Source organism: Cucumis melo, chromosome 8 (genome assembly GCF_025177605.1).
Source record: "Cucumis melo cultivar AY chromosome 8, USDA_Cmelo_AY_1.0, whole genome shotgun sequence".
In the NCBI taxonomy this organism is placed as follows: domain Eukaryota; kingdom Viridiplantae; phylum Streptophyta; class Magnoliopsida; order Cucurbitales; family Cucurbitaceae; genus Cucumis; species Cucumis melo.
Window position 1 is genome coordinate 23,024,158 of NC_066864.1, and position 72,089 is coordinate 23,096,246.

The following is a 72,089-nucleotide window of genomic DNA, read 5'->3' on the forward strand; positions in this document are numbered from 1 at the left end:
CGATGGTCAACTACGATTTCGAGTACATTTAATTGCTCATTTTCAACATTGTCCACTTCGAGCACGCCCCAAAACTTTCTAATGACTGCTATTTTTTAGGTCGTCTAGGTAAAATACTTGATGTGCCTTCATCGCAAGAATTATCGGTTCCTCGACAAACAAAAAATGGGACGTGTGGATAGCTTTGTACCCTAACTGCACATGTGTCCTTTGACTTTTGTTGACGTTGATGCCATATCATCGACACTTAAATAGCCAAACATTTCTTTTCATCGGATATTAAACATGAAACACTTCGTCTAGAACACTGTAAAAATTGTTGTCGCCACTTCCACTTGCATTACTTTCATCAATTACCATCACTTCGCTGTTTTGTGTAATGCACTGGGAATCACGTTCTAACGTGTGAAATCTCATCCCACCCATAATGCATCCATTATAATACCGTACGTCAAGTGATGGTCTCATCGCAAGTGAGAAGAAATTGTGAGATAGATTTTCATTCTCATGTAATTCTATAACCTGAAATCCATGTGACAATGATTATATACATTTACATTCAAATACGTTAGTGCATACATGTCAACTATCAAGTGTATGCACGCTATGTACTTGATTTCTAAGCCATTCAAGAAATCCCCGTTGATGTCTTTTGTACATATCAGTAGCATTTTGAGCTGTCGATGTATTAACCTCAAATGTTTCCTGACGGAGATCATAATGAGTTTAATTTGTATAACAACAATGTATAACAAATACTAAACAACTATACCTAGGAAATACGAAGATAAGAAATGCTTACTTGCGATACTATAATATTTCGTCTACATTGTCGGGGATGTACCAACGGAAGAGACATTTCTCTTCCTGTGATAGAGTTTAAAGACTTAAGGCACCTAATGGGTGTACTTTCTGCTTGAAATTTCAAACTCATCAATCACCTCCTCATATGGAATTGTATCATCATTACACTCATCTCTAGTGAATCGAATCTCAATACCAATTAGGTAATGCGAACAATAGTTGCTCGATTCATTCATCATATATGCTTCTATAATAGAGCCCTCGGGACGTGCTTTGTTTCGAACATACTATTTCAAAGTGCGTAGATTTCTTTCAATGTGATACATCCAACCGTAAGAAACCAGACCAGTTACCTTATTTCATATGCTAAGTGAATGGCAACGTGTACCATAACGCTGAAGAAAGCAAGTGAAAATATTCTTTCCAACTTACAAAGTAAAAATATGATATCTGCTTGCAATCTGTCCAAATCACTTACTCTTATCATTCTAGTGCACAAGTCACTGAAAAAACTACATAATTTGATAATATCAGTGTACATGTTTTTTGATAAGAATGCTCGAATACCAATAGGCAGCAGTCGATGTCATAAAACATGGCAATCGTGCATTTTGAGGCCTGATACTTTTTCCTCCCTTTCATTCCACATCGTGAAATATTATAAACAAATCCATTGGAAAACTTAACTAATTTCAGGTACTTGCAAAACTCAACTCGCTTGCTGCTAGTCAACTTGTAGCTCGTGTGTGGCTTGACCAATTAGTTACCAACTTCTATAAGGTGTAGATCCTTTCTTGTCTTTAGATATTGTAGGTCCAACCAAGCATTCGTGGTATCCTTAGTTTTTTCTTTGATATTCAACAACGTATCAACCAAATTGTCGCAAACTTCTTTAAGTCGGATTTGTTGGATGACCGAGGGGAAGGATGAAAAGAGGCTTTTACACCTCTAAATACTCCGTCTCAAGAAGTAGCATTAGGCGATGGACGACAAAAGGTGGATCAGAAGCCAACTTTAGTTTTATGTTCTGCAAGAAAATGAATGTAATTTGTAACACATGGACCTTGTAAAGGTGTTACGTTAATAAAGAGAAGAATTTAAATTAATTTGCTGCTTTGTTTTATTTCCGCTGCAAAAGTTGTAAAGGTCTCTAAGGCTCAATTTAAGAGTTTTGCGAAGAGGCAAGGAGAAGAGTTGTTCCGCTCACTAGGCGTTCGACATGTCATCTCGCATGAGGTATGTGCAGAATGTCTAGGCAACACGCCCTCCATTTGGTCGCGTGGTGGGACAAGTGGTATCAAAGCATAAGTTAGTAAGAGATTAAGTTAAGGCCAAGTAGTATGATGCCAAGTAATATCAAGGCACTAAGTTCCTAAGAGACGATGACAAGAGTTAAGGCTTGATTTAGATAGCCTAAGATCAGATTGTGTCAGGGAATGAGTTCCACCAGGACATATCCAAAAGGATTGTCAAAAGAAGGCCAAGGTTGATGAAGAGCCCACGGTTGTTCATCAAGCTTCGTGAGGAGCTCTTACATTCAACAAAGGAAAGAAAGTAATAGAGTAGAATTTCGGGGACGAAATTCCAAAAAGACGGGAGTAGTTGTGAGATCCTGATTTAAAAAAAAATCTTGTTGAATAAAAGCTCCGTCAAGAAAGGAAATTTTGACTCAGTGTAAAAGGAAGGTGTTCCACAAGAAGGAATGCAAATGGAGAAAGGACGATGTGAGAAGAAGTGTGTAAGCCTAAGTTTGAAAGATTGAAAAATGCTCTTAAACTTTTAAAGAGAGAGTTCAGAAAAACCCTTACAGTTAGTTTTAGATGAAAACCATGAAAATTTCTTTCAAAAATACCTCTGAAATATTGAAAAGTTTCATAAATATCCATGAATTAAAAAATAAATAAAAACACTCTCATTGATCAAAATTTTACACTAATTTTCTCACCATCCAAAACAAAACACAAACATTGTAAGTTATTAAAATTGCACGCATTAGTATCATGTATTGCCTCTAGTAAGAGAAAAAATAATGGAAACACCTAGTGAATTTAGGACTTAAATGTTTTAACAAAGTTGTATGTTAACAGTTTAGCGTGTTTTAAATAGCCAAATACTATTTTAGGGGTTTTTTCAAAAATATAACAAACCACCAAAATATTTACATTGTATAGAACAATTTTGAAAACGAAAAAAACCCACACACCTATAATAATGAAAAATACCAAAAATGTCTCAGTCAACATGCGATTAATTGACCATACGCGTGCATGTAATTCTTCCTCTAAATGATCATGATATGCAATCTTGTAGGAAATGATACATAATCGTGTAGGTAGTATCAACACAATCATGTAGTTCTTTTCAATTATGGAAAAAATATTTTAAATCTAAACGGTCGTGTTGACTATGGTAAACAATTGTTTAGATCATATCCACACGATCGTGTAGTTCTTTTTAACCAATGGAAAAATGGCTTCAAATTTAAACGATCGTGTTGACCACGCTAAATGATCGTTTTGACTATAATAAACGATTGTTTACATCATTTCCACACAATTGTGTAGTTCTTTTTAAACGATGGAAAAAAGCTTTAAATCTAAACGATCGTGTTGACTATGCTAAAGAATCATGTTGACTATGGTAAGCAATCGTTTAGATCACATCCACATGATTGTGCAGTTTTTTTAAATGATGGGAAAGACGCTTCAAATCTAAATGATCGTGTTGACTAGGTAAACGATCATTGTTTAGATCATATCAAAGTGATATTTAAACCATCTTGATATTCTGAAAGAAGAGCTAGAAGAAAGAAAGAGAAGATGAAGAGAGAAAGAAAAAGAATATGAATAAAAATAAAAGAAAGAAAAACTAGAAAAGGACCCACTAGAAGAAATCTAGCCAAAACCGACATTAAAGACCTTTAATGTCAGTTGGCAATCAACATCTTTGCTAATGCTATTAAAGGTCTTTAATGTCAGTTGAACTTTAATATCGGTTGAAAAACGACATTAAAAGGCCTCTTTAATGTCAGTTTTCAACCGACATCTTTGATAGTGTTATTGAAGCCCATTAATTTCGGTTGGCTTTGATGGTTTAAAATCGACATTAAAGAGGCCAACAATGTCGGTTTATAACCGACATTATAGATCCCCAATAATGTCAGTTTAAAACCGACATTAAAGCCTAGATTTTGGGTCCATTTTTACAAATTTATTTTTATTTAATTGTTACTTTATTGTCCATTTTTTATAGACCAACATTGGATTTGTGTAGATAAATATTTTTTTTTCTCATGCCAACAAATTAATGAAATTAATATTATTTTAGAAACTATAATATTTGCCTTTACATTTATATACACAAAATGAAATCTTAATATTGTGTTTATATATACATTCTACAACAGTACGTGAAAAAAGATCCTAATACAATACTTAAATAATTAAAAATCCTAAATGTCTTCTCAGTCTTCAACCTTCAACAATCGTCTGATCATCTACACAATCACTTAGCTTTCAACCCAATATGATTTCAATCATTCTACAAACAATATTCAAATAAACCATTTAATCTTTAGAATTCTAACAAGGCAGCTTTGAAAAAAAAAGTGGCATCTCAGCAACTTCGTCAATGCACTAAATATTTCAATGATTAGAGCTAACCTTCCCTAGATTATAAATCTTACACATTTGATGCTGTAAATACCTCTATGACGTTATACAACTTCCTTCCTACATGAAAATACACAGGCATAAAGTAGAGATTAATGATAGTATTTGTAAAATTTATGCAAATTCATGTGTTTGAAGTATCACCCCCAAACTTGGGGAGATTTATGCCCCAACCTCCTTTGCCTCCTTCTTGACCGGCTACCGACTAAATCCAGTTACCTGAACAGAAACTGAAATTTCAAATAAGATAATGTGAGAAGTAATGGGAGAACTTGGTAAAGTACGTATTAAGTCAGTAAGATGATGTGAGAAGCATCCAAAGCTTCTTGATCAACCCTTTTAGTTATGGACCCAGAACCAGCAGTGTCCATATCTCTATCCTCATTGGTGTCAACAGTTCTGTTAGAATTTTCAGTTCCATTATCCCCTAGAGCTACACTAGGTAATCCAGCAGAAGCGACAATATTCCTTTCATTTATATTCTGTTTATCATCAATTTCATTCAAATCAATGCTCAAACCCAAGTTATTTGTAGAAGGATTACTAAAACTATATGGATTAATAGGTAAAGGACTTGATAAGCATGGACTCTTCCTAGTTTCTTCTCTTAATTTTTTGAATTGATCAAAACAATTTGAATGCCTATGGCTTGTGTCACAGATATAAGGTTCGCAACCCTTGTGGTGAGAGCTGCAAAGTAGAAGAACAACATTATGTGGATGATCCATGCAGATAGGGCAGGAGACTTCATCCAATTCTTTATGCAAAACATGGATATCTGAATCATTATGAATTCTTCATTTTACACCAGCCATCTTGAACACTAGGTAAGTCACTAAGCATATTTAATAGATCAGAATGCATCTATACGACAACAATAGCACAATGCTCATAGTAGTATCAAAAACAACATAGAAACTGGTAGAAACGTTGTTTCTTTCATAGGTTTCAAAGGAAAACAAGAGGATTACAAGAAAACTAAGAAAAGCATCTAATTCTAAAAACAAAACAACAGATACAGCAAATACCAACAATAAATAAATCATAAGTACGTATGAAAAAATGCTCTATATTTAAGTAACATTTAGTATCAAAACAAATGGGGACAAAAAAACCAAATGCAGGAGTGGATAACAGGCAATATTGCGCAGTTCAAAATTCAATGTTTTCATTTCATGTTATCGAGGAACACAATGCTAACATTAAATTGACCATCCCATATTACAAAAATGCTATCCACAATTAGAGAGGATCTAACATAAATGAATGATAAACTACAGCTAATGAAGATGGGTAGTCTTACATGCACAATATACAATTTACATATAGACATGCATATTACCCAGAAAGCAATTGCATTATTACTCACCAAGAGAAGCAGCTCTTATATATTTCCTACAGGAGGCTTCTCAATCTCCATTTGTGCTACCAATTCAAATCTACAGAATGCTTACTCTGGCTTTATTAAAGCAAAATCACAGGTCTACAAATTCAAAGCAAAGAACTGTAACTGTAGTAGGAATTGGTGGAATACACCCTTGACTAAAACTATTAGCAACTTCTCCAAGACGCCAAGGTCTCTACAAGTCCTTGACCTGCATTTAGGCCGCGTAAAAGAAATTTGATGGTTATAAATACGAGATCTTAATTTCGAAAGAAAAAAAAATTAAAGAAACAATAATAAATAATTTCAACAACCATTGTGTCATTTCCATTACAAGGAAGAAGGAAGCCCATTTAAAAAGATAATATCAAGGGCCAAATTTGAAAATTCAAATCAAAGAAACAAATACATTTCACACAAATCTTAGACATAATCATTTCAAATACCAACCCCAACCAACGAACTGCACAGTAACAACTCGAAAGTCAGCAACAATGGAGGAAGAAAACGTGCAAAACAAAAAATATAACTTCCCTCCCATAAAGTTTAAGGCCATATGCAAACCGATAAAATCTCTTACAAAGAAAAAAAACTAAAAATTCTTATCTTATCAACAGCATAAGGCTACAAGTTTTAAATAAAATTTGTCCAAAGTTCTCTTATATTACCAACAAGTCTGCAGCTAGGGGTATGTGATAGCAAAAACAATTTAAAGTCAGGGATACGTGTTGGAAACGTAATAGACCTTTACAATACAAATCAAGAAACAAGAGAAGAAGATTGTTCTCTTATTCACACAATTGAGAAGAAAGAACTTGAATAATATTTCTTAAACTTGAATTTCTTACTTTCTTTCTTATTTTACAAATGAGAAACCTTACACATATTTATACTAGTAGAAAAGTATATCAAAAGTCATTAACAATAAATATCAATACATGTGACTATTCATATATCAATGTATTTAGTGATTAACTATTCCATGTATCTCACCTATTCATGCATATTTAATAATGCAAATTCATATATTAAGTTTAGATTAATTTAACTTCAACATCCTCCCTTAATCTAAACTTGAGCAACTCCAAGTTTTCCTCTGAATTTAACAAATAAGTCAAACTTGAGCGCCTTTGTAAAAATATCAGCCACTTGATCTTGAGTCTTGCAATATTTTACTATCACTTCTCCATCTTTAACCAAGTCTCTGATAAAATGATATTTGATTCTAATATGCTTGCTTCTTCCATGGAAAATTGGATTCTTTGATAATGCTATGGCAGATCCATTATCACAAAATAAAACAGTTTCACATTTTTTAGTACACTTCAATTCTTTTAACATCCACCAAAGCCATAAAGCTTGACATCCAGCTGCAGCTAACGAGATATATTCTGCTTCGGTTGTAGAAAGGGCAACAACAGATTGTTTCTTTGAAGTCCATGAAAAAACACCTGAACCCATACTAAAAACATAACCAGATGTACTTTTATGATCATCCACATTACCACCCCAGTCACTATCACAAAAACCAAACAACACTGATTCTGAAACTTTCTTGTAATAAATTCCAAAATTAATGGTGCCAAGAATATAACGAAGAACTCTTTTTCCTGCTTCCCAATGACTTCTTTTCGGGTTTGTCATAAATCTGCTTAACATACTTACAGCAAATAAAATATCAGGTCTTGTTGCTGTCAAATACATTAAGCTTCCAACTAAGCTTCGATATAAACTTGGATCGACTGCTTCTCCAATATCATCCTTGCACAATTTCAAATTTGCATCCATGGGAGTGTTGCAAGGTGAAGCATTTTCCATCCGAAATTTTTTTAGTAGATCATGAGCATACTTTTGCTGTGAAATGACAATTTCTCCTTCATTTTGATTAACTTCAATTCCGAGAAAGTAATGGATGAGACCCATATCACTCATCTCGAATTCTTTTTTCATGGAATTCTTAAAATCATCGCACAAAAATTTATCATTTCCAGTAAAAAGTAAATCATCAACGTAAAGAGAAACGATGAGAAATTTGCCATACTTGTCTTCTTTGACATAGAGTGCATGCTCATATGGACACCTTCGAAATCCTGTCTTTAGAAAAAAGCTGTCGATACGACTGTACCAAGCTCGCAGAGCTTGCTTCAATCCATACAAAGCTTTTTTCAACTTGTACACTTTTTCTTCTTCTCCTCTTTGCACATAGCCCAAAGGTTGTGCAACAAATATCTCTTCCTTCAAGTGTCCATTCAAAAAAGCGGATTTTACATCCATTTGATAAACTTTCCATCCATTTTGAGCAGCTAATGACAAAATCAATCGAATGGTCTCAATTCTTGTCACAGGGGCAAATATTTCTTCATAATCCACACCATATTCCTGCTTGTAGCCTTTTACAACAAGTCTTGCCTTGTATTTTTCAACATTACCATCTGACTTCAACTTTGTTCTGTACACCCATTTTACTCCAAGAGCTTGTTTGTTTGTCGGAAGCTCCATCAACTCCCATGTTTCATTTCTTCTTATCGCATCAATCTCTTGATCCATTGCAATCTTCCATTTCTCATCTTGGATGGCTTCATCAAAAGTTACAGGATCAACACCAGAAAATAATGCAAAATTAGCAAAATGATCATCATTAATCCTGTTAGTGGTATTATAAATTTCTTGAATACTCCTCATTCTCCTTTGTGAGATTTCATCATTACTTGTGGAAGATGACTCCACCGCTTGAATTTCTGCTTGCTCTAATTCTTGAGCAACTTCATTTTCATCTATATTAACATGAAATGGACTTCTAGCTTCATCAACGTCGTCATTCCAGTTCCATGATTCATCTTCACTGAAAATCACATCTCTGCTGATAATAATTTTTCTTGACACAGGATTATACAATCGATAAGCTTTAGAATTTTCACTATAACCTACCATAATGCATTTTTCAGATTTATCATCAAGCTTGCCTCTTAGCTGATTTGGAATATGAGAATAAGCTATACTCCCAAACACTCTCAAATGACTAACAGATGGTTTCTCACCACACCATGCTTCATAAGGAGTCATACCTGGAACACTCTTTGTTGGAGCTCGATTTAGAATGTAAACAGTACATGCAACAGCATCTCCCCAAAATTCGTTTGGCAGATTTTTTGCTTTTAGCATACTTCTCGCCATTTCCATGATTGTTCTATTTTTTCTCTCTGCAACTCCATTTTGCTGTGGAGTCATTCGAGCTGTCATTTGATGATGAATTCCTTGCTCCTTGAAAAAATTACCAAAAGCTATATATTCTCCACCACGGTCAGATCTCAAAGTTTTTATCTTGTAACCACTTTGATTTTCAGTAAAAGCTTTGAAGGATTTAAAACATACAAGTGCTTCACTCTTTTCTTTCAAAAAATAAATCCACAACTTTCTACTGAAATCATCGATGAAGGTTATGAAATATCGATTACCTCCATTTGTTGTTGTTCGCATAGGACCACACAAATCTGTATGAATCAACTCGAGAGGTTTAGAGGCTCTCCAAGCTTTCCCAGTTGGAAATGAATCTCGATGATGTTTTCCAAGAATACACACTTCACAAATATTTGTCTCATGGTTGATATTTTGTATACCTCTCACCATATGATTTTTGCACAAATAAGATAGTGATTTGAAGTTTAAGTGACCATATCTAAAATGCCAAAGCCAGGATGGATCCTTCAATATGCTGCTGAAGCAAGATATTTGACCATATGTAAAGTTAAGAGGAAACATCTTATTAGCAGTCATTTTTACCTTGGCAATAAGAACACCGGCCTGATCTTTGATTGCACATATGTCACCTTCAAATGAAACTTTTAAACCTCGTTGAAGCAGTTGGCCAATACTCAAAAGATTATGCTTTAGACCTGGAACATAGAACACATTTGTAACTCGTTTTGTCCCTTTCTTTGTCTTCACAAGAATATCACCTTGGCCTTTGACTTGTAGTCTGGTATTATCACCAGTCTTCACTTCACTTTGGAAAGATTCATCCAAAGTAACAAATATACTTCTATTTCCTGTCATGTGGTTACTACAACCACTATCAAGATACCATGTAGGCTCTACAACATTGTCTTGAACACTACATGCAAGGAATAGAATGCCTTCATCAATTTTCTTTTGTTCTTTATGCATATTCATGGTGGTATTTCCAACTCCATTTTTTAGTGCCCAACAATCTGCTTGAAAATGACCATACTTTCCGCAATTAAAGCATTGAATTTGAGAGAAATTACCACGACCACCTCCTTGGTTTCTGCCAAAGCCTCTTCCTCTTCCGCTTCCTCTTCCTCGAGATAAAGAAGAGCTTTCTTGTGAATTTTAAGAATTTGCACCGCTTCTATTATCATAGTTTCTTCCACCTCCTCGTCTTCCATGACCACCACGTCTTCCATGTGAACCGCCTCTAAATGAAGTTTGCATTTGAAAACCTTCCTCGGGGTTAACATCAAATTGTTTTAATCTTAGCTCATGGGATTGAAGAGAACCCATCAAGCTATTTATAGACAACGTAGATAAGTCTTTCGATTCTTCAATTGCAACGACGATATGCTCAAATTTTCTTGGCATACTTCTAAGAATCTTTTCAACAACTCTTTGATCGCCTACTTCTTCACCATTTGATCTTAAACTATTGACAATTACAAGAATACGATTGAAAAATTCTTCAATAGTTTCAGTTTCTTTCATTTTAATGCAATCAAATTCGGATCTGAGAGCTTGTAACCTTATCATCTTTACCTTATCTTCTCCTTGATAGGTAGATCTTAGAATATCCCAAGCCGCCTTTGCAGAAGTAGCTGTTGAAATTCTCTCGAAAATAAATTCATCAACAGCTTGATAAATGAAGAATAAAGCCTTTTTGTCTTTCTTACGATTTTCTCTTAACTCAACAAGTTGTTGATTTGTGAGCTCACTCTGATTCTCAACTTCAGTGTATCCTCTTTCAACTATATCCCACAATTCTTGAGAGCCATGTAACACTTTCATTTGAATACTCCATTGATTAAAATTCTTTCCGCTAAACCTTGGAAGTTGGGGTTGCAACATGTTACCATTTGAAGCCATATCTAACTTGAGCTCTGATACCACTTGTTGGAAACGTAATAGACCCTTACAATACAAATCAAGAAACAAGAGAAGAAGATTGTTCTCTTATTCACACAATTGAGAAGAAAGAACTTGAATAATATTTCTTAAACTTGAATTTCTTACTTTCTTTCTTATTTTACAAATGAGAAACCTTACACATATTTATACTAGTAGAAAAGTATATTAAAAGTCATTAACAATAAATATCAATACATGTGACTATTCATATATCAATGTATTTAGTGATTAACTATTCCATGTATCTCACATATTCATGCATATTTAATAATGCAAATTCATATATTAAGTTTAGATTAATTTAACTTCAACAATACGCTTCAAGCATGAAGTGTTTAAGTCAAGGATACACACCAAACGTAGAGTATTTACATTGTCAATAGATATTCATAGTAAATAAGTCAAGAAAAACTCATAAAAAGTAAAACTAACTCAAAGGTGAAAACTTAAAAAGATTCAGTGAAGACCTCTTCAAATAACATACAATTACTTAACTCCCTATTGATATGTTAGGTCTTCCATTAGTGCATGAAAAAGCAAGAACTCGGACATATAAACAACAAAACAAAGCCATGTATCCAAGAAATCTCCCAACACTGCACAAGTGAAGAACTAAGAGACCAACCTTGTAAACAAGTATATGGAAGAAATTTAGGTATCTGGAAAGTACACAAGTGCATGAGCAATATTTATGTTTATATTTATATTATAGATATTTTATTGTTTATTTAATATTTATAGATAATGTTTGGAATGTTGAACTTTTATAAATATTTGAAACTTTGAATTTACGGATGTTTGAATTTTTGGATGTGAGTATTTATTGACGTCATACAACAATTTTAAACCATAGAAACATTAAGAATGAAAAAAATAATACAACCCGACAACCCAACCCATATTTTAAGGGTTGGGTTGGGTTAAGAATATAATTCGGATTATTCGGGTTGTCAATCCAGCCAACCTGAAAATATAGGTTGGGTTGGAAATGTCCCTCAACCCAACCCGTTTACCCCTGACAAGAAGAAAGGCAAAATAGGAGCTTTACTTTTGATAAATGACAAATTTATTTTTAAATTGACAAAATAGCAAAACAGAGAAATTTAAAGAAAAATGTGGGGGAACAATGCCTTAATTAAATGCCCCTACATAAGTGACAAATGTGATTTCTAAATGCAGTTGTTTACTAATTCCCAAATACTCTACAATTAAATATTACTTTGCACCCACAATAGAATATTCTACTTTGCCCCTAAAATAGAAAAAAAAAACTCATCAAATCATATTTAAAGCTCTGCAAGTGATCACATCTGATTCAATTTGTTTAGGTCACCGTTTCATATTGTCCATTATTTCGAATTTGAAAACAAAGGGTCTTCCCTTATTTTACATTTGAAAACCCCAACATCTTCTTCTTCACGTTTGGCATCTCCCTTTCACATCTCCTTCCAAAAATACACATCTCCTTCCAAAAATACGCATCTCTTTTGTCCCCAAATCTCTGTTTGCTTCAAATCTTCACTTCTCTGTTCACTTCCCTCTGTTCAAATCATCAGTGAGTGTTCATTTCACTTCTCCTTCTTATTCAATGAGTGTTCGCTTCGTCCATTCAAAACAAAGGGTTTTGCTTCATCCATTCGAACAGAATCTGCTTCTTCACTTCAATCTTCAGCGTTCGCTTCTGCATTTCAAATTTATTTCGAATCTTCAAATAGATTTCAAGATTTATTTCGAATCTTCAGCATTCACTTCTTCTTCACTTCTCCATTCGCTTTTTTCTCTGTTCACTTTTTTTCTCTATTCGCTTTTTTTCTCTATTCACTTTTTTCTCCATTTCTTCTATTTGTCAAAGTTTTTTTAAATCTTGACTTTAATTTCGTCCATTTGTCCGTTCTATGCATTATAGTTCAATTTTTCAAAGTCTCTTCAAATCTTTAAATTTTTAAAGTCTGTTTGTCACACCTTTCCTTCGTCTGCTTCAGAAATCATCAAGTTTTTCAATTCGTTCGCATACCTTCATCTGCTACAAAATCTTCATTGAGTTTTTCAAATTCTTTTATTTTCTTCTTCGGATTTGTTCTTTGCATTATGGTTTCTTCTATTGTTGTGATGTTTGGTGTTCTTGTAGTTTGAAAATAAACATTACAAGAAATCGGGTTTTTTCTGACGCATCAAACGACGTCAACATAAAAAACGTCGGAAATTAGGGGCTATCCCAACGCACAAATTAAGACGTCGGGAAATATGGGTTTTCTCGACGCCATGCATAGTGCGTCGGGCAAGGCGTCAGGATTACCTCTTATTCTCGACGTGTTAATTGCGCGTTAGAAAATGAACGTCAGGAAATATGGGTTTTCCCGACGCACTATGCATGGCATCAGGAAAGGCATCGGGAATTAGGGGTATTCTCGACGTTCATTAAACGCGTCGGGAAAAGTAGTGTTTTCCTAACGCCGTTTTAGAGATTTTCCGATGTTTTCAAGTGGCGTCGGAAAATCTCCTATATAAACAGAACCGAAACAAAGAAGAAAGAAAAAGTTAGGGAGTTGCCGCCATTCGCCTGTCCTCGCCGCTGCTGCCCTTCCTCGTTGTCGTTCGTCGCCATCTGCCACCGTCTACCACCATATAGGCAAGTTTAAAATATTTTGCTTTAGGTTTAGGATTTAGTTTAGGGTTTTTTTAAAAAAACTTGTTTTAAAATTTTGTTTTGGATTAGATTTTTGAATTGAAATGTTGTTAGTGTGTAATATTGTTAGTGTAATTGAAATTTGAAGAGGGATGGGGGGTTATTGTTGAATTCAAATTTTAATGAAGGAGGGAGGGTTAAGGTTGCTTTGAAATTTGAATGGTGGGGGATGGGGGAGGGGAGGTTAAGTTCAAATTTTAATAAAGGGGGGTTTATGGTATCCTATTTGTGTTGAATAACTTGGTTGTTGATTTCACTTGGCTATCCTGCAGTGACGGTAGCTTTTTTTGTGCTGAATATGTTTCTATTTGGGATAGTTATCCTGCAGTTATGGTAGCCTTGTTTGTTTTGAATTTGTTTCATGTTTGGATGACTTATAAGTAGTGTTGTTGGAAGGGGTGGGTAGGATGCGAAGATTTTTAAAGTATTTTGTTGTTAATAATTAGGTTGTGTTAGCAATCTTGCAGTTATGGTAGCCTCTGTAGTTTGAAGGGTGGGTAGGATGCGAAGATTTTTGAAGTATTTTGAAGTTAGTTTTAGTGAAAATTTAGGGGAGTAAGTTATGGATGTGAGAGAGAGAGATATGTATCTCTTACTAATCAAATCTATGTTTTAGAGACTTAAATGATGGACAAGGGTTGGATGAAACTTAGAAATAAGTTCTCCCTTGAGTATAGACAGGGAGTTACCCAATTTTTAGAATTTGCCAAGCTTCATGTTGATGCCTACAGGCGATTAAGGTGTCCATGTAAGAGATGTTTGAATTTAAGTTGGAAGCAGTTCCACGACATGCAAGAGGTGTCCATGCGTATGGACGAATGCAAGCAGTTCCACGACATCTTGTTCGTCGTCCACATAAAAAAGGAGATTGAATTACAATCTAAACTTAATGAAGCTTTGGAACGGATTGAAGTGCAAGATAGAAATCACGCAGTGTTAACTTCACAAGTGGAACGAATGCAAAAGTTGATAGAAGACTTGACTCGGGCACAGCAAGGACCACCCCATGATCCCTAGCTTTGCGGTACGTATATATGTCTTCATTATTCTTAAGTTTTTGCAATGATAGTATACAATGAACATATAGATATATGTACTAAACTTACTTACTTTTGTATCATTGTAGGACCCAAGGTATAGAATGGCACATACGACCCTCGTTAGGAGATGTACGACTTTGTTTGTAGTTTTTTGTATTATGAGAACTACATATTTTGTATTATGAACGCTATAAATTATGTTTTTTAAACTTATTAATTATCTTTTTTTTTAATTTGCGTTTTTATTTCTTAATTTAATAATTTATATTGAATTGTTTTAATTTAATCCAAAACGTCGAAAAAATATTTGAGCAATCTAAATGTCATTATTTTACAAAATTATTTAAGGGGAAAAAATAAAAAATTACATATTTAAAAATATATATATAAAAAAAGGAATTCCCAACGCAACAAAACGTCAGAAATAGGATGCAAAAATTGTCGAAAGAAATCATTCCCGAATTACCGATGCTGGTGGTTTCGTCGCCAAAACGGCGTCGGAAGAAGTATTCCCAACGCCGTCAATGGCGCGTTGGGAGAAGTATTCCCAACACCATCGACGACGTCAGGAAACATGACGTCGGGAAAGGCATTACCGACGCCGTGTTGGTCACGTGTCGGGAATGCCTCTCCCGACTCACTTTTCCCGACGTGTGGCCTGACGCCGTGAAAAACGTCGACATATCCTTTTCCGATGATTTTTTCACTTTTCCAACGTTTTTGTGCGTCGGGAGTACCACGTCTCTTGTAGTGAAAGTACTATTTTTTTAATTTAAATGTTATATTTTTAGATACAGTTAAACTTATATTTTATATTTTATTTGTTTATTTAATTATCTTTTTAGATTATATAAACAATATAAGAACTGATGTGCTCTTTATTTTAGGAAGAATAAGCGGGATTTGTTGTGTACTTATAAATGTATATTGTTTTTATAAATTGTAGAAAATATAAAGATAAAAAAGGAGAAGGGAAAGGTCAGAACGAGAATAAGTGACCAGTTAAGAGCCGCAGGGATCATTGGTTCGAAAAATGATTTCCAATGGGGATTCAAACTTTGTCGAGTTCTTTCGATGAGGTACTAATGTATGTTTTTAAGAATTACATAGAAGTTGTAGATGTTTATAACTTGTTCTATGCCTAGCAGAGATCAGAAGATACAATGGTGCAGGGGTTGGGAAGTAAGCTAGATAGTCCAATAACTTCGAAAAAGAGAAGAAGATGTCGATGTACAAAAGAAGCAAAGGATAAAAAGCTTGGTAAGCTACAAATTTATTTTCTAATGAGTTGTGGTTTGTGTAGGTTAAAAAGTAGCTTATTGATGTTGTGGTTTGTGTAGGTTTCAAAAAGTTGTGTTTACAGAAGGAAACTTGAAGAAAAGAAACAAAAAGAGGTTGAAGAAAAGGTATGTGTTTTACCTTTTGTTGTACTTTAATTATGTATTATATAATTTGATTATAACTTTGACAAACAGGAAAATACTGAAAGTGAAAGCAAAGAAGAGGAATAAGGAGAAGAAGATGAACAAAGAGAAGAAGATAAACAAGTAGAAGAAGATAATGATGAAGAAGGGGAGGGAGAGACAGCGGTAGATGAAGATACGAGTTCATGGACGAATGAACAAGATGAAAGACCAACGGATAATAAAAAGAGAAAGAAGACTACGGAAAAGGGAAAGAAGGTAAGTGTATAGTTAATTTGATAAAGTGTTGATTATTTTCTGTATTTCGCTATAAATTTTCTTTTTATAACATAGGTGAAGGCTATTATAAAGGAACAAAAGGCAAGAGAAGATCGAAGAAGGAAGGGAAAAGCACCGATGAAACAGGAAAAATCTAAGGTATGTGTTGTGTGGTACTGCTATTTATGTGAAGTATGATAATTATATAGTATTTGTGACTTTTGTTGTATGTGATTCATTCATTACACTGTATTTGTGTATTATGAATGTTTTTGTATTCGTTGAATTACACTGTATTTGTGTATAGTGAATGTTTCTGTATTCATTCAATTACACTGTATTTATGTATTGTGTAGCTCACGTTTTGAATGTAACTGATGTTCTGAATGTTTTGAATTTAGGGTATGGTATTGTGAATGTAACTCATGTTTTGAATTACACTGTATGTTTTTAATTCTCATGTATATGATACATTTAATTACAGTGTATTTGTGTATTGATTAGGGAGTTCTATGCAGTTTATATGTTGAGTGTATTTCATGTTCTGAATTACATTGTATATTTTGACTTTTGTTGAATATAATGCATTCAATTCTACGGAGTGACTGAGATTCATTTATGGTAATTACAGTGTATTTATGCATATATCTTTAGTGTTATTCAATTGAGCCTGATAGATATATGTCTTAGTGTATTTGTGATTGACTAATAGTTTTTTTCACATCAATATTAGGACTCGATCTACTTAATGTGCTCTGAAATTAGAAACGAGCCTTTAAAGATCAATCTACACACAAAGAGCACGATAATAGATAAAATCAAAGAAAATATTGGAGATATGTTGATTAATAGATTTAAGGAGGGGATATTTAGGCACTTTCTAAACTTCTCCATAACAAACCAGTCCTCCCAATTGTTATTGTGCCTTATTCAGAGAATGTGCAAGCCCAAATCGACTAGCTAGCTTCATTTTCTAATAGGAGGGAGAGTTCTAAAGTTTGGGTTGAAAGAATTTGCCCTTATATCCGGCTTAAACTACCATAAGATTCCTCATATTAACCAAGAGGATATAAATGGGGGTGGACGGCTAAAAGGAGTTTATTTTAAAAACCTAAAAACTGTGACGAGGCAGTACTTGAACGTTATATTCAACATAAGCATTGTTAGCACCAACGAAGACAAGATAAAAATGGCCAAATTGTACTTCCTTGAGATTTTTTTGATCCCTAGGAAAGAAAGTTTAAATATAGAGTGGAATCACATTTTTATGGTAAACGATGATAACTCTTTAACGGGTATCCATAGGATAGAGTTGCTTTTGAACTTCTAGTAGAGTTCATGATTAGGGTTGTTTGTAGCAAGGGGCAAACGGAGATTTCGATGGGAGGCTTTATTTTCTCCATTCTTGCTTGGGCTTACGAGGTAATCCTAAGAATGAGTACCTCGCCTAACTACTTTGCAATGAGAATTTCAAATGAAGTCCCTAGGATTATTAATTGGGCAACCGACACACAACCCAAATGGAAGGATCTAAAACAGAAGGTCTTTGATTCCCCCAACAATATTTAAATCTGCTTATTTGTAAGAGTTTTAGTACGTATAACAGTTTTAATATTTATAAAGTATTTTGTTTCTTTTTTAAACAGCTTGAAGTGTCTCTCATGCTAGCCATACCAAATAAAGTGTGCAGACCATACTTTACACCATTCCTCGAGGCGAAAAAAAATATACTCAAAGAAGCAGAAGATGAGCTTCGAAAAAGCCAACATTCTGACCACGTTGCTCATGTTTCAATAAAGGCATGCCCTCTACAAGTCAGATTGATGGCCTAACAAGAATCGTAGAAAAGATTGAAAAGACCCAAGAGAGGATGGAGAAGAGTATGAAGGGTATTCTTGATTTTCTTAAATCTATAGAACTGAAAATGAATACTCGGTTTGAAGAACTAGGACAGAAGATGAATGGAATAATAGAAGTAATAAGGAGCCAGCAACCTAGTTCTTCGGGAGGCACCAATGAATATATGGTAAACATGTTATGTAAATTTCAATATTATGTGTGCATGTAACATAATCTTAAAAAAATACACTGTATTTGTATGCAAGGAGCAAGAGCGTTTGAATAGCACCTTGACAAGGTAGAAAAGGACCAAGAAGAAGATGATGTTGAAGATCTGAACTTGGATTCAAGCAATCCAAATGTGCTTAGTAAAAAGGATGATGATGAAGACAAAGACAGAAAGAGGAGCATGGCTGGAAGTTGAACCCAAACTTCTAGAGGACAAGTTGGTGGACAATCTAGAATGACAAAATCAAGAACACCACCAACAGCCAAAAGATAAGATAGAGATTGCTCACTGTATAAGGTAAAGAAAAAAAAACTAAATATAGTACAACTTGTTGAAACTGTTTATAAAACATCTTATAAACTAACATATGTACATAATTGTAATAGGGCACAGAGGAAACCGAGGAGAAAATAAATAGGCTCATACAGGCACGGAGGAAACCGTATAAGTGTTATATACGACAAAATCAAGAAAAAAGAAGATAGAAGGAAAATGGTATAGTGTTGGATGTGTGTATGTTTCTTATATTAAATGACTATTAGTTTTAGAACATCTCTATCTCAATTACATGGTATCTCTACCTCTAACTGTGTGGAGTAGGCTGATCATATTAGAAAGTGTGTGACAATCGATGATGTGTATATTTCTTTGTTATTTACAATTTGGCACTGTTTGTCATCATTAGTGATTTGAAACTTTAAAGGACTGGGTATTTAAATTCTATGCTCTTTATTTAATCTGACGTTTGATGAGTATAATACTGAATGAATGGCATATGCTTGTTGTAATGGATGATTATTAGTTTCAAGAAGTTGGACCACAATTACAGGGTATTTGAAACTCTGACTGCGTGAGATGTGTTGTGATTCATTTATCATTATTAATTTGATTAATGTAATACTGAATGAATGGCACATGTCGTGTATTTTTTTTTTCTTTACCAATTGGATCTGTTTGTTATCTTGCGTGATTTGTATCTTCAGAGAATTGTATATTTGAATTCTAGAGACTTTATTTGATCCGAACTTTGATGAGTGCAGTAATAAATGATTGGCATGTTTTTGTTATAATAGATGACTATTAGTTTTATGAAGTGTTGATCACAATTACAGGATATTTGAAAGTTTGCTTGTTAGATTTGTGGTTTGACTACCTATTCCTTATAAGGATGTGAATAGTTGTATATGAATGACAAATTTTCTTATAATACTATTAACTAATAACTGAGAAATACTAAAGTATGCACAAGGTCAATGTTCATTGAATTCAACCCCAAGAATGTTGAAGAATGTGCAACCAGCATTTGGCAGAATTAAAGATAGACCACAAATGGCCAATGTAATAACATACTTAATATGAATGCGGGTCCACGATTTAAAAAATGGTACAGTTAAACTCTTGTTTGCCAACAAATATAGATCAAAGGAAAGATGCCAAGTAAAGACACGCTTTCAATTGTCGATGAAAATAATCTAGCAACGAGAGTTATTCTAAAACATGTAAGCATATCCCATACTTCATATGTAAGTTATAACTTGTTATCCTATTAATGAACTTCTTTATTTTTTTCGGTTGAACACAACAAAAGAAAAATTGGTAAAGATGGCAGAAGACAGAGAACAACGAATGAAGAGATCAAATAATAAACCGTATAGAGAGGTTAAGCCAGTGTTAATAGGAATATGGATAGATGCTATAAGAGGAAAAGTAGGTACATCAAACAAAGAGAAAGAGAATTCATCTCCAAAAAGGTCATCATTTGATTTGCATCTAAGTCAATCTTGATAGTTTCATTTTAAACTTTTTTGTTAGGGGTCTATGATTTACGGGCATATTTATTGGTTTATTGGTTTAATTGCATTAAATATATAATTTTTTTGTTCAACTGAAATCTATTGTTTTTACATATATGAACTTTATCAATCTATTTGTGAAGTGATTCGTAAATCCATGTAGTGTTGAAAATTAAATAAATTAAAATACACTGTATTTGGATAATGATGTTTATAATGTAGTCAATATAATAATACAACTTATATGTACAACTTGTAGTTGCTATAATCAACATCATATAACTTGTCCATTCAAAATAACCAATATACTGTATTTACAAAAAAAAATACTCCGAGAGCCAAATACGATTAGAAACTATACATAATGTATCTTGATCGTATGTGGTAATATATGTCATGACTTTCATATTAGGACGACCTCAATGTATCTAGTTTGAAAATAACTATATTTAAATTTAAAGCGAATCACTACAATATAGTGTATTTGCAAAGTCAACATACCAAAGTCGCTGTAAAATATAAGAAATATTTTGTATTTCAATGAACAAAAGATCAATCTTATTTGAACCAATCATTCAACCCCATTGATAATAGATAAAACTATGAATATAAACAATTTGAAAAGATATAAAGTACTTAAAACTTAAAATTATTATATATGAAAATTACTAAAATAATAACTTAACGTTGAATGGGTTCTTTACAAGACCCACAATTGTGACCTCTTTGACCACACCTACTGTAACGAATTGTCACTTTTTTTCTCTAAAATGAAGTAAACCTCTTTTTTCGATCTTCCAGTTGGACGTATAACCTGCAGTGCATGTAACGACCCAACTCTTTATACTAAGTTGATGTTATTACTAAAAAAAATAATAACAAGAGACACTTTCTTAAAAAGAGAAAGACTAAATTTTCATTAAAAACAGAATACCGAAACACTCATACATAGACACGGAAGCAAAACTGATTCTCCATATGGCATGTCACGAATCTTACTCTATCGCTCGCCAGCTTTCCTCTACCTTTATCTTTGCCTACAATGTTAAACATAGAAAGATGAGTATTAACATATACTCAGTAAGGGACCTACTACTAATCCCTCTAGGTGTTTGTTAACTTCCCATTAGAGTTTCGTAAGGAAGTATCCTCTAAACTGACGCGTTCCCGAACACACGCAATCTAGTGATCCCGTAGGAAGACATCTAGTCTTCGGTGAACCCAAAGGAACACCTAAGACAAAAACTGGTCTTCGGTGAACTCGAAAGAACACCTAGGACAAACTAGTCTTCAGTGAACCTGAAGGAACACTTAGGACAATCGGGCTGTTAGTGGCCCCGTCGGGCCACATAGTCATAAAAAGGTGGTGATCCCGAGAGACATCTATATGGGTACGACTCTAAAAGACAAAGTTAACAGAACGCCCATCCATAGCATGTAACATATCATAACATTGTAAACATGACATGAATATTAATCTTAACGTCCTTAATCATGTGATTAATATATCATGCAACATCATCAATGTAAATCAGTTATCATCATCAACATACTACCATTCATAAACATAATATCAATCATCATCATCAATCATCAACATCAACAATGCATCTTAGCTACATCAATGCATAATGGAAAATTACATGCAAGCTCTTAACTTCAATTCGAAGGTCTAGTAGGAGAATCTCTTACCTAGAAATTTTAGCCAAACAAAGTACTCCCTAGCTAACAGTAAAAATTCTTCAATTAATTTGATCCTAATCATAAAAGAAAATTTCGGTATCTTAATTAATGAAATTAGCAATTGGTTATCGTCCAAAAATTCTCCCAAATTAATTAACTTTAAGAAAAATGTGGTTGAACCCAATTCAACCTTGATTGAGAAAAATCTAATATTAAATCTTTAAAAAAATTAACCAATTGAACCTCTAAAGAAATTAATCCAAAATTAAATTAACAAATTATTAATTTAATTACCTTAGCTTACCAAGGTTACACTCAAATGGATGTTGAAAAATTCTCTTATCCTTGATGGAAAAATTCATCACGTGAAATCTTCAAGCTTTGCCAAATAGACTAATCATAACTAAAACTGGTGAGGCGGCGACAGAAGAGAGTTATCTTAGTGAAGAAGATAAAGTGCATTGTTCTTTTTCCTTTTCTTTTCAACTTAAGAATTTCAATGCTATTTATAGACCCAAATAATAACAATAATATTTATTATTATTATTTTCTTTTCTTTTTAAGATATATATATATATATATATATATATATATATATAATACCAAAATATACATATATCTTTATTCCCATTATCTTTTTTAAATAAATTTCTTAAATGCACAAAATCATTGGCATTTATACTCAATTAAATCCAATTCCACCAAAATCAACTCTTCCCTCCAAGATCTCAAATTAACTTAAATCCTTAATTCTTTTTAATCAATCAATTTTTTTCCAATAAATCACTCATCAAATTCTAACATAAATTATCTTAACCCAACCATTAAATTTAGGCTCTCATTCTTAATACAACACCCAAATAAATTAACATAATTAATAAAAAATCTTTAAAGATTTGGGATGTTAAATTCTATTTCTCAATAATTATATTTCAATATATAATTATCAATTTTCTTTTTAAATAAATTTAATTCCTTCTCTTTCCTTATTTACCCAATCATATCAACTTCTTTCCATAATCAATTTTATATTTCTCCAAAATAATTAATTATCTTCCACAATAATTAATTATTATTTATTTTTCTCCAAAATAATTAATTATCTTCCACAATAATTAATTATAATTTCTTTCTGCAAAATAATTAATTATCTTCTACAATAATTAATTATTATTTATCTTTGGGGTCTTTTCAAAAATATAAAAAAGCGGTAAAATATTTACACTCTATAGAACAATTTCAAAAACGAAAAAAGCCTAGAGGCCCACCATGTAAAATACCAAAATGCCCCGTCAACTGCGCCGTCAATAACGCATGCGTAATATATTTGCGATCGTTTAGATTTAGTTATTGTCTGATATGCGATCGTTTACATATGACTACAATTTATACGCGATCGTTTAGATATGGTTCAATATATACGTGATCGTTTAGATATGGCTACAACGCGATCGTTTAGATATGACTATAATTTATACGCGATCGTTTAGATATGACTATAATTTATACGCGATCGTTTAGATATGACTATAATTTATAGTCGATCGTTTAAATATGGCTACAATTTATCTTTTCAATTCCATCGTTTAATTTTGTTACACAATCGATTAGATTTAGGGACCCAAAATCTAAATGATTTTTTTTTAAAATTTGGTACACGATTTTTTTAATTCTTTTAGTACACAATCGTTTAGATTTCTTTACACGATTATTTAAATTTATTTACACGGTCGTTTACTTTTTTACACGATCGTTTACATTTGGCTACTCCAATCCAAATGATTTCTTTTCAAGATTTTTTATGTACGATCTTTTATTTTTTTTACACCGTTTACTTTTTTAAACGATCGTTTACATTTGGTTACTTCAATCTAAATGATTTTTTTTCAAGATTATTTATACACAATTTTTTTTACACGATTGTTTACATTTGGCTACTTCAATCTAAATGATTTTTTTTTCAAGATTCTTTATACACAATATTTGCTATTTTGTTGAACACAGTCTTAGATTTGGTTACCCAAATGTAAACAGGTAAAAAAAAGACGATGAAAATAAATCGCAGCGAAAAAAGAAGAGGAAAAGTAGAAAGACGATGGAAAGAAATCATAGAAAAGAAAAAGAGAAAAGAAGAAAGACTGAAATTGCAGGGGAAGACGGGGAAGACGGGGAAGACAAAATAACATGAGGAAGACTAATTACGAGGAAGAAAAGAAAGATGGAAGGGCAAACCTAGAATATTTAAAAAATGGGCTTTGTTACACGGGCAGTAAATAGTGTACAGTTTTGTTATATTTATGTAAGTTTCCCTTTATCTTTCTCCAAAATAATTAATTATCTTCCACAATAATTAATTATTATTTATCTTTCTTCAAAATAATTAATTATCTTCTTCAACAATTAATTATTATTTATCTTTCTCCAAAATAATTATCCTTTTACAAAAAATATACCAAAATATAATTATTTTCCTTTTTCTCGCTTAATAAATATATTTTCTTCAAAATACAATTATCTTTTCTTTAAATAGTTATATTTCAACAAATATAATTATATTTTTCTTTCACATTTATATATATTTCCATATATATATACAATTATCAAATCTCCAACAAACTTTCCACTTTACAATTTAATTAAATAACATCCATAATTATTTAATTTAATACAACTTCAACAACCCTAAAAATCCACAACTTTACGTAATCCATTTAATCAAAATCTTAATAAACAGCACATGCCAAAACCTCTGATTAATTAAATATTCATCTAACAAATATTTAATTAATTTTAATCCTAAAAAAATCAAATAATTCTCCTTAAATAAATTCAAAATAATGTCCAATAAATTAAATCTAATTAAACAAAACTAAGATAATTAACTCCAAAATTATCTTAATTTTGCGGTGTTACAATCTTCTCTCATTTAAAAAACTTTCATCCTCGAAAGTTCTAATCTTTGAACAACTTGGGATATTGGACTCTCATGTCATAATTAATAACAGTTTCTACGAAACTCCATAGTCTTTAATTAAATACACACCCATATATATATATATATATATATTTAATTAATCCAACACAAAATATCAAATACATTTCTTAACTTCGAATTTTAATTAATATAACACCAAATAAATTTCATAACTTCCAATTCCACTATATGTAATACCCATAATAAATTCCTTAAATATTTGGGGTGTTATAATGGAAGTATTCCATCATTGCCACCTTAGTGCGTATTCCTAATTTGGTCTACGCTACCAATAGGATGTGTTTCATTCTTGTACAGTTTTATCGAATTTAAGAAATAGTAGAACTTATTAGTGTACAAATGGAGATTAAGATTCCTTGTAGACAACGCAATACATGCATGTGGACAAGGGATCAGATCAAGGTTCCATTGACGACATGAACATGTGCAGTCTAAAATGTTGACAACAAATTGTTCCTTATGATGGTGGACTTCAAATTCATGTTGGTCTACAAGATATATCTGTCAAATCATTACAAAAAATGTCATGTACAAATAAGTGAATACATACTTATTGCATTTATTATTCAAATATCAAACAACTTACATCCATTGAGTGGCATTCCTTAAAGATTCTCGAATCATATATTCTACATATATTGAAAGTTCCGTGGGTTGGAAACTTCATTTGGTACGACGTTCGTAGAACCATTTTTGAACTAAACTATGAATTGATTTTAGAAGTCCAATTACATGCAATTTTCGCTGTTCTTTCAAAGTAGAATTCATACTTTCAGAGACATTGGTTGTAATAATGTGGTATCTTTTTCTCCTAAAAATGCCCTAACCCATTTGTGTCTTCCAACAACCTCCAACTCATGCCTAATTGATGGAGATAGTTGATCAAGTTGTCTCATGTAGTACTCAAATTCCAATGGGGTATAAACTTTAGCACATTTATGGAATGAGTCCTTCGTGGGAAATGGTTCTTTTTCAAGTTCTTGAACAAATGAAATGCACATAATCCATGTTCAGCTATTTCGTAAACTGCATCAAACCCATTTTCTATACTTTTGTGAGCATCAAACATAATTACCATTACATTATGTTCCTAAAAACAGCTTTAAGATTCCGAAAAAACCATGCCCAGGACAAATCATTCTCTGAATAAACAACAACAAAGGCTAGTGGCACAATTTGAGAATTGCCATCAGTAGTACAAGCAGAAATGAGCATACCAAGGTATTTGTTCTTCATGACTGCACCATTAATTGAAATAACTGGTATGCAATAATTCCATGCATCAATTGAAGCAACTAGTGCCATGAAATAGAATTTAAACCGACCTTCATCATCTGCTTCTTCAGCCATATACGTTCCTAAAAATAGTGAAATAAAATAAATGAGAATTACAATGTATTTTCAAATTGATCATTTATTATTGTTTAAAATACAGTGTACTTGTAGTTTTTTATACCTGTGTTTTTTGGGATCAATGCATCCGAAAATGCAGATAGCTTGGCATACGAGTCCTCTAGAATATCTCTAATGGAATTCAAATCAATTTCACGTACTTCCAAGCCTTGTCATAGCTTACGTTCACTTCGTGGTGAATCTTCATATAATTGATAACGTTCGAAGGACAACATGGAGCCTTATCATTCATTTTAAAGAATGACTTTGTACACTCAGAAACAATCCAAGATGTTGCTTGCTTGTAATCATTCTTCATGATGTCAACAACACACTAATGGGTATCATTGAATTTATGAACTATCCAAATATCACTTTTTTCTAATGCCAATGCACGTAGATACCAAGGACAAGACGAATCTTTATACCGAATAACGAACGATGTATGATTGGACCTAACAGTAACTAGTTCAAAGCTATTATTCACAGAAAACATATAAATAGCTTTATTCAAAACTGATTTATTCCTAAACATTGATCCAACTCTAATAGGTATACCAGTACGAGCCGATTCAAATGCATCAAGGTCAATAATCTCTGTTTCATTATGTGAGTCTTGAGCTCTAGGTAATTCGCTACTCAAATACGAGGTATTTCCATCATCACCAGTAGATACAGAGTCAACAACAACAACTAAATCATTGTCGAGGAATTTCGACATGGCTAACATAAACCAAAGACACATCCTAATTGTCAACAATCTGAATGAGGTTCGAATTGTTGCAACCATTCCAGTAAACGGTCAACTGAGAGACAGAAAGTTCTGAAGTTGGAAAAAGTCTACCTTGAATGCAGTTTACAAATTCTTGAAACGACGATGAAACTGGAACGTATACATCAAGAACGCGATAATTGATATATCAAGAAGATTCAATCCATCTACCATCCAACACAGTCTTCACTCGTTGTAAAGGCATTGCAAAAAATTCAAAGGGATGTACTGAGTAGTCCAAAAACTATTACAATCTATGAAGGGAACACTAAGTAGTCCAATATATTATTAAATTGACAAAATTATTCAAAATGTGTGAAAATAATTAATTGAATAGTATTATGCTAAGATATTATTAAATTGGAAAGATTTGATTTTCAGCACAATTGTAGAACAATTCCAGAGTCAATTTGGATCATTCCTACGATTGTATCTTAAATTATTGTTTCATAAATAATACAAAATAATGTTTAAAATTTGAATTAAAACTAACGCTTTAGGATGGGATATATACTAGAAATATATCAAATAATATTATATTTGACATAATCTTAGGGATTCAAACTAAATTAAAATCAACGTGTAATTTTAGAGTGGGATATATATCAATCTTTGGTATAATTTTAGGGATTCAAACAAACAATCTAAAATTTAGGTGTAAAATTTGGATTTAAAAATAATTTAAAAAATCTGAATTTAAACTAACGTAAAAAATTAGAGTAAAATATATATCAAATATTATCTTTGTCATAATTTTAGGGATTCAACTAACAATCTAAAATTAATGTGTAAAATTTGGATTTAAAAATAATGTTAAAAATTTGAATTAAAACTAACAGTTTATGGTGGAAAATAATGTTAAAATATCAAATATGTATTATATATTATTTATGTCTATTTTTTGATAAATAATTTGAAGAATAAAAAGTGTGAAATAGTTGAATTTATCCTTGGAGTTATTTCTGGGATACAAATTAAAATTTAAATTCAAATCAACAATTTTAGGGGATGATATAAAATATAGATTGAAATTGTTATTAAAAATGTGTAATATATATTATTTAATATACTTTTTTTATAAATAATATGAAATATAAAAAATCATTAATTACTTGATTTAAATCCTAATAATTAAGGGATGTTGAAACTAAAGAGATATTTTTAGGGATGTTGATTCAATCTTGTGGAACAATAGAATATTTTTTGATTTAGTAAAGATTTACAAAAGTGAATTTGTTTCCAATTATACTATATCCGTGCTACCCAATATTTTGTTTGAATCTTTTTTTTGTTAACAAATACACCATATACAACACCTGTATTTGTATGTGAGTAGTTACCTTCTTGGAGGGGTAAACTTGGACCAAAAAATCGAAAAAAATAATAATTTTACCATAAATCAAAAGAAACTTTTCTAAATATAACAAACTACTGAAATATTTACGGTTGATATAACAAAACCCATACAATTTTTTAAATACCCTTCCATCATTTTCTGGACGAATTTGGGTAACCAAATCTATTTCTTTTTATTCCTCTTTCTTTTTCTTTCATTGTATCCTCTTTCTTCCTTTGTTTTTTAAACATATGTGTATAAAGAGTATTGAAAAAAATCGTTTATACAAATTTTGAAAAAAAAAAATTAGTTTTAGCCAAATTTAAACTAGCCAAATCTAAATGATAGCCAAATCTAAAATGATCATGTATCCAAATTTAAACGATTGTATGAAATTTTTTTTGTTAGATTTGTAACCCCAAAGCCAAATCTAAACAATCCTATACTAAATTTTGAATTTTTTTAGATTTGGAACCCCAAATCAAATTTAAACGATGGTGTAGTCAAATATCCTATACCAAATTTTGAATTTTTTTAGACCCCAAATCTAAACATCGCCGCCAAATGTACGAATCTAAACGATTGTGTACCAAATTAATTAAATGATCGTGTACCAAATCGCGTTATCTAGAAGTAGTATTTTACATGGTGGACATCTTTTTTTTCTTAAATTTTATATTTTAAAAAAGAGTCATAAATCAAAATAATTTTGAGATTTTTTTATAATTTGTTTCTTGAGTTTTGTGGATATTCAAACGCCCATAAAGTCTTTGAATGCAGTCTTTATTTTTAGCAATTTTGCCTTCTTCTCCAAGTTGACCAAACCACACACAAGCTCTGCCTGCGTGAGAGATAGTAGCTTCCACCAACTTAGTGCTGAGAACGAAAGAGTGAGAAAGAACGAAAGAGTGAAAACTGGATGGGCTTTACACCATCGCCGAGTTCATTTTCGTAATTTCACCGAAATTTGTTAATGCGTACTTAACCCCCCATTCGTACAAAACCACCCGCATTTTGTTTCAGTGTCCGCTCCCCAGCTCCATCTAAAATTTCTGGCAGCAATGGCTTTCACAAATCATCTCCCTTTTCAGTTCTACATTTCCTCAACCAAATCTTTCATCTTTCCCAGCTTTTCCACCACTCTAAAACCACTTCCATCCATTTATTCTGCTTCACCATTCAAACCATCACCCAAATTTTCCAAATCCGACAACCGTACAACAGTTACAATCACAGCCCCATTACAAATATTCAACGCAAGTGAGTTCTCTTTCCTTACCATTTTGTTTTCTCTCCAGTTCTTGCCCTTTGCCCATAATTAGGGCTTCTGAATTCTCATATGTTTGTTTTTAATCTTTAAAATTAAAAACCCTTTGCAATGTATCCCAAGTCACAGTCACACGAATATCATCAAATGATTAGCTAGGGACTATTTTGTGTGTGTGTTCTTGTCTGCTTCTTGGGCTCTTGCAGAGTTCCAAGGATTCTAATACGAATGATATTGGCATTGAATTAGGAATACTCTTTGGGTTTTAAAGGTATGTTAGTAATTAATTTGGGAAGTTGTTATGGTCATTTTCATTTGTTTTAATTAGTGGGTATGTAAGGATGAATATATTCTATGGCTAATTTGGTTTAAGTTGAAGTAATACTACTCGAAATGAGGGAGGCTTCAAGTAGCTCGAGTACTTGGTTTATCTTTGTAGTTCTTGTGTCTTTTACATTTCAATATCATTTTAGTTGTTTGGATTCTATCAGATCCATTGCCAGTTGAGAGCAAAAACTTGCTTCTTAGGTGCACGAGTGAATGATGTAGCTACATCTGAAAAGGAAGAGCAAGCAGAGATGGAAGTTGCAAAGGGATATAGCCTCTCTCAATTTTGTGATAAAATAATTGATATTTTCATGAATGAGAAGCCCAAGACTAAAGAATGGAGGAAATTTTTGGTATTTAGGGAGGAGTGGAAAAAGTATCGTGAGAGCTTCTACAGTCATTGCCAAAGGCGGGCGGATTGGGAGAGTGATCCAATTATGAAAGAGAAGTTAATATCACTTACGAGGAAAGTTAAAAAGGTACGTACTTGTCCACTTCATTTTCCCTCCATTTTTTATAAGTTTCTTGGTATCATTTGTGTTCATGAGTACCATATCTTGTTGCATGGGTTTTTGTTTGCAAGAATTTGATAACAGAATTTAGAGGAGAATTTAGACTTTTAATGTTCACTGCTTTCTATTTGATAATTATTTCCGATGATCAGAGTTTAAACAATTAGAGCTGCGACTTTTGATTTATGTTTCTGCATTTTTGATAACAAGTGATAAATATACAGATTGATGATGAAATGGAAATCCACAGTGAAATTCTCAAGGAGTTACAGGACAGCCCGACTGACATTAATGCAATAGTTGCAAATCGGCGCAAAGAGTTCACAGATGAGTTTTTTAAGTTCCTAACTCTGATATCGGAAACCCATGACAATTTGGAAGATCGTGATGGTAATATATTGAAAAGTTTCATTACTTATCATAGTTTTGACGTTGGATAACCAAGTGTCTGTCTTAGATTAAACCAAGTCTCTTGTAAATTCAGTTTAGATCTAATCTCAGATTTTTTCTGGGGGATAAGATAATGTTTAGTTTATATTTATTGCGTCCTTATATTTAAACCAATTTTACAAGTATTAATCTAATTCTAGCAACCCCATCAAACATTTCACTCCTGAGAACTGAATAATAAATTATCATTCTTCATAATTTTTCTCTAAGTATTGGGATTTTTTTTCCAGTAAAATCTGAATTGTGCATTCACACTGGAACATACTTCATTCTTTTTCTTTCTTATCTTTATGATTTAGGATCTAGTAATGACATTTATAATCTATAGTACTTATTTCAAGAATTGACTAAAACCCAGAGTTGGAATAGCATTTTAACTTGCAGATAGAATTGCTCATCTGAAAGGAAAAAATATCTTATAACTAGATCTATCTTAAACTAATTTTTCTATTTGAGCAGCTGTGGCTCGGCTGGCAGCCAGATGTCTGGCTGCAGTTAGTGCTTACGACCGAACATTAGAAAACGTGGAGACATTGGATTCTGCACAGGCCAAATTTGATAATATACTGAATTCTCCCTCATTGGATGTGGCTTGTGAGAAGATTGCAAGTCTTGCAAAGGCAAAGGAACTTGATTCATCATTGATCCTTTTGATAAACAGTGCTTGGGCTTCTGCAAAAGAATCCACAACCATGAAGAATGAGGTAATGTTTAGAAATTAAATCGGATCTCACTATTTCATCTGGCATGTTTATTTCATTTTAAATTTAATACCTTAAAAATTGCTGTTGTTAACTTTGAAGTTCTTGAAAGTAACTCCCTGCAACAACCCCAGTTTTACCTGGGTTGGAAACTAACTCTTATTTTCAAGTTAGTCATTTTTTTTGAGAACCCGAGCTTTCATGTATGAGAATAAAAAAAAGTACATGAATATTATACAAAATAAAAAAAAAAATGAAAAAAGAAAAACTCAGTTTGAGACTCCAATCCATAAGGATCAAGCCTAATTGTTTCACACATTGTGTTGGACATGCCTTTTAGTAAGCTTATTTTGAAGTGAAACTCTGATTATATCAGCACTGTCGAAAAAATGCTAATCAAATGATTCCTTTTAAAGCATTTACAGAATTTTTCTAACCACTTTTGATGATAGAAAATCCTTAAAACTTAACCAAACACTATCAATTTAAAAAAGAAGAAACATAGAAAATTTCATTTCTAATCCCTTTGGAAGGCATGCCAAACACACACTAATACACAGAAACGAGAACTGTTTAAAACTTCTCGTTGTTATTGATATGTTGGAATTGGATTACAAACTTGATTGAAAGTCTATGAAGTACTGACAATCAATTTATATGAGAAAGACTGCATGAAGATTCTATGGCCTTGGTGAAAAAATCTATTAGGATACCACCTAACTGGAATAAAATTTGAAATGGTATTGAAATATATAAAAAGGAATTTAGACCTCCCATTAGATATGTTTATAGCAGAAGGAAAAATAAAGAAGGCATGGTTAGTTAAGGCATGGTTAGTTAAGACAGTTAAGCCAATTAGCCTGGTTAGTTGAGTCAGTTAGCCACACGTGCAGTAGTTACGTTGGTTAGTTCTAGTATAAATAGCTGGTTGCTAGGTGGGAAGAAATATTCATATTCTGTAAGAAATTAGTGTTGAATCTTAAGAGAAGATCAACAAGTGAGTCTCTTGAATTGATTCCTTATCAATTCAGTTTGTAATATCTTGAGTAAATAAATAAAAGATAGATATCAAGGTAGAGTTCTATCAAATTGGTATCAGAGCAACGATCTTGAAAAAATGGTTCAAACGAGGATAGAGGAAAGATTAGAATTGATCGATCAAGAAATTGCTGGAATGAAGAAAGAAATTGGGAAAATGCCAGCGATTGAATCAAGCCTAAACGATATCGCGAGGAATCTCGAAAAACAGCAGCAAATGTTAACGATGATGATGGAAACAATCGCGAAGGATAGAACTGCAGTAGCTGAACGAACAACGGAATTGGCTGCGCGAGAGTCTGCGATAGCTAAACGAAAAGAACGCAAAGCGACATCGCGTAAAGCCTGCTGAATCGGGCCGAAATATCGGGCAAGACCTAAACGAAAAGAAATCGGAGATTGAAGAAACTCTAAACGATCGGAGCAAATTTAAAAAGGTTGAAATGCCGGTGTTCGCCGGAGATGATCCAGATTCGTGGTTGTTCTGTGTAGAAAGGTATTTCCAAATCCATAAGCTTAATGAATCAGAAAAAATGTTATTTTCGACAATAAGTTTCGATAGACCAGCGTTAAATTGGTACTGATCCCAAGAGGAAAGAGATAAATTCCTCAGCTGGATGAATCTAAAAGAAAGGCCGCTAGTTAGATTCAGATCAAGTAGAGATGGAACAATCTTGGGAAAGTTTTTACAAATTAAACAAGAGAACACAGTGGAGGAATATCGCAACCTTTTCGATAAATTGGTCGCACCACTGTCTGATGTTCAAGAAGAAGTAGTCGAAGACACTTTTATGAATGGACTAAGCCCGTGGATAAGAGCCGAAGTTGCCTTTTGTAGACCGAAAGAATTAGCCGAAATGATGCAAGTTGCACAATTAGTCGAAAACAAAGAGCTGATCAGAAGCGAAGCAAATTTAAATAGTTTGATGAGCGAGAAATATTCTCCACACCCAACTGTCAGTAATAAAGCGACAACAGCTACGGCGGCAGCAGAGAGCAAAGGAAATACTACGTTTCCTATTCAAACCATTACACTTAGAAGCCCGAATACCGATGAAGTTTGCAGAGAAACTAACACCAGAAGGTTATCGGATGCTGAGTTTCAGGATCGGAAGGAGAAGGGGCTTTGCTTCCGATGCAATGAATAATATTATGTTGATCACAAATGTAAGATGAAGGAGTTGCGCGAGTTACAGATGTTTGTGGTAGTGAATGAGAATGAAGAGTACGAAATAATCGAAGAGAAGGAAGGCGAGGAGAAGGAGTTGGCTATGATGGTAGTAAAAGAGAATAACAAGGGGTACGTCGAATTGTCCATCAATTCTGTCATAGGGTTAAACGATCCGGGCACAATGAAAGTCAGAGGGAAACTACACGATGAAGACATAATCATATTGATTGATTGTGGAGCTACTTACAACTTCCTATCGGAAAAATTAGTTGAAAAACTGCAAATACCGACCAAGGAAACAACTCACTATGGGGTTATCCTGGGATCAAGCACATCCATTCAAAGGAAGGGAGTCTGTGAAGGTGTGGAAATTCTGTTAGAAAACTGGAAACTGAAGGAGGAGTTTCTACCTCTTGAGCTAGGAGGAGTTGATGTCGTACTTGGTATGCAGTGGCTACATTCACTTGGCATAACAGTAGTAGATTGGAAGAACTTGATGCTCACTTTCATTTCTGAAGGAAAACAAGTAAGTATCAAAGGAGACCCTAGCTTAACTAAAGCCCGGATTAGTCTGAAAAGTATGATCAAAACGTGGGGAGAACAGGATGAAGGCTATTTAGTTGAATGTAGAGTAATGGAAGTTACAAATGACAAAAAAAAAAAAAAAAAGAGCAGCAGTGCACGGATGCTTTAGTGGTTGAAACAAACCCCGTACATATGATGCTGAAGCAATTCGAAGATATATTTGAATGGCCCGAAAAACTATCTCCAAGGAGAGAAATTGAACTTCACATACACTTAAAAAGATGGTACTGATCCTATTAATGTAAGGCCCTACAGGTATGGATATCATAAAAAAGAAGAGATGGAAAAGCTAGTGAAAGAGATGTTGATTTCTGGGATTATTCGACCAAGTAAAAGTCTTTTCTCAAGCCCTGTTCTTCTGGTTAAGAAGGATGGAAGTTGGCGGTTTTGCGTCGATTACCGAGCGGTCAATAATGTTACTGTACCCGATAAGTTTCCGATACCGGTTGTCGAAGAACTATTCGATGAGCTACATGGGGCTACCTTATTTTCGAAGATCGACTTGAAATCTGGATATCATCAAATAAGAATGGCAAAGGAAGATATTCAAAAAACAGCTTTCAGAACTCACGAGGGTCACTACGAGTTCCTTGTAATGCCTTTTGGGTTAATAAATGCACCAGCCACCTTTCAAGTATTGATGAACACCATTTTCAGACCTTATCTTAGAAAGTTTGTTTTGGTATTCTTCGACGACATTCTGATCTACAGTAGAGATGAAAAAGAACACGTGCAACACGTAGAGAAGGTATTTTCCATCCTAAGAAGTCATACGCTCTATGCTAGTAAAAAGAAGTGCATTTTTGGCTAGCTGAAAATAGAATACTTAGGACATGTGATATCCGGTGAAGGGGTGGAAGTGGATCCGGAAAAGATTAAATCAGTGGCTGATTGGCCAAAGCCTACCACAGTTAAAGAAGTCCGGGGCTTCCTCGGTTTGATTGGTTACTACCGGAGATTCGTTCAGCATTATGGGACGATAGCAGCCCCGTTAACACAATTATTGAAGAAAGGGGAATTTAAGTGGAACGAGGAAGCTGAAGAAGCTTTTGAGAAATTAAAAAAAGCTATGATGGCTTTACCGGTGCTGGTGCTACCAAACTTTAATCTCCCCTTTGAAATTGAAACAGACGCATCCGGGTATGGCATTGGAGCGGTTCTAATTCAGTCTAAGCGACCTATAGCGTTCTACAGCCATACTTTGCAGTACGAGATAGAGTCAAACCGGTCTACGAAAGAGTGTTGATGGCCGTTGTTATAGCCGTGCAGAGATGGCGTCCTTACATGCTAGGAGCTAAATTCACTGTTAAAACAGATCAGAAATCACTCAAGTTTCTCTTAGAACAGAGGGTGGTTCAACCTTAATATCAAAAATGGGTAGCTGAACTTCTTGGTTACTCTTTTGAAGTAATTTACAAACCCGGACTAGAGAACAAAGCTGCTGATGTGTTATCACAGAAAACACTAGACATACACTTGACTGCGCTGTCTGCACCAATGCTGGTTGATCTTAAAACCATCAAAGAAGAAGTAGAAAAAGATGAGAGATTTCAAAAGTTGATTCCTGATTTAAGTAACAGTACTGGACTGCAGAACAATAAGTTTCAGATGAAAAATGGGATGTTGCATTATAAAGATAGACTGGTTCACTCTAGAATGTCGAGACTGATCCCAGCCTTATTAAACACTTTCCACGACTCAGTTGTTGGGGGTCATTTTGGGTTCTTAAGAACGTATAAAAGAATAGCAAGCGAATTGTTCAGGGAGGGTATGAAATCGGATGTGAAGAAACATTGTGAAGAATGTTTAACATGCCAACGTAATAAGGTTTTGGCATTATCACCGGCTGGATTATTGACACCATTGGAAATCCTACAGCAAATCTAGAGCAACATCTCTATGGATTTTGTGGAAGGATTACCAAAAGCGAAGGGGTTTGAAGTGGTGCTGGTTGTGGTTGATCGGTTCGAGCAAATACAGTCACTTCCTTCCTCTCAAACATCTTTACACCGCTAAGGTGGTAGCAGACTTATTCGTAAAAGAGATAGTTCGATTACATGGATTTCCTTCCTCCATTGTTTCGGACAGGGACAAAGTCTTTCTTTATCACTTTTGGAAAGAGTTATTTCGACTGGCCGACACAAAGCTACATAGGAGCACTGCTTATCATCCTCAGTCGGATGGTCAAACGGAGGTGGTAAACAGAGGATTGGGAACTTATCTACGATGTTTTTGCAGTGAGAGACTGAAGGTATGGTTTGAGTGGCTCCCATGGGCTGAGTATTGGTATAATACAACCTTCCAAAGGGCACTTGGGGTCTCCCCTTTTCAAGTAGTCTATGGTCGAAAAACTCCTTCATTGTTATCTTATAGAGATTGTGGAACCACTAATGCAACGGTGGAAGAACAATTACGAGCTAGAGATGTAGCGTTGGCAGCACTGCGTGAGCATCTCCTTATGACCCAACAATAGATGAAACAATATGCGGATCGCAAAAGGAGACATGTGGAGTTCAATGTTGGTGATTTAGTTTTCTTAAAGATCCGTCCTTATCGACAACACACGTTAAGGAGAAAACAAAATGAGAAACTTTCCCCCAAATATTTTGGGTCTTACGAGATTTTGGAAAAAATTGGTGAAGTAGCGTATAAGCTGGATTTACCAGCTAACACAGCTATTCACCTAGTTTTTCATGTTTCTCAGTTAAAGAAACTGTTTGGGGATCCGACTGGAATTCAGCCAACAATACAATGTGTTAATGAGAATTTTGAATGACAATGTGTTAATACAATGTGTCAGCAGAAGCGGTCGAGTACCGGAAGAATCAAGCTGGCAGCTGGGAAGTGTTAATCTGTTGGCAGGACCTTCCTACACATGAGGCTTCATGGGAATATTACGATGAGATACGTCAGCTTTATCCTAGTTTTCACCTTGAGGACAAGGTGAGTTTGGACGGGGGAGTAATGTTAGACCTCCCATTAGATATGTTTATAGCAGAAGGAAAAATAAAGAAGGCATGGTTAGTTAAGACAGTTAAGCCAATTAGCCTGGTTAGTTGAGTCAGTTAGCCACACGTGCAGTAGTTACATTGGTTAGTTCTAGTATAAATAGCTGGTTGCTAGGCGGGAAGAAATATTCATATTCTGTAAGAAATTAGTGTTGAATCATAAGAGAAGATCAACAAGTGAGTCTCTTGAATTGATTCCTTATCAATTCAGTTTGTAATATCTTTAGTAAATAAATAAAAGATAATATCAAGGTAGAGTTCTATCAAGGAACTACTAAAAAACTGTTAGAACTTGGAAGACTTCCATGCAAGAACATTCAAGAACCACAAAAAACAAAAGATAGAAATATATAGACAACATCAATGAAGAAACTGCCAACGAAAATCTCATAAAATTCTTCACACCTTACCCCCAACCCACTCCTATTTATAGCTAAAAGTTAACAAACCTACTAGCCATTTACTCATATGCCCCTTCTAATACTCATACTAATATTCTACTAATAATCCTATAATATTCTCTAACTAGGTCTCTCGCAATAACCCAAGTATAAAGGAACTTGGAACCTTCTCTTGAGTATGCTAACCCAAGCCCTAGATCACTCAACAATTGCCTCCCTACCCACCTATCCCCCTCCCTCTATTTATATCCTAATACATTAACTCCCTAACTAATTACCCTTACGTCCCCCACTAACTCCATACTAATATTTCTAACTAAGACCCTTACAAAATCTTCCATCTGTATTGACTATTGAGTCTGAGCAGTCTAAAAGTACATTCTAAAGCTTTCCAACAGTTTCAGATGCAACTATTATGGCTCATTCTCTGTCTCTGTTTGTGAATGTAGGTGAAAGAAATAATGTATCATTTATACAAGGCCACAAAAAGCAGTCTTAGAAGCATGGCCCCTAAAGAAATAAAGCTGTTAAAGCATTTGCTGAACATTGTAGATCCTGAAGAACGATTTTCAGCTTTAGCAACAGCCTTCTCCCCAGGTGATGGAAGTGAACAGAAAGATCCAAATGCCTTGTACACGTGAGTAAGCTTCATATCATAACTTATTGCACATCTTCATGATAATTACTTATTTCTCCTATAGGTTCAATTAATCATCGGAATTTATTTCAATATCTATCTACTTCTTGGTTTGGTCTTTGAACTTTTAAGTTTAATTCATAACGTTTCCAAAACTTTTAGAAAGTGTGTTTTAATTATTGTCAATTATTTATCAGATGGATAACATGGCCTAAATATGGCAGCCATATAGACTAGTTGAGGTGAGTAATAGATGGGGAATATGTGAGCGCCCTAGTTAGAGATATAATAGGATTATTAGTAGAATATTAGAGTGATTATTAGAAGGGCATATTAGAAATTTGATAGCAAGTTAGTTAGGGCTTTTAGTAACAATTTATATATAGTGAGTGGGTTGAGAGCAAGTTGTGAAGAATATCCAGTGATTCCCTTTGGAGAATTTGGGAGGGTCTAGCCCTCTTGAAAGACAAGTAATTACCTTGTTGAATTTGAGATGATATTATAATACATTTCCATACTTTAGCGTTCTTGAATTTTGTGTGTCATTGAGTGTGTTCTTGTTAGGAGGTAGTTTAACAGAATACTTTGTGCACACACTCATATCAACTCTCAACCCTTATATTAGCTTAATCTGTATGGCTTTACTTAAAAAAGGAAGTAAAAATAATGTAATATTATTCTTCTACATTATTGAATCAAATACAAGGTCTTCTTATATAGAGAAAGACCAACAACAAATAAGGAAAAAATATAGACATAAATAAATAAATAATAGGATAAAAAATAATAAATCGGTAAAATATTTACACCGTATAGAACAATTTTAAACATGGAAAAAGCCCACAAACCCACAATGGGAAATACAAAAAGTGCCCTAGTCAACGCGCGATTAATCGACTACATGTGTGCGTGTAATCATCTTTCTAAATGATCATGATACACGAACGTGTAGATAATGATACATTGTCGTGTATGTAGTATCTACACGATTGTTTAGTTATTTTTAACGATGGAAAAAGTGCTTCAAATCGGAATGTGGGTTTTTTATTACTAAGAGGTAAACCTTATGATAAAGAAGAGAAAAAAAAATCAATCTGAAGTATACGCTTTAGGTCAACATATATGTATGTCCCCTCACAAAGCGCGAAGAGTAATTGATCAGATTCGTGGACGTTCCTACGAAGAAACAATGATGATACTCGAACTCATGCCTTATCGAACATGTTATGCAATTTTAGAATTGGTTTATTCGGCAGCAGCAAATGCTAGCCACAATATGGGTTTCAACGAAAGAGATTTAGTCATTAGTAAAGCAGAGGTCAATCAAGGTACTACTGTGAAAAAATTAAAACCTCGAGCTAGAGGGCGAAGTTATCCCATAAAACGACCCACTTGTTCTATAACTACTGTATTGAAAAATACATCTGTGAATAAAGAAGAATTTAAAAGATACCAATACACCATAAACAAACCTGGTGGATTGATAACTAAAGAAAAGTACACAGATATGACGTGTTATGAGATGTATACTAATGGGGGATTATGGGACAAAAAATAAATCCACTCGGTTTTAGACTTGGTGCAACCCAAGGACATCATTCTCTGTGGTTTGCACACCCCAAAAAATATTCTGAAGGTTTACAAGAAGATCAAAAAATACGAGATTGTATCCGGAATTATGTACAAAAAAACATGAGAATATTTTCTGGTGTTGAAGGAATTGCACGTATCGAGATTCAAAAAAGAATTGATCTTATTCAAGTGATAATCTTTATGGGATTCCCAAAGTTATTAATAGAAGGTGGGTCTCGAAAAATCGAAGAATTACAGATGAATGTACAAAAAGAATTAAATTCTGGGAACCGAAAACTTAACATTGCTATTACAAGAATAGGAAACCCTTATGGACACCCTAATATTCTCGCAGAATTTATAGCCGGACAATTAAAGAATAGAGTTTCATTTCGCAAAGCAATGAAAAAAGCTATTGAATTAACTGAACAGGCGGGTACAAAGGGAATTCAAGTACAAATTGCCGGACGTATAGACGGAAAAGAAATTGCACGTGTCGAATGGATCAGAGAAGGACGGGTTCCTCTACAAACCATTCGAGCTAAAATTGATTATTGTTGCTATCCAGTTCGAACTATCTATGGGGTATTAGGCATCAAAATTTGGATATTTGTAGACGAGCAATAATAAGCCCTTACTCAACTTGTGTTTACGTTTTATTCAATGATCGACCAAGAAATGACAAATCAGTCTTTTTCGTTTAAATAAAAAATGAGCAATTCTATAAGGTTAAATAAAAATTAAATTAATCATTTGAGATAATTGCTATGCTTAGTGTGCGACTCGTCAGTTTTTTTTATGTTCGGATTAAAACCAAAAAATAAAGAAGGATAAGCCCATACATAAGTTTGAAGCCTATGACGAAAGCTGCTAAAGAAAGAGAAAACAAGGTGCGATAAGCCGCTCCCCTTCCCACTCTGCGGTGCTAAGCCGCTGGGTAGCCGGAGTGGAACAACTATCTCGGGGTGTTGACCATACTAAACAATCGACTTGCTATGGTAAACTATCGTTTAGATCATATCTACCTGGTTGTATAGTTATTTTTTTAACGATGGGAACAGAGCTTCAAATCTAAACAATTGTGTTGACCATGTTAAACGATTGTGTTGACAATGGTAAACAATCGTTTAGATCATGTCATAATGATATGTAAACGATTTTGATATTCTTGAATATGAGGAAGATGAAGTTAATATTTAGATGGAGTTCAATATGCTTTTTAAACGATCTTGAATACTCTTGAGATTTAAATAGAAGAATAAAACATTTAAAAATAGAAGAAAGAAAATCTAGAAAAGGAGCTGAAGAAGTTTAGAAGAGAAGATGAATAAATTGCAAAGAAGAAGAAGAAAGAGAAATGACAAATTGTCCGCAATATCAAGGATAAATATGGACTTTACTAAAAATTTCTACCGGTTTCATAGGCTTTTTGATTTTGTTAGATGGGTCGTAAATATTTTTTTATTTTGTTATATTTATGAAAAAGGAAATTCAACATTTCCCCTCAAGCTAGTTTGTAGATATCCATAACCAGCTTGCTAAGACATTTATCAAATTGCTTTTTGACAGATCTTTAGTTAGCATATTTGTGCTGGTTCTGTTGTAGGAATATAAGATATGCATATTACACCTGCTTCAACCTTCTCCTTTATCAAATGCTTGTCAACTTCAATGTGCTTCATTCTATCATGTAGAACTGGATTATGAGTTATAGCAATGACAGCCTTGCTATCACAATAAACTCGTATAGGTGTTTTTGAAGACACTTTCAGTTCTTCAAGGATCCTGTTAATCCATATGCCTTCACAAATTTCATTGGCTAAGGCTCTAAATTCTACTTTAGCACTACTCCTGGTTATTATTACATTTTGTTTTTACTATGCCATGTAACTAAATTTTCTCCAACAAATGAAAAATAGCATGAAGTAGATATTCTATCCGTAGTACTCTACTTCCATAGTACTTCTAGCTCAATCAACATTAGTGGACACTTTAACTTGAACCTTTACCTGGAGTTCCTTTCAAGTATCTGAAGATTCTATACATTGCTTGGAAGTGAGTAGGTCTAGGTGAGTGCGTAAATTGACTCACCATACTTATAACAAAAGCTATATCTAGACGTGTGTGAGATAAATAGATCAATCTACCTACAAGTCTTTGTTATTTGCCTTTGTCCTTGACTTCCTCAGGATTCACATCTTATAATTTCAGATTTGGTTCAATAGGGGTTTTTGTTGTCCGACAGCCAAGTAAACCTGTCTCTTGGAGTGAGTTGATAACATATTTCCTCTGATTAACAAAATCCCTTTTTTAAACCTTGCAAACTCCATCTTTAAAAAATATTTTAAGGTTCTCGTGTCTTTGATTTGAAACTCATTTGCAAGCTTGTTCTTAAGATCAACCAAACCTTCTTCATCACTTCCGATAAGAATAATGTGATCAACATAGACAATTAAAATAACAGTTTTATTCTTCTCAGAATGTTTATAGAAGATTGTATGACCTGCTTGATTTTGTTGGTACCCATAATTGGTGATTGTCTTTCCAAAGCATTCAAATCATCCTTTTGGAGACTGTTTGAGACCATATAATGATTTCTTTACTATACAAACTTTCACTACAAGAATTGGGGGACTCCCGACGCACAAAAATGTCAGCAAAAGTGGTAAAAACGCCGGAAAAAGACTTCCCGATGCAGAAAGCGACGTCGGGGAAGTCGTTGGAAGAAATGCGTCGGGAAAACCATTCCCGACGCGTCACCAACAAGGCATCAGGAATAACCTTTAAGGGTAAATCAAATTATACGCAACAAGTTTGAAAACTAGTTTTAAGACATTTAAGAAGGATTCTAAAATTTTAGACTTTGCTAGGCATCTTATATTCCTATTTATCAAACAGGTAATCACGAGTACAACTTCCCCCATAAATACTTAGGAACATGCATAGAAAACATTATGGTAAATGCAACCTCAAGTAAATGTCTATTTTTCCGTTCAACAATTCCATTTTGTTGGAGGGTATCACGACAAGTAAACTTATGTAAAATGCCTTCTTTAAAAAAAATGCTAAAATAAGCAATGAAATACTTTGTTCCATTATTAGAGTGTAAAATGCTGATTTTGGTTTGAAATTGAGTTGCAATCATATCAACAAATTTTAAGAGGATCTTTCACCTCAGATTTATTTGTCATTAAATAGATTCAAGATAGACATTTGTGATCATCAATAAAAGTAACAACCATTTTTTACCACTGAGTCAAGATTTTCGGAATCCAAACATCATTGGGAATGAGATAAAACGGTTTGGAGGCTTTGTATGGTTTTGGAAAATAGGTGGATCGATGATTTTTTTGCAAAAATGCAACTTTTACATTGAAGAGAGGAACAATCCATATTTTTTCTCAAATTTGGAAACAAATGTTTAAGATAATGAAAGTTGAGATTTTCTAATCTACGATGCCAAAGCATGATTTGTTCATGACCAGGAGGAAAACTAATACTACTAAGACCTTGAGTTATTTTATACACTAAAAAAATCTCAATCAAAATAGTAAAGAACGTCAAAAATCCTAGCACACCCAATTTGATGTCTCGATTCTTGATGCTGAAAAATACAATTAGAATCTCGACAAAGTTTACTAACGGATAAAAGGTTACATGCTAGTTTAGGAATATGGTAAACTGACTGCAAAAAAAGTTTATCAGTCAATTTAATGGTTCCTTTGCCTACAATGGGAGATAAATTACCATCTGCAACTTTAATTTCTTTTTTTATTTTCATACAAAATAGAATCTGAATCAAATAGATGAGATGAGCTAGTCATGTGATAAGAAGCTCCGAAATCAATAATCCATAGAGATGAATTCTCACAGGAAAAGGCATGAAGGTAGTTACCTATTTGTGCCAAGGAAACACAGAGATTACTGGATGAGACATTGGGTTGTAGCAGTTGCAGAGTTTGATTAATTTGTTCCATACTAAAGTGAACTTTAAGTCAACCTAGTTGAGATGCCCGACCTGTCCATCCTCCCCCCTCTCCTTTATTGCTTGTTGTATAATCCTCATGTACGTTGAGCTTTGTCTCTCCATTTTTCAATATTAATAATAGTGAGATTTGTATCCTTTTCAAACAAAACTTTAAGTCACAATAACCTCTAAAAAACAACGTTAGCAGGCAAAAAAAAAGTATAATAGATTGAGAAGCAAACCAGGAAATAAGATTCTGAACCAGCAGCAATAGAACCGAACCAAAAAAAACGAACTGGGTGAGCAGTTGATGGCTGTACAACTTAACCAGAAGTAGGGTGCACCGATAATTTCGGAGGCTAGGGTTCCAGTGGCAGTGGAAAATGTTGGCGTGGCAAGGGTTAGGGTTTAAAAATATTTCTAACAGATCTGATAACTGGATCTTTAAGACAGATCTGATAACTGGATCTTTAAGACAGATCTGAAAGAATAGAGAAGTAAAAAACGGTGGGTGGCGGAAATCAATGGCAAATGGCACAGAAAGGGGCGATTGGAGATGACGAACAAGAAACTGCAAGAACCCACCAACTTGCAGCAAGAAAACGCAAAAAAAAAAAAAAAAAAAAAAAACGGCTTCCAGTTTGGCGATCAAGGCGGTAGGCTGTAAGGGATTTGGGTTTTTTTTTTTTTCCTTAAGTTAGGGATTTTTGTTATTAAGAAAATTAGGGTTTTTTAGAGTTTCAGTGTTATTTCTGCTCTTATACCTACTTAAAAAAGGAAGTAAAAATAATGTACTATTATTCCTCTACTTAAAAAAGAAAGATCGTTATTAGGCTATAAGTAATAAGGGACAACAACTTTATATCTTATAACTCGTGGGTATGAAGGTATGATGATAACTCAATAAGTCTTATGTCTATAATGTACATTCTGTACAAAAGGTAATCTGCCACGTTTGCACATGTAAAGTGGTGAGCGGTCATACAACATGAAAACTATATATAAAGCAAGCTAATTAACAAAATGAAATACATAAGATAAAAGCATGATCAAATGAGGTGGGAGTGGACATGCGGCCACAGGCAATCGGCCTTGGACAAGCATGATCGTGACATTGGGCACACGCAATGTCAGACTGACACGTGAGTGTCACAGATGCGCACCATACAACAGCATCAAGGCAGCATGTGCACGGTGCGCAACTGTGGTGCAGTCTTAGGCCATCTTGACACAAGCAACCAAGCGTGCACTCAAGATGAGGCAAACTTGGGCAGAGACAAAGGGGGATAACATTCTATCAGGAGTTCAATGACATGGCTTGTATGCCGGAGATGTGACGAGCGTTTTTGTGCCCAAAGAAGCCAACAAGCATATTTATAGTCAAGGATGAAGGAGATTCATGATAATGGAGATCGTGGGTGGGTATCCCCAAATAATAGGAAGGTGGACCTAAAATTAAGCTAAGTGGGAATTATTAGGGAGAGAGGGTCATGCTCTCCATTATCCTAAAATGTAGGAGAACATGGGGGATGACCCTGTTCTTGTTGTTACTACCAGTGCCACTACCTACCTTTCTCACCTAATTTCACGATCTTGTTCTTGGAGTCGTGATCTCAAGCATTTTGTTAGGTTTCTCCTTGTAAAAGGGAAGCTTTCCCACGTTGGGAGACTTCCTAAGTCTCGAGTCTTGTAAGGGTGGTTTTAATAGAGCTTTGATGAATAAAGTGTGCTATGTTTCCACCATAGAAATGTGCATCCCTCCTACCCGATTCTCTTTAGCTGAGCCATGTGGTAAATGTGTGAGTGAAACGCCCTTTGGGAGTTCGTTTTGGATTAGGAGTGTCCTTGAGGGTGCATTGAGCAAAGTTCATGTAGGCTGGTCAAGGGCAACCTTGATGCCTCATGAAGGTAAAGGCGGAAAAATCTATAGTTCAGATTCGGTTCGTGTGACTGTTGGTATCAGAGTCTGGGTAAAGAAACTGGCAGTTTAGCTTGGTGGAATACTTCTCTGCTACCTTGAAGTTGGTATTAGAGCCCGAAGGTGGAACCCTTTGCCAGAAGAAGATCCATTTGTAGGCATTAACGTGGTGATACTCTGACCCTACGATGATGTGGTGTCAGAGAGCCCAAGTCCTACAGTAGAAAAAGAGTCCATCTCTATTATTTGGGATGACACACTACCATAATAGTTGGTACAGGGCCAAGGATAAATTGGATTCTGCTACTGTGGTATGTGGTCAAGACGAGAGAATCTATCTCTACAATCTTGACTAGTACTGACAAGTTGGCGCTAAATCTTGTGCAGGTCAGTCTCAAGCACCAATAGATATGGTCTATACTCTTGTAGCACAGATATAGAAGATATGACAAATAGACTCATACTAGTGATATGGTCTATCTTTGATAGACTTCAAGAACTAAATCTAAATTTGGTTATATTTATAAATTCTTTTGCATTGTGTTATATCTCCAAATGTTTTGGATCTAATTGCTATATTTGTAACTGAACCATTTTATGTAATTGGGCAGAACTCCGAAAGAGCTGCATAAGTGGATAAAGATCATGCTTGATTCATACCATCTAAACCAGGAAGATACGGACATCAGAGAAGCAAGGAATATGACTCAGCCTATTGTTATACAACGGCTATTCATCCTCAAGGATACTATTGAAACTGAGTATTTGGAACAGAATCAGTTTCAGAATCCTCAATCAAGACCAAATCATAATCATGGTTCTGAGGATGCAATCTCCATATAGTTTTAATGTAAATGTCTCATTTTTGTAATTTAGCCGCCACTAGAATCACTAGTTTCAGCATCTGAGTTTGAAGTTAGAATAGTTGCAAAGTCAGGTAGCTCATGTAACAATATAAACTTTTTTCCATTAAATTTGATTTCTTTTTCAGATTTACTATCATATATATCATATATATGTGGTGCATGTATATTCTGATATACCAAATGCGAATTTAAACTTTCGGACTTCAAAGAAGTGTACATGCAATTACCATTAGCTATGCTTATGTTGATCGATGGAATAGATTTACTATCAAAGTTTCTCTTTTTATTTTATTATTTTATTCTCTTAATTACAATTCTTTTCTTTGGCATTTTGATCAAAATGTTGGGCCAAATTTTGTTTTTCAACATTGCCTGAATAATTGAGATCTTAATTTTCTACCTTTTATTATTACTTTTTGTTTGTTTGTTTATTGTCGTTTTTACTTGGCCAGGATTTTTATTTTTATAGTTAACCAAAAACAATTCTCGCAATTTAGCTTAAATTTGGAGTGAGATGGTTACCTGAATAGGAATTATGAAGGTTTGGCTTGTCGGTTTTATTTGATTTGGTCAAGCATTTTCTCCCAACTTACGATGAATTTAGAATTTTTCTTTTTAGTAATATTTGCATCTTTATAAAACTGCAGTCATAAAAGGAAGTACTCCAAGGTTGGATCTAACACTAATGACATATTATTAAATTTGTGTTGCTCACTAAACTAATCTAAGCAATGTAAGAGCAAGTTGGTTTTGAGATGTCTTGTGATCAAATTCTTGCATCGTTGTATTTTACACGTGAGGAGAGATGTGATGTTGTGCAAGCTCTCACTCTCAAATTATAATATAGCTTAAATGTTCTTGGTTGAATATTATAGTTTGTTTGATAATTATGTAATTACTTGTTCTAATTTTATTTAGCGGACCAACTTGTAATGAAACTAAACTAATAAACTAATGGGAATTTCATCAAAGAGGCATTCTAGGGGATAATTTTATCTATAACCTTCTTGTTAAAGCAAGAATCTCAATTGTGGAATCATTCCAACGGTGATCAAGTATTCAAAAGCATTAAAAATGGTCATGCTAGAAAATGTTAACATAGATTGACATTCAAGATCTACAAAAGTATTTACCAATAGTCCGAAGAAGTCATCTACCCCTACAGCAAAGAAAGTCTTACATTAGAGTGCAAAAATACAAAGAATAATTAAAGATTGTAAAGATCTGGCATTTGGGTCCTATCTTCGAGGTCGAATATATTGACCTTCCAACACCTCTAATCCACTTCCTATATAATATGCTCTTTGTTGACCTAAAAGACTCCAAAACTCGATTCCACGGTTGGCTGCTAAACTCTTTATAGCGATCCAACCTTTTAAGATCTATAACTAGGGTATTACTACCACAAGTCTAATTTTAAAATCAAAACCAATTAACTATTCTAAAGGAAATTAATCATCTTTTATATTCATAAATACCAAAAATAAGATTTCATTAGGAAACCATTTCAATTTTTTGCTAAACTAGTTGAAGTTGCCATGTGAGTTGAGAGAAGCTTGGCAGAGGAGGAGAACAAAAATGTAAAGAAAGGTCCCTGTGGCTAGAATGTTAGTAGCACCCGAGGTGGCGAACGATATAGTGAAAATAGGCATTTTGTGCCAAGCGTTCAACATAGAGAAAATTTCGTAACTTGTTCTCATGTCTAACCTGGATCCCGAATAAGTTATGGAGGAAGTTTCCAGAGACAATATAAAGGTCAAGAAAGAGGAAATGTCCCAATATGAAAAGAGGAAGCCTCTCAAGGCAGATAGATGACTGGATTGAACTTAAATCCTGGAGGAAGACTTGGTTTTTCAAAAGTTTGCTTTAATTGCGATAAGCCAAAACACTTTTTGAAGTATTTTCCTAACTTGAGAGTCCAAAGTACCCAAGGAAATGTATCGCAATCTGTAAACCAATCTTATCACCCAAGTGGAGTTGGAGAAGGGCTAAGTGGAATCAAGGGATCTTGAAGATCTAAATCTCAAGGGAAAGTTTTCATGATGACCCAAAATGAGGCAAGGAACAACCCGCATGTGATTATAGGTTTGTTACTAATTTGTAGCTCTCCTACTTTAGTGTTGATTGATTCTGGAGCTACACACTCTTTCATTTCTGGATCACATGCTAAGTCCCTAAACCATAAGGTAGAACCATTAGAAGGTGGAATGTTGACTAGCACGCCTTCAGGCGAGATTGTTATGATAGAATCTATATGTAGGGATTTCGAAATAAGGATTGGGAATGTCGCGACGAATGTAGACATAATTTTATTTGAGCTTGATGAGCCAGATATGTGTTAGGGTTGATGCCCTAAATCTCGTGGTCTTGTAGTTTGTAATTGTATATATTATACAAACTTTTTATTTATCTAATAAAATAAAGTGTTTTATTTTATTTGATATTTAGTTGCATTAACCCACAAAACCAGTAAACTAACATCAAAAGTTATCTTCTGTAACCTAAACATGTATGTGGAGACATACAAGTAGATCATGTTTAAGTGATAACCTAAATGGTCTGTAGTAAATGGATAAGGCTGGATACCTTATCCTGGTGACACTACGAATACGGCCTGCTTTGTAGTTGTTACAATTGTTCTAAAGTGCTACAAATGATTTGATCCTAATCATTCATGTCGAGACATTAGAGCAGGGGTATTCTATACAAAGAGTTTGTATAAGACTGGACCATGAAATGAATAGTCTCTCTTATTAACACCGTTACTAGTTGAGACTACATTTCAACAGGATGACTATAGGTGACTTGACCTAAATCCTGAATGAGTTGTGAACTTCCTATGAAGGCGATCCTTTGATTTGCATGGGTGAGAGTGACCTATGTAGCCGACTCAATATGCCTACCATTTTGGGGATTCGTCTGATTGGGGAGCTGGAAACACAACTACACAAGAAGGAATTCACTCCTTTTCTATAGATAGAGTAAGTAGAGAAATTGCTTTCTTAAGGGCTGATTTCAGGGCTTGAACAATGTGGCGCCACACCCTCTCTTGGCGTGAGAGGAGTTCAGTTATAGTAGGACTATAATTATTGTTCATTAGAGGAATCAGTGGTACTTAAGGAGTTAAATGTAATTACAGGGGTAAAACGATAATTTTTGGCCTAGCTGTACTTACGAGCAATTTATGAAGGGTCATTGCCCTGTTGATTGGTTATATTTAATGGACACAAAAATATATCTACAGTAAGAAGAGTGCAACTATTAGTCTTTAGTGGAATGACTAATAGTTAATGAATAGAGATTAATTTAATTAAAGAGTTTAATTAATTAATCCCATTTCATTGGAGCTTCAATCTGTAGGTCCATAAAGTCTCCTTGTTAGCTCAATAAGGATAAATGAGAATCAAATTTATTTTGGTTTAATTTGAATTGTTCAAATTGATTAAAGGGAATAAATTGTATATGATACAATTAATATAATGTATTTGATACACTATAATGTAAAGTTTTTATGAGAGAGGTTAATATTTGAATATGATTCAAATAATAATAATAATATGAATAAGATTCATAAATAAACTATAGGTTAAAATTAATATGGATTCGATTCATATTAGAACTATAGATTATATGAGAGATCTAAACCATTGGTCATATTATGTATGATATGATATAAAGTTTATATTATTATGAGATATAATATATATTAATTAAATTTATATTAATTTTATTTTATTTAATTAATATTTTTTAAGTAAATAGAATGAATAACTCCCAAGGGAGTTACTCTACGTGGGAAAGAGGGAGGAAGTTATTTTGATAAGTTCCCCCTCCATTTCAATAATGGTTAAGATTTGTTTTTAAAAGAAAAAGAGATAGATTTTTTTTTGAAGCACTCTCTTATCGATCTCTTTATATTCCAAAAGGAAACAGAATTCTCTCAAAAAAATTTTCCTTACCAAAATTATAGAAGCCCACAACTCTCTGTGATTCTTTACTTGAAGAATAACAAGAAAGATTTTGTGATGTCTTGAAAGCTTGGAAGAAGAGTTCTTTAAGGTTCTACCGAGGTTAGTTTCTTTTCACTTTTTCATCTATAAGAAGCATGCTTAAGTTTTGTTTATTGTTTTTCTTTGAATTTATTGGTTTTACAAATTGAATTTCACTTGCACGCTTTCGCTTTGGGAATTCTATTCCTGCAACATGATCTTAGGAATGGATTTTCTCACCAAGTACTACGCAGTGTTGGATTGCACGAAAGGAGGTAGTATTAAGAGAGCCAGGAAAATTTGAAATTAAATTTGTAGGCGGCAAGAAGGTAGATTAACAAGTATCATGTCAGTGTTGAAGGCAAGAAAGCTGATGAAGAAGGGCATACCGCCTACCTTGCTCACATAATAGATACCCATGCAATAAGGAATGACCCAAGAAGTATACCTATAGTTTGAAAATACTTGGATTTGTTTCTAGAAGAAATGAGTGGATAACCCCAAAAAGAGAAATTGAGTTTATGATTGAAGTTGTGCTTGGAAGAACACCAATTTCTCGAACTTATTATCAAATGACACTAATCGAGTTGAAGGAATTGAAAGACCAATTAGAGGAATTCTTAGAGAAGGTTATATTCGACCTAGTACTTCTTATATTCGACCTAGTACCTCATCTTGGGGAGCCCCTGTTATATTTGTGAAAAGGAAAGATAGATATCAACATGAGGTAATTTATTGATTACCGACAATTGAACAAAGTGACAATCAAGAACAAGTATCCTTTACCGTGAATAGATGATCTTTTTGATCAACTAAATGAAGCCTCAGTATTCTCAAAGATAGACTTATATTCAGGCTACCATCAACTAAGGATTAAAGAATTATACATACCAAAGACAGCCTTTAGAACGCATTATGGGCATTATGAGTTCTTAGTAATGTCTTTTGAATTGACCAATGTCCCAGCTGCTTTTATGGACTTAATGAATAGAGTGTTTCATCATTACTTGGATCAATTTGTGTCTTTATTAATGACATTTCAATTTATTCACAAGACGCGATAAAACACGCGAAACACTTAAAGATCATGTTACAAACTCTGTGAGAATAAAAGTTGTTTGCAAAGTTTAGTAAGTGTGAGCTTTTGTTGGATCAAGTAGTATTCCTTAGACACATTATCTTTAGAAGGATTAAAAGTTTATTCATAAAAGGTTAAGGTGATTGAAAGTTGAGAGTGTCCCAACCCAGTCTCTAAAGTTCAGAGCTTCCTTGGTTTAGGAGGCTACTACTGTAAGACCCGCACTAAAGTAAGAACAAAAAAGTAAAATTTTGGCTAAGTGTTTTGAACTAGGTGTTTTAAAGTAAGAAAATACGAGAAGAAGGAAAGGACCAAAGTAGTTTGTGAAGAAACAATTCGAAGTTTAAGTGTTTCTATGCGATTAAGACAATATGCGATAAGGAAGATTGGGTGAGAAGAAGTAAGAAAACTTCTTAGAAATTTCCTAAGTTATGGGCTATGTACAGATATTAGGATTAAGCATGGTTAAGATAACTCTTAAGCTTATACGTGCACCATTATGAGTTGTAGCTGGCAAAAGGATAAGAGTTTAAGGGTGACTAAGCTCGATTGAGAAGTAGTATAAATAGAGGTTGGGGGGCAGACCATTAGTTGTTGTTATTTTGCATAATTCAAGAAAAAATCAAAAGGAGTCGAAGTGCTGCCAAAGAGCCTACACGAGAAAAGGAAGATGAAGGATATTTTGGTTTAAGACTAAGATCTGTGTAAGTGTTTTCTTCAATGTATTTACACGATTTCCAGCTTTCTTTATAAAAATTCTTTGATGATTTGCACACAAAGGTTTCTAAAGATATTTATAGGAAAGATTTATACCTTTCAAAGTAAGTTTTATGTACACTAGAGCATGATTTGTTTATGAATGGTTTTCAAACCATTGGTTACTTCCTTTTAGTGACCTAACTTTTATGTGCACATAAAAGAGTAAAGGCCAACATGGGGTATGAGGCTATATGGTGATGAGATGCTAGTTAATACATTTGTTGGTATTCTTGTCAAAAAGAATTAATGAGATTTTTTTATTATTATTTAAAAATTTGTTATTCGTTTAAATTCAAAAAGATGAAAGATCTTCCACATTATTAAGGATTTTTTATTAGTAACTTTTTGAGATTTTCTTGTGGAAGCTATATATACGAGAAATTGAAGTTTTCGATTTAAGGTAGTTGGTTTTATTATTCTTCAACGCAAGAAAATTTGTAGCTGTGTGCAGAAGGTAGTTCATCCTTTGTTTATGGCGTCTATTTGATGGTCGCTTGATGAAATTATTGATAAGTAATATGAATGAATATATTGTTTACATTAAATGCATAAAATCTTAAATGCACAAAATCTTAAGCATTTATAACCACTAATAATAATATTAATAGTAGTAATACTTCTTTACTATTATTATTATTATTCTCTCACCAAAATATATAATAAACACATATTTATTTAAACCCTTATTCCATCTCCTAATTAAACCCATCATCTTTTTTTCGTCCAATCAAACCAATCATCTTCCCCTCATTAATTATCTTATTTTCCAATAATTATAATTATATTAAATCGTATAATTAACTTTACTTTTCCATACTAGTTATTTATACAAAACCAAATAATTAAATCACATTATTCCACAAAAAATCTAAATTCTTAATTTTATATATATATATATATATATATATATATATATATATATATATATATACATTCTTAATTAATTCCAATTCTAAACCAACTTTTTTTTTTCAAGATCCCAAATCAACTCAAATTCTCAATTCTTTTAATTAAGCAAATATTTTCTAATAAATCACTTATTTTTAAAATTTCATAAATTGCAACATGAATTATCTTAATTCAATAATTCGATTTTAACTCAAAGCCTCAAGGTATCTCGCAAATAATTTAAGACAACCAATAAAAGCTCCATAAAAAATTTGGGGTGTTACATTTTCACAAATAGTTATATTCCAATATATAATTATCAATTTTCCTTTTAAATAAATCTTATTCATTCTATTTTCTCATTTACCCAATCATATCAACCTCTTTCCTCAATCAATATTTATTTTTCCCCATATAATTAATTATCTTCCTTAATAATTACATTTTCACAAATAAAATTATCTTTACCTTTTTTCATAATAATTATATATATATATATATATATACAATTAACCATAATTCTACCAACACCCTGATGGAAAGCATACGAACGCAGCGGAAGAAGGATTGAAAAATTACTCTATATGCAATTAAACTTAATTTTGTGATTAACATGCTTAAGACACCCTAATTACACTAATTAGGGTTAAAAGAAAAAATTACCTTCGATGCTTCCGAGCATGAATCTGAATTCATTTTTCTGAAATTCAAATCAAATTTGAATATAAAGCCGGTCAAACTTTGACTTTTCAAAGTCAAAAGTCAACACTTTGACTTTTTACAACTTTGACCTTTTCCATCAATTACGAGCTTCCAAATACAAATTCATATTTATATTTTTAATATTTAAATCACATTTAAACTATAAAGCTCTATAATTGATAGTTATATCACATATATTTGTCGGTTTCTCTCTACCTAATTTAAACAATTCGAATTATTCCAACATATTTGTTCTAAGTTAATTCCATATGAGCTAGGGAAGAACCTAATGGACCTATAGATTATGGACTCCAACGATCCGAGATTAACTGGCTAAACTCTTTTAGACCTAGTTAATCAACATTCATTAACTAATGGGTCATTCCACTAAATTCTCATAGTTGCACTCCCTTCATTATAGATATATTTGTGTTCATCTGATACAACCATGATCAGTAAGTTAATCCTTAATAGTTTGTTCGTAACCTCAACTGGGTCAAAATACCATTTTACCCCGAGACTACTTCTTGTTCATTAAGTCCCACTAATCCACTATTGAACATTTGGTTTAAGGTCCAACATATAAACTGAATTCCTCTTGGGCCAATGAGAGGGCGGGATCTCTTGTTCAAGACTTGGATTCAGTCCTTAAGGGAACAACCTATCTACTAACCTTAAAGCGGATAGGTGTGAATTCCATCTTACACCCTATGTTTCTAGCATCCACCTGGTCTTACCCCTGAAGTGGGAGGCTTATTGGACCAACACCGTTGAGCTACCCTCACCTCATCTAAGGATAGTACCAATTGAACAGAAGTTCATAGTTAGCTCAGGATTAAGATTAAGTTACCTATGTCATCATAATCGAAATAGTCAGTTTATGAAGTCAACGATGTTATAACTTAAAAGTGACTATTTCATAGTTCTAGTCTTATGCAAACTCTTTACATTGGATACCCCCACTTCCATGTCTCTATATGAACGATTCAAGATCACATTGTTTGTACTAACTACAGAGCGGCCGCATCCATAGTGTTCCCAAAATAAGGCGCTTAACCTTGAACTTTATCCACATTTATGTCTCTACATAAAGTTCAAGTCTACACTAGATAGCCTCGGGACCTTAGTTATTTGATTCAAGATTATAGTATTCTATTTTCACTAATAAGTTCTCAATAACCACTTTATTGAATAGAATATAATTTCAACTACAAACTACGAGTTTTAGGACATAAATTCCAACATATCCAAATCCACTAATAATTAAATACTCACTTAAACGAATGTTTAATAAATTCTAATTTCGACACAACCAAATAATTCTCTTTCAAATAACTCAAAATAACACCCAATAAACTGAAACGCAATTAAATAAAATTAAGATAATTAAATTAAAATTACCTAAATTTTGGGGTGTTACATTCTTTCCTTAAGGAACTTTTGTCCTTGAAAGTTCTAATTCTCGAACAACTTAGGATACTGGCTCTCATGTCATAATTAATAACATTCTCTATAAAAACCCAAAACATTTAATTAAATATACATACCCATATATGTATACTTAATTAATCCAACACATTGCACCAAATAAATTTCATAACTTCAAATTCCAATTAATCTAACGCACAAATAAATTTCTTAAATTTTTGGGCTGTTATAAAACATTTGTGAGCTAATATAGCCAGATTAAGTCATTCCTCTAAATTTTTTCTTTTTTCTTTAAGTGAATGCCCACCAAGGCCCATATGCGCTTTAGGTTATTTATAAAAGGAAAATTTGCAGCGGTTGGTGGTATGAGAGTAATGCAAACCGAGAGTTAAATACGACAGAAGAAAAAAGAAGTTTCGGTCCAACTCTATTTTTCAGCTATTTGAGAATCGATTCATGGTCCGGTCAAACTGAAATTTGACAGCATGTTCTTGGCACGTAGGTCTTCAATCTGTACAATGTAGATTTCATTTGAAGTTACACTACAAGAAAAATTATCTACTATGACAGTTCATTTCATCCAAAATTAAAAGGAGGGAAGAAAAAACTGTTATAAAAGGTCAAAATGCACGTTTTTGGCGGGAAAAGGTAGAATTTTTCGGATTTGAAGAATTTATGACAGTTTTTAACTGTCATAAATCTATAACAAATTTTAACTGTCATTGAATATAAATAATAAAATAATTTATTAATTATATATTTTTTTATCTCCTTTCTCTCTACATCTCCACGAAAGGCTCCAAAAACCCTTTCCTTCTTCAATCGACGACAGCTGGTCAATCTTGAAAAACCCTCTTCAAAAACCCTAACCGTAATCTTCCCCATGCCCACCGGCTGGCCACACATCGACGACGACCCATGAACAATTCGACCGGCGACCCATGACTATTTCGATTGGCGACCCACGACCTCGAAAAAGCCCTATTTTTTGTTTGCCACGACCTCTCAAAAACCCTTTTAAGTCCGTAAGAATGCTCTCTGTTACTGTTTAGGTGCATTTTCTTTTACTGTGGTTTGAGGTTGTGTACTATGTAGGACTTGCATCGGAGATTTCAGAGGATCTCTATCACTTAAGCAATTATGCTTTCTTTTCTTAATCTCCATTTTTGCACCTTCGGTAAGTATTATGTGATTTTCTTGGATTAGTGGTTTCGATGTTATTGGGTTTTAGCGTTTTAGTTGAATTTAGGTTTTTGGATTTATGGGTTTGAATAGAATGCTTCTTGGGGTATTAGGACATTCAGATCTTTGATGTAGAAAGTTAATGGTTTAATATTGTTTTGTTCTCTATCACTGATTTGTGAATCGAATTCGTGGTTAACACCTCAAGGTTTTGATATGTATTTGCAACCGCATTTTGTTGTAGTTTCTACACAGAGATAGTTTGGTTTAGCTTTGTTGTGACGAGCTTAAATCTCGCTAGAAACTTAGGAGTCGTGTTTTGGATTTCCTAGTAATCAAAGAGTTAATTTTGTTTGCCCTATATTTTCAAATTATTAGAAGTGGTTGTTGTTAATTCCTGATTTTAATTATAATCGTGGATAACTGTGGATGTGCTATGATCGAACTTCGTTTTGGTCCATTGTTAACTTGTTTTTAACCTATTTCTAGATTGAATTGAAAGAGGATTGTTAACGTGATTAATATCTGGTACTTTGAACATGGTAAATAACCCTTGTCTTTGGTGTTTGGACTATGGATATTTTCTTAGCTTGGATAAATAGAGGAGCTACTAAACACTAACATGGTTGTTTTTTTTTTTTTTTTTTTCAGTCGGCTCTATTCAATTTTCATTCCTTTTTTACAATAATCCTTCTGGGAATTTGTACCTGTACCTAAGTGAAGATGCATTTTCTTGGTATTCTTGAGTAAAGAAATGGGTACTTCCTTCTTGTCTCTTTTTCCATATACTGGATTGAGATAGATATAGAAAATCAGGTCTAGCATGTTGGCTGAGTGTTTCTTTCATTCTTTCTCAATGAAAACTGTTTCTCTAGGATCTATGTTTTTTTTAACAATTTTAGTGAAGAATCTAATGATGGAGGTAACTTATTGGTTGAGGTATGTATTTTATGTCTCTAGTAAGATAAAACTCAAATATTGTCATCCTCGTTTGCATTTAATTGAATTGTTTGTTGTGTTGCATCAAGTCATTGGAGCCTTTACTTTTTTACCAAACGAAGGATGAACTATTTTAACTTCTAAGTCAGGTCATGTCTTTTACAAATTGTTCCACAATTTCATTCATTTTACCATATTTTTTTGGATCCCTTAATAGTTTAATTGATCATTAGAACAAAGAAAAATAACATGTTGAAGTATAGATTTTTTTGATCTATTGATGCTTTTCATTTCTCTCTTAGATTCATTCGTAGTCTAATGGAAGAAGAATAACTCTCAAGAACTCTAAAAAAGCATTAATTCTTGTTGTGCCAAAAAACATCTATTAGCTGTTTGTTAGTTGAACTACATGAACTCATTTGAAACTAGGTACGTTTTTGTGAACTCGTCAATTCAAGAACTTAGCTATGTTTTGGTTCTTAAGAATTCGTTTACTTGAATTGGAGGATACTTGAAAGAGTTGTTTACTGTTGAGTTGTGTTTTTCATCTCTTTTAAAAGTTGAAGTTCTGTTATTATCTTTTCCATCTTGTCACGATTCTACCAAGAAGTGGATAGTTATTAGTTTATTACTCATTTCTTAATCAATAGTATGACTTTGAGGGATGAGTTTTGTTGATGTATTGAAACAGGAGAAATTATACGCGATAAGGTATGTACGACCTTTGAATCGTCTGTCCCTGTTTGCTCTTCTACATTTATTCTTTTTGCTTTTCTTTGATATGGATCAACTCTTGCTAGAATCAATGTGTCACATACCTTTAGTCATTTGTTCCTTAATCTTTTTCTCTTTCTTTTTCTGGAAAACTGCAGCGTTTTCATGTATGGCTTAAAGGCTAGTTGCATTCTCAGTTTGAGATTTCTAGGCATTCTTAGTTGGACTGGTTTCTTCTCAACATGGTTGAGATTTCTATTGGCATATTTCGTTGGACCTGTTTAGATAAATTGGTGGAAGTCGGTTGTATAGGGAGGACCACATTTCTGTTAGAATTGTTTGTTACAAGGGGGGACCATCTGAAGGTTATAAATAGATAAAGGATAGAAGGATAAGGGGAGGAAAATTTTCATGAAGTAGTGGGCACTGTAGCTCTAGAGAGAGTCTTCAGTGATAGTCTTTTTCGTTTATGAATTATGTATTGCAATCGTTGAGCTCCTTCATTTACATTGCTAATTGTTGAGTTCCTTCGTTTACCTTTTTGGCTATTTCATATTGTAATCGTTGAGCTCCTTCGTTTACACTTTTGATCATTGAGTTCCTTCATTTACCTTTTCGGATATTTCATATTGTAATCGTTGAGCTCCTTCGTTTACATTGCTGATCATTGAGTTTCTTCGTTTACCTTTTTGGCTATTTCCTATTGTAATCGTTGAGCTCCTTCATTTACCTTTTTGGATATTTCATATTGTAATCATTGAGCTCCTTCGTTTACATTGCTAATCGTTGAGTTCCTTCGTTTACTTTTTTGGCTATTTCATATTGTAATCGTTGAGCTCCTTCGTTTACACTTTTGATCATTGAGTTCCTTCGTTTACCTTTTTGGATATTTCATATTGTAATCGTTGAGCTCCTTTGTTTACATTGCTGATCGTGGAGTTTCTTCGTTTACCTTTTTGGGTCGATTAGTTGTGGAAGTTCTAAAGAAGAACGAGCCCAATTGTTGACTGCATGATTACTTGGAACAGATTACGATCAACTCTTACTGATTCCTTACAATTCTGGGTATGTCCATAACCTAAAGTTTAATACGAATTGTGCTTACAATAGTCTAAGATGTAGTATTATTGTTTCACACATATATTTAGGAATCATTGGACATTGGTTGTAATAAACCTTACAAAGAGTGCTGCCTTTTGGATAGACCCTTTGAAAAACCGTATTGATCCAGATGTAACCGAAGTAGTTGAAAGGTATGTCATACTTCCTTTTACCTTTACTTCCTTTTTTCTTAAGTAGTTCAAACTCTGATATTACTTTTACCTAAATTACTAAAATGCAGCTTTTGAAGTTCATCAAATTATCTTTGATTTTGTATCTATAATGTGAAAATTGACAAATTATTTAAGAGGTTGAAAATGGGTTTGGAACATTGAGGGTAGATTGGTAATTATGCCTAATGGCATTTTTGCAATTATATCAACTTCTTCTTTTCTTTTAGGTTAATGTGAAGAACAAAAAGAAGGGAACAATGGAGAGGGGCAGCCGACAGTCCAAAAACAGAGAGAGAGAGAGAGAGAGAGACGGCGACTTAGTGACGGCGAACGACACGACAGACGATTTGGATCTTTCCGGCAACAGGTCAGCTTTCGCAGCGGCAACGTGGGAAATCGAGGGGCAGCATCGATTTTCGGGTATCACGTCGACGAGCAGCATGGCATGATTCAGACGTCAGGTTTTTTAGTGTTCTTCGATAGGCAGCGTCGATTTGTAGGTGGCGGTTGACGGGCAACGTCGGTTTGCAGGCAACGATTGACGGACAACGTCGGTTTTTCGGGGATCAGTGCAGCGGGTTTTAATTCTCAGTTCAGAGAGCATCCGCGGGTCTCTCATTTTTGGGTTGACGGTATATTTGGGTTTGCTTTTTAATTACAGATTGTTGATCTTGTTGATTTCTGTAATTGTTCCTCAAACTTTGCTCTAATAAAATCCTTCCAAGCTGGTTCTCAAAGTGGATGTAGACCAAATCGGTCGAACCACTATATATCATTGTGTTCTCTTGTTCCTTTATTGCTTTGTGATTTTGTCTGAATTGTGCATTCTAAATTATCATGTTTTAGCTTCACACTCTGAATTGGTGCAGAAAATATAACAAGTGGTATCAGAGCTCCATTCGATCCAAAGGAAATTTGGGTTTTGAGTAGTAGTTCGCAGTCGACATATCTTGGTTAAATCTTTTCTGTAAAGATGGCTTCGACACGATTTAAAGTGTCTAAGTTTAATGGGAATGGAGATTTCGCTCTTTGGAGAAAAAAGATTAGAGCTATTTTGGTTCAACATAAAGTACGCAAAGATCTTAGATGAAGAGAGACTTCCAGAAAATATTACAGAAAGTGAAAAAAGAGATATGGATGAAATGGCTTATTCAACTATTCTTCTGTATCTGTCAGATGAAGTTCTTAGGCTAGTGGATGAGGCTACTACTACAGGGGAATTGTGGAAAAAGCTAGAGAGCCTTTACTTGACAAAGTCCTTGCCAAATAAGATATATATAAAGGAGAAGTTCTTTGAATATAAGATGGACCAAAGTAAAAGTTTAGAAGAGAACCTAGATGAATTTCAAAATATTGTAGTTGATCTCAATAACATCGGTGAGAAGATGTCGGATGAGAATTAAGTAGTGATTCTTTTAAATTCATTACCAGAAACATATTGAGAGGTTAAGGCTTCTATTAAATATGGTCGAGATTCATTGACCATGAGTATAGTGTTGGATGCCTTGAAAACTTGAAATCTCGAAATCAAGAAAGAACGCAAAGATGGCAGTTACTCATGGCCAGAGGGAGGAGTGAGAAACAGAGCTGGAAAGGTAAAGAGAGGAGTTTCAAGTCGAAATCCAAGGGAAAAGCTAGAAAGTGCTTCCTTTGCCATAAAGAAGGACACTTTAAGAAAAATTGCCCCTTGAATAAGAGTAGGGAAGCATCAACTAGTGAAGCAAATGTTACTGATGGGTATAATTCAAAAGAGATTACTGATGGGTATGATTCAGCAGAGAATGAGTATGAGACTGCAGAGGTCTTGATGGTGTCTCATAGAGATATACATGATGCTTGGATTATGGATTCAGGGTGTACTTTTCACATGACCCCTCATCGGGATTTTCTGACTAACTTTTAGAAAGGTGATAGGGGAAAGGTCTTATTGGGTGACAATGGTACATGCAATGTAAAGTGAACTGATTCAGTTCAAATTGCAACACATGATGGGATGGTCAGAATTCTTACTAATGTGAGGGATGGTCAGAATTCTTACTAATGTGAGGTATGTTCCAACAGGTCGGTCTTCGCAGGGCAGTGTAGGAAATCGACGAGCAGCGTCGATTTTTGGGTATCACGTCGATGAGCAGCGTGATGTGATTTGGGCGTTAGTTTTTTGGGTGTTCTTCGATGGGCAACGTCAGTTTGTAGGCGGCGGTTGACGGGCAGCGTCGATATTTTGGGGGTCAGTGCAGCGGGTTTTAATTCTCAATTTAGAGAGCATCCGCAGGTCTCTCATTTTTGGGTTGACGGTATATTTGGGTTTGCTTTTTAATTACAGATTGTTGATCTTGTTGATTTATGTAATTGTTCCTCAAACTTTGCTCTAAATAAAATCCTTCCAAGCTGGTTCTCAAAGTGGATGTAGACCAAATCGATCGAACAACTATATATCGTTGTGTTCTCTTGTTCCTTTATTGCTCTGTGATTTTGTCTGAATTGTGCATTCTGAATTATCATGTTTTAGCTTCACACTCTGAATTGGTGCAAAAAATATAACATGTAACTTGAATACACTTTTTGTTAAGATGAGACACTCTGTTTTACTTGCCAGGCGCTGAAAGTTGTTCTCAACCTTCTACTTCAAATCCCAGCACTTCATAATCCATTTTCATTCAAAAGGTTGGTTTTCTCTCCTTTTGTACTTTGTGCTAGTGCATCGTTCGATCAATTTTTTTACTTTTAGCCATTGGTATGCTTGTAGGTGTTTTAGCTTTGAGTTTTGTTAAGTATGTGGCCTGAATTTGGTGTTTGTGATTATGTGTTCTTGAAGTGTGTATGTAATTTAGGTAAGTTTGTGGGCTGAATTTGGTGTTTGTGTTTATGTGTTTTTGAAGTGTGTATGTAATTTAGCTAAGTATGTTGTTGATCATGAAGTGTTGTTAAAGTGTGTATGTAATTTAGCTTAGTTTGTGGGATGAATTTAGCTAAGCTTAGAAGTTATTATTGTTGAAGTGTGTATGTGCTCTATGTTGTTGAAGTGTGTTGTTCATCATGAAGTGAATGTGATGTGTTTATGTGGGTGAATTGTTGTCTTGTTCAATCATTTTTTTCCTTTTCTTATCTTATTAGGTTTCGTCACAATCCATTGACAATGAAGCCATATTTACGCCAATTCATTGATGTATAGGTTTTTTTGTAGGTTTCGTAGGAAATTTTTTTGTTTAAATGTAGTTATTTAAATAGTTTGTTCGTACCAAAACACATTTGTACCAACAATTAAAGCAATATTACAAAGTGTTTTTCTTTCTATTAAAGCATTCACCGTTTTTCCATATGTGATTGTATTGGTCTGTAATGGTATGTGTAATGGCAGGGCGACAAGAAATACGGGATTCAATAAGAAAGAGAGCTGTTGAAAACAGTGACTAAAAACACAAATATGACATTTAAATTGAAAAATAAAACTGTCATCGAAAAAGTTTTATTGACATTTAATTAAAGTCATGGTAAGTTAAATAATGACAGTTAAAAAGTGTCATAAATCATAAATAATGACATTTAATATCAGTCATATAATATTAACAATGATAGTTATCCTTCGTCATAAAATGTAAACTATGACAGTTATCCTCCGTCATAAAATATAAACAATGATAGTTATTATCTGTCATTGAAAATGAATAATGACAGTTACAACCTGTCATAAAATGTAAACTGCGATAGTTATTAACTGTCATCGTAACTAAATAATGACAGTTATAATCTTTCATAAAATATTTCATTCGTGACATTTATTATATGTCATGAAAACCGCATTTCATGATAGTTTTTTACAACTGTCATAAAATACTTTCCTTGACTCCCGCATCAATGACTGCAAAAAACTGCCACGAAAACCTTTAATGACAGCATTTAATTGTCATTGTAGGCTCTTATTCTACTAGTGCTATCTATAGTTAGATTCTAATAGATAGTTGTTTGTCACTTATTGTGAGATCTTTCTTCATTGTTGTTGCCATTTATTGTCGAGATTGTTAATCTTGAAATGTCTATTGTGTATGTCTTTAGTTATAACTAGGGAGAACTTTGTTGTACCTATTACTGATTATAGTGGAAATTTTGACTTCGGTCCGTGGTTTTTTTATTTCTCACATTGAGGGAGTTTTTCAACGTTAAAATTCTTTGTCCTTATTTAACTATTATTATTATTTTTGTTGTTTAGTATTTTATTAGATTGACAGAAAAGTGGGATAATTGATCCAAAGGTAAGATGTTTATTCTAGCAGTAATGGTTAGCTTATCCCTATCAATGAATATGAATTAAGCATAAAGATTTATGAATGGGATGAGAATTGCAATCAAATAAACACGTAACTAACACATAATTATCCCCATCCACTAGGAACAAAAGGGTCCACGCCTCTTAAATAATTGAGCATCTAGCTAATTGCTTTTTAGCACTTCATGTCTATGAAGGAATGATAAACATCTAATCATGAAAGTTATTGACAAAAGAATGAAAAAGAATAAGGAATTGAAATATTCACTTTTGTTTTTCTCTTTTGTTAACCAATATAATTATGTAGCCATGTTACCAAACTCTAAGAATAGCACCTCTACCAATATTCTGTCATCTATCTCTACTCGAATAGTAGGAAAATATATTTAATTTAAAAAAGAAGAAAGAGAGAAAAAGAAAAGAAAAGAAAAGGTGTGGTAGCCTCATGAACATTATCATATACAACAGAAAAAATGGTTAATTGATAGAGTCAGCTCTTTACTTTAATTTGTTATAGAAGTTTGATTCTTGCTTGATTTTATATTTAGAATTAAACAACACAACGTTTACCACATCGATATCTTGAAAAATCACAAAAGATATTTGGGTGGGTTTTTCAATTTTCCAACCCTAGCAAAGTTGAATATCAATCCTCACTATGACTCTAGGCCAACAACAGTCAATCGGGAATAGCTCACTATATATTTATAATCAAAATTTTTATCTTTTTATGGTTGAGAATATCGATAATCCAGAAAAGTTCTACTTTCCTAATAAACAATTAAATAGTTAGCTAATGCTTGTTTTTGTTTAGTAAACTTATCAGGAAAAGATACCAAGAATTCTAAATAATGATGAAGATGTATCTGGAAAGAGTGCACAGCTAAGCATTTTCTAGTGGCTATGCATACACAAGTTGAGAGACATATCATTCAAGCAATGGAACATAAAAAGTAACTTATTTTCATCATCGAAAATGAAACTTTTTACTTTGAGATTGATATTTAAGAAACACTTTGCCCATTGAAGCTATGTTTACTTTGATTCATTAGTTGAAACTATGTATGTTGCACATGTTTTATGAGTTGAAATAAGAGTCTAATACTTGATAATTATTATATATATTAAAATCATATTACTCAAAATAAATTTTACTAGACATAAAAACATATTTCTAATGATATATTTATTACTCTTATTTAACTTCCTTAAAACCTACTATTCAATTAGGGGCTGGATGGTTTGGATCGATGGTTGAGATCGGGATAAAATTGTTGGGAACCAAGGAAGCCTAGGAATATAAGCTTGTAAATAAGATTTATGAAAATTGAGAATGTTTGTGTTTGGTTATGCATGTGAATAATATGAAGATGTAGGAGAATAAATTGATTTGTATCTTTTGTCCTTCCCTGTTCCCAGCAATTTCTTCGAAATAATGAATAATCCATTTTATTTTGTAATCAACAGGAGCAATTGGTATTGTAATACCGTATCTTCTATCCCATTTTCTTGCTAAGAAGTTGAGAAGAGGCTAAGAGTTTTGCCCAAAGATCGTGAGACATAAGTGTTTAGATTCGGTCTTTTTCGGCTGAGAGAAGAGGCAAAGAAAAGTCAGAAGTAAGAATCCTGGGCCAACTTTGAAAACATAAAACGAATCTCGATGTAGAGCAAGATCATTTTGGTGCTTGGCGACTGAGTTGAAAAACAGAAAGGTTCTTTAGATGGGTCTTGAGCCATCCCGGGATCGGGTTCTGTCGGGGTTGGAAGTAGAAAAGAAAATTATTAGGATTCTCGAACATTATTTTGAGCATGTTCGATCGAGGAAAGTGTAGATCTCGGAGGATCTCGGACTGATCAGTTGAGATCATTAAAAGACACAAAAAGTATAGATTTTTATAAAATTCTAATGAGCAAGGGTTTAGTGTTTTTCGAATGCAAAAAGTTTTTTACAAGACAACAAACTCTCATTCCTCTCATTTCTCACCATTTTCACTTTAAAAGCAAGTAGAGAGGAGAAGTTGAGTTTCCTTGCAAGAGTGAAGTCAAGACAAGAGGGTAGTTCGGCACCAAGTTCAATTGAATGTTCGACCAAAAGACATCTCAGAGGTCAAGGGTGTTGGCGAGTTTGAGCTAAAGAGGAAGAGGAGAGCTTGAGGTTAGATTCAAGTAAGTCCAAGTTTCTTCTACCTTGTTTAAGAAGCTTAAGAGCAAGTTTACTAAATTAGGGCTTGTTGTGTTAGGCTCTAAATCAGTTGGAAGCTCGTGTGAAGCTAGAGCTAACTTGAAGAGCCAGTCTTGAGCAAGCTAAGACCACCCAAAATGTTCAAAGAAATCAAGGTTAGTAAGAAAGAGTTCTATCGGGGAGAAAAAGAATAAAGGTAAGGAAGCTAAAGAAGTTCCTCTTTGTTGGAACCCAAGAATTTATAAATTACTTGATGTTTCTTGTTATTTTCAGGGCAAGAAGAAATAGGGAAAATCTATAAACCAAGAATCTAAATAAAAGTTGTGAGTGATTAAAATGAATTTAAAATGAATTTCTAAGCTTGATTTGAGAATTTATGTTTTAAAGCATGCTTTGAGTTTAAGCATTTGAATATGCTAGATTTATGAATTTTTTACAAGCATGAGTTTCAAGTTAGAAATGAATTACGAGAAAGCATGATCGAGTTAAATTCTGAAGCATTCAAATTGAGAAATGTTTCTTAAAACATGAGAATTATGAGAATGCATTTGAATGCTGAGTTTCTACAAGTATTTGAACAACAAGGTTATTTAAAGCAAAGCTAGATTTGAGACTTACTTAATGCAAGAGTTTTTCATAAACATGCTAACTTAAGTAACTTAAAGTTTTAGCATGAGAATTCTAAATATGTTTAAGTCTATACTGAAATGTCTTGATTCGATAGCAACCATACGAGGGAGATTATTCTGTGCATAGAGGTCGTGTGATGAGGGTATCTAGTAAATGTCCTAGAGTTTCCATCACATAAACTAGGTAAGAGATGAAGGCCTCTATGCACGCCTAGATTTTCCATCTCATGATAGCTATAGCGATATAGGGTGCTACTAGCGCCTAGAGCTTTGTCTCGCATGTACCATATCACGGGATAGGGTTTCCATGCCTAGAGTTTTGTCCCATAGATACAAGGAATTCAAGTTATAACAAGAAAGAAAAGAGAAAGTTGAAACCTAAGTTTGAAAAGAAAGTTGCTTTGCTAAGTTCATGTATATTTTGCTCAAAGTTTTCATTTTCACGAGGGCTTTATAGTTCATCCTTTCAATGTTTTACTTTTCTTACAATTAGGGATCATGGTTCTGGCACTTGTTAAAGCTTTGCCTATCTGTTAGAAGTTTGAATACATTTGTTTACGGCTCATTCCATGCATGCATGATAATTTGTAATTAAGCTAGTAAAGGACTTAGTCACTGTTACTTGTATACTAGTTGAAGAATTGTGATTTTGAGTTTTGTAATATTATTGTCTCGTTAAGACTCTGAACTAAAATTTTATCTATATAAGACAGTTGAACAGGTTATCCATTGCTTGGATAAATCTGAAGATGTTTATAAAGATTTTAATTTATTAATTTCAAATTTAAACATTCCTTTCCTGTCTAGGTTGATATCAAAAGAGATAAATAAGAGCTATAGGTTAAGAAGGTTCGACAAGTGTTGTTAGAAGAAGAACGATATTGATCGACTTCAAGCCACATCCCTGGCCTAGTGAAGAGGTGATCAGGGTGGGATGTGATAGGTGCGAAGTTATTAACTTCATTTGGATCATCCCAGGTTGCCCATTAGGAAATCTCAAATTAAAGGAAATCTAATTCAGAAAACCCCGATCAGTGCATCCATAAAGAGATTGCAAGCTGAAGCCATCTGCCCCAACTTGTAGCCTATTGACGGTAAGATATTCCTCCAAATCTTTAGAGTACAATGACACAAAAAAAGACCGTGAACAATAGACTCCACATCACTCCCACAACTTAAGCACCACCTATCAACTTGAATTTTTCTATTAGAAAGATTCAATTTTGTAGGAAGGATCCCATTGAGAGCCCCCACAAAAGAAAAAAAAAGTTATTTCCTAGTGAACGGACAACTCCATACTTTTTTCCACCAAATGGCATTATGTTCAACAATAGAGGAGGAGACTTGGTTTTTACACTAAATAAAAACCTCATGGGCGATGCTCGTAGAAAACAAACCATATTTTGTATAGTGCCAACACCACCCACCCGGTATCACAGTTCGACAAATAGTGATAGAGAAGATGTTAGTCACATTGTTCTCTTAAAAGAGTTGTTGCAACAAACCTTCATCCCAATCATGCTCCTCATTCATTAGGTCACATACATGAAGGGACTTCATCCCACCTATAATAGAAGACAGAAGTGATAGGTTAAGAAAACATCATTCGAGAAATCCAAGAATCAAAGAAGACTAAAGTATCATCCCCTATACCGATCCTCCCCCCAATGCCCTTCAATAGCCGATCACGACCCCAAACAACACTGTGCCAAACATAAGACAAACAATAACCCAATAAGCATTAAAAATGGATTTCTCTCTAAGTATTTCTCTTTAAAGAATCGACCAACAAGAGAATCCAGATTCTGCAACATTCTCCAAGCTTACTTGGCTAACAATGTTTTATTGGAACCTTTCAAGTCACAATAACCCATCGCATGCATCTCCTTAGATATATACATCATCTTCCAACTAACCCAATGAATTTTCTTACAATCCGTTGAGGAACCCCACCAAAAATGAGCCATGGCTCTAACCACATCATTCACAAGAAATTAAAAGTATTTGTAAAATGTGGTAATTTGATGGAATAAATTTGATGAATTTATATAATTATGATATACTAATCGATAAAATAATTAATAAATTCTAACTAATAAATGATAAACTAATTATAATTATTAAAAAAATAAATTTATATTATATTAATCATAATTATCATTAACCAACTACATCTATAATTAATTAATTAATTGGTAATTTTATTATATCAGTTCTTTACGGTTTGTTTAAAAATAAACATGAGTATATATATACATATAAACTAATTTATTAAATTAAAATAAAAGTAAATATTATGAAATTTGAGAAAGTGGATCAATGTTATGTAAAATCTCAAGTTAATAGCATTCCGAATAACTACAGAAAACATGATACATAAGTTGAGTAATACAATCAATTTTAGTAACTCAGTTCGATGATACAATATCTACATTTAAGGAGCCTCAGACCCATGAGAAGATATTATATTACCCTCCTAGAACGTAATGATTACAATGTTATGACTTAAGATTTAGCAACTCAACATATTTTTCTGTGCTAACCATGAGCTGATACATTAAATCAGAAATAATAAAATCATAACATGAGAAGGATTACTCGAATCAATGTTCATGGACTATTTTTAGCTTCATGTTTTCTTCAACCAGTAAACTAAGCTCACTTCCAATATGTTGTTAGGTCACTCTTTAGATCTTGATGTGCATATTGAAAGAGATTACCTCCAATCAAAATTTCTTCTATTCTCAATTTCTCTAGTGCGCACCACAACTACGCAATCTTCTTTTCTTAAATAAAGCTGAGAATGTTTGTTTCTTTTTGCAAAATTCAAACCAACCTTAATTTAAGGAATTTTGGAATATCCTAACCGAAAAACCAATTAATTTCCAATAATTAAGTAAATAACAAATAAAGGAAGTGGGACCACATTCCATTATTCGTAAATATATTAAACTAATTTATTAAATTAAAATAAAAAATAAATTTATAAAATTGTTTATATATATATATATATATATATATATATATTTATTTATTTATTTATTTATTTATTAAATTGTAGTTAAATTCATATTACTTTTATTTTAAATTTTAATGTAATTTTATAAACTACAAATTTAATTGTGGGGTTCTTTCAAAAATATAACAAAGTGACAAAATATTTATACTGTATAGAACAATTTTGAAAACGGAAAAAGTCCGCATGCCTTTAATGGAAAATACTAAAAATGCCCCAGTCAACACGCAATTAATTGGCCACTCGCGCGTGTAATACATTTGGTACACAATCTTGTACCTAAGATCGTTTAGATTTAGCTACATGATCGTTTAGATGTTGCTACCCAAATCTAAACGATTTTTTTTTCAAGATTTTTTTATACACGATCGTTTAGATTTAGTTATGCTCCTAAATCTAAACGATTTGTTTTCAAGATTTTTGCTATATGATCGTTTAGATTTGGGTATAACTAAATATAAATGATTTTTTTCAAGATTCTTTGATAAATTTGGCTACCCAAATCTGTATAAATATCCCAATGATTTTTATTCAAGATATTTTGTATTTGTTAGATTTTGTACACCAAATCTAAACCAATATCTAATGATTTTTGTTCAGATTGTATACCAATTTATATTTGGTACATGATCTCAAACCAAATAACACTTTGAAAATATAAGATTTATGATTGATTGAAAATAAAGATCGTGATTTCAAAACAAAAATAGATGAAAGAAAAATTGCATAAGAAAGAGAAGAAAGATGATGGAAAGGAAAAGAAAAATCGCAGAAGAGAAGAAAGAAGATGAAAAGGAAGGGCAAACCTAGAATACTTTAAAGAAATGATTGACTTCATGGGCTTTTTGATTTTGTTACATGAACAGTAATATTTTGGTGTTTTGTTATATTTATGAAAATTAACCTATAATTTTCATGTAATTAATTTAAATTAATCAATTTTAATAATATATCAAATAAAAGAATAAAGAAATGCATTAAAAGAGAAAAGAGAGTGGACATAAACCATCATTTTGGATGAGTATAATTTATAATAAATATAAAAATGATGCATGAGAATAGCTTATTCTCATGCCTAAACTATAAGAGGAGGGTTGGGGGAGGAGGGTTGGGTTATGTAACCCAACCTTTGTTTGGAGGAGGGTTATCATAACCATAGTTTTACCCCCTCAACCCTTCCTCAATCTTTCCTCAACCCTTCTTCAACCATTCCATAATTCTTCCTCAACAATTCATCCTCAACTCTTCCTTAACAACCCATTCTCAACTCTTTCTTAATCCATTTTTTTCTCATAATTTCTATAGTTATGAGTTTTGTTAATTTTAATATTTTTATTTTAAAAACACAACTTATTTTTAAGTTATGAATTTAGTACAATTACATTATTAAAATTTTAATTTCTTCTTTTATTCTTGACTTAGGTAATTTATTTTGATTCAACAACTAAATTTTTAATTTAATTACCTTCAATCAACTCTATGTTCGTATACGTATCAATATATTTGTGAAATTAAAATTTTGATATCAATCTCGTATTGTATTTATGAGATTGATATCAAAATTTTAATTCAACAAATATATTGATATGAATTCGAATGTATAGAGTTGATTGAAAGTAATTAAATTTTGATATCAATCTCAACCTCATTGTTTCTGACACTTTGTATTTCCAATTGTTATTTGCACTTATTTACATGTTTACGGGTTGCGTGTCACATTCATGAAATCAATTTATTGAAACGTAACATATACTTAAAAAATGTTGAAAATATACGTCGTAGTTAAATAAATTAAAGCAAATTGTTTTACAAAAACCGGGACGATTCAGTAAATTCAATATACAAAATTTGTATATTGGATTTAGAATATGAATTAAAAAAAATTATTTGCACGTTACTACCTAAAAAATGTTGAAAATGAACCTTGTAGTTAGAGAAATTAAGGCAAACTGTTTTACGAAAACTAGAATGGTTTGATAAATTAAATATACAAAATTTGTGTATTGAATTTAGAATATGAATTTTAAAAAAAATTATTCGCACGTACCTTCTTAAAAAATGTTGAAAATGAATGTCGTATTTAAAGAAATTAAATCAAATTGTTTTACTAAAAGTAGGATGATTCGATAAATTAAATATACAAATTTGTCTATTGGATTTATAATATGAATTAAATATAT

At 33.3% G+C, this 72,089-nt stretch overlaps 2 protein-coding genes and 2 long non-coding RNA genes across 6 annotated transcripts; 1 reads left to right on the forward strand and 3 right to left on the reverse strand.

Moving 5' to 3' along the window:
• Positions 1-4,151: 4,151 nt before the first annotated feature.
• LOC127150748 (uncharacterized) lies at positions 4,152-6,466 on the reverse strand. 2 transcript variants are annotated; one of them, XR_007823304.1, is made up of 4 exons: positions 6,310-6,466; positions 5,845-6,070; positions 4,467-4,705; positions 4,152-4,344 (listed from the first exon to the last, which is right to left on the reverse strand). It is a non-coding gene; the product is annotated as an uncharacterized LOC127150748 (long non-coding RNA). The 2 variants fall into 2 exon arrangements; XR_007823303.1 differs by having other exon boundaries at positions 4,152-4,705.
• Positions 6,467-10,209: 3,743 nt separating this feature from the next.
• On the reverse strand, positions 10,210-10,956 carry LOC127150699 (uncharacterized). Its single transcript, XM_051089203.1, has one exon. It carries the CDS (start codon positions 10,954-10,956, stop codon positions 10,210-10,212), a length of 747 nt encoding a protein of 248 aa, XP_050945160.1.
• An 18,283-nt stretch (positions 10,957-29,239) lies between these two features.
• Positions 29,240-47,138, forward strand: LOC103486045 (uncharacterized protein At4g37920). 2 transcript variants are annotated; one of them, XM_008443859.3, is made up of 6 exons: positions 29,240-29,705; positions 30,241-30,518; positions 30,776-30,941; positions 31,461-31,705; positions 38,355-38,542; positions 46,611-47,138. In XM_008443859.3, exons 1-6 carry the CDS (start codon positions 29,507-29,509, stop codon positions 46,840-46,842), a joined length of 1,308 nt encoding a protein of 435 aa, XP_008442081.2. In that variant the 5' UTR covers positions 29,240-29,506; the 3' UTR covers positions 46,843-47,138. The 2 variants fall into 2 exon arrangements, with proteins under 2 accessions (XP_008442081.2, XP_050945302.1); XM_051089345.1 differs by having other exon boundaries at positions 29,556-29,705; positions 30,204-30,518.
• Positions 31,776-45,609, reverse strand: LOC103486044 (uncharacterized). Its single transcript, XR_007823305.1, has 3 exons — positions 44,324-45,609; positions 44,010-44,236; positions 31,776-31,842 (listed from the first exon to the last, which is right to left on the reverse strand). It is a non-coding gene; the product is annotated as an uncharacterized LOC103486044 (long non-coding RNA).
• Positions 47,139-72,089: the final 24,951 nt, after the last annotated feature.

Coding starts and splice junctions, on each gene's coding strand:
- LOC127150699 (XM_051089203.1), bottom strand. CDS start 10,956: ATGGCTTCAAATGGTAACATGTTGCAACCCCAACTTCCAAGGTTTAGC.
- LOC103486045 (XM_008443859.3), top strand. CDS start 29,507: ATGGCTTTCACAAATCATCTCCCTTTTCAGTTCTACATTTCCTCAACC. Junction 29,706..30,240: donor ATTACAAATATTCAACGCAA/GTGAGTTCTCTT, acceptor CTTGCTTCTTAG/GTGCACGAGTGAATGATGTA. Junction 30,519..30,775: donor TTACGAGGAAAGTTAAAAAG/GTACGTACTTGT, acceptor ATAAATATACAG/ATTGATGATGAAATGGAAAT.